The sequence below is a fragment of the Lissotriton vulgaris genome, chromosome 4_1 (assembly GCF_964263255.1).
Source record: "Lissotriton vulgaris chromosome 4_1, aLisVul1.2, whole genome shotgun sequence".
In the NCBI taxonomy this organism is placed as follows: domain Eukaryota; kingdom Metazoa; phylum Chordata; class Amphibia; order Caudata; family Salamandridae; genus Lissotriton; species Lissotriton vulgaris.
Genome location: NC_141691.1, coordinates 36,087,700 through 36,159,788, shown reverse-complemented (window position 1 = coordinate 36,159,788; position 72,089 = coordinate 36,087,700). Strand labels below are relative to the sequence as shown.

The window sequence follows — 72,089 nt, the reverse complement described above, 5'->3', positions numbered from 1 at the left end:
TTTTCTGACTCTGACTATGCCCTTGGTTCTGCTAATTAGACCCAGGGTCTGTGTTCTTTGTGTAAAGTACAGGGTAATTTGTTATACTTAGATTTGTCAATGAAAGACCCATGTAGGTGCCTAGTGTATAAAAAGCCAAGGTAGTTTTTCAAACAACTACCTATGAGTCCCTAGTATATAATGGGGCAGAGAGGTTTAAAGTCCCAGAAGATTTCCTTCACTGGAGTGCGAGATACAGTGGTGCCTGCTGTCATTTTAAAAGCAATTACTGCCTGCAGGCTGTTTCTATATTGAAATACATTAAAATTCGGCTTTAGGTTTAAAGGTACATCCAAAGTATAATTCTACCTTATTTTTACATATGTCACCTTTAAGATGTCCCCTGGATCTTGAGTGAGTGCCCCAGTGGTACGGTGATGTGTAACTATGGGCAGGGACATTATGAAAGATGTTTTTATAAAACCTGGTGAGGGTAAAATTGACAATTCAGTGTAACCCTATTGTAGTGAATTGGTCTATAGGCTAACATTAGATTGTACAAAGTCAAAGTTTGAGGCCAACCATGATAGAGGCCAGCCCAGATATACTAAGCAGGAGGCCTCGGTCAAAATCTTGCCTTCACACTTTGTCTTTTTCCTGGAGCTTTTTTCCTCAATGTCGAGCAAAGCACTTGGTCAGGTCACATTCAGTGCAGTGTCACTGGCTTGACTTTCTGTGAGGCCCCGATCAAATCCTGGAAGCTCCGTAGCTTTCAGATGGAGGTAGTTGAAATACAGGCAGAGTCATGGTTGGAAGTATCCAGCTTGACTCTCTACGTCAGGACAGTCACATTATGGAGATGTTTCTAAAAGTTGCTCCAAACTTCTCCAAACATCTGGAATTTCTTCCTGAATTTCCTCTTGAGGGTTCAACATGTCCAAATTACAATTCCAAGGTTCTGGAATTTCCTAAATTGTCCTTGGGGTGTTTGGACTACAATTCCCACATCACACCAGGCCAAATCCTTAAACGTCCACCAGTCGCACTCCAGGACGGGGACTCTTTATGGTGATTATGGAGGTGGGCATTGTTAACCTTAAGCTTGCAGGGTGTAAGAGTCAGGCAAAGTCCGTCTGGTGCTGAATCTGACAAGCTGTAGCAGGAGCAGTCCTTCAGACTTCCAGGATTTGGAGGGGCCTCACAGAAAGTCAAGCCGGAGAGTCCACACCAAATCCAACCTGACAAAGTACCTTGAGTGATATTAAGGGAAAAAGTTCCAGAACAACAAGTGTTAAGGTAACATTTTGACCAAGGCTTCATCATGATTTGCTTTGTCCTGGTCAAGCGTCACCAGATGTCTCAAAGTAATGCTATATGTTTTTAAGAACTACAAAGTGTTTATTCTTTAAAAAATCATATCTCTGTTTCCCTATATTGTATTTTTGTCATTTTGGTGGCTATTTGTTTACAAAAATACAATCTATTCTTATAAATTGGAGTGGGATTTTTATTGTGTATTGTGTCTTACTGATTTATTGTATTGGTGTTTTAAATGCTTTACACATCTGTCTCCTGAGCTAAGCTGACATACTATTTTCCTAGCTCCACCTCTTTGAGCGAGGCCCTGAGGCCCAATTCTACCACGAATGTGGTTCTTTCGATTCTCCCTGGTATGTCGGTGGAGGTGTTTGACAGGTTGGCGTCTAAGGTAAAATCTGGATCCCCTGCCGACCCACTTAGACCGGCACAGCTTAGAGAATCATCTATCCTATGTCTTCCCCCTGTTCGCCACCTCATAAACCTATCTTTTTCTTCAAGCATAGTCCCAACTAAATGGAAACAGGCTTTTGTCACCCCGATTCAGAAGAAACCCATGCTGGATCCCCTTAAATTAGAGAATTATCAACCAATTTCCCTTCTCCCATGGGCCGCGAAGGTTGCCGAGGCTCATGTTAATGGCATTTTGTCTGAACACCTGCAGAAGGTCAATATTTTGGATCCCTTTCAGAGCGGATTTCTTTTGCTGGCCATAGCACCGAGACAGCACTTCTCTCGATGACGGAACATCTGCGGTCTGTGCTGGATTCCGGTCAAACTGCGGCACTGGTGTTACTTGACCTCAGTGCTGCGTTTGACATGGTCTCGCATACGATACTGATGCAACGTCTGGGAGAAGTAGGTGTCTCTGGCATAGCACTTGAATGGTTCCGGTCTTTCTTAGCAGAACGCTCATTTAGGGTTGCCCCCCACCCTTTTGAATCCAAACCTTACCCTTTAGAACTGGGAGTGCCTCTGGGATCGGCATTGAGTCCCACACTGTTTAATCTTTATGTGCAGCCGCTGGCTGCGGTCGCCAAGCGTTGGGGCATGACTGTGGTCTCATATGCTGATGACACACAGCTGGCGGTTGCTCTTAGTGGGAACTCCGACCTTGATGCCCCCAGGTTTCGAGATGGTCTCTTGGCAGTGGCTGGCTGGATGACAGCTAACTGTCTTCAGCTTAATGCTAAGAAAACGGAGGTCCTGATTGTGGGTAAGCATAGCAATCTCTGCGGTGACAAGTGGTGGCCTCCAGAGTTGGGTGTCACTCCTATCTGAGGTAAAAAAATCTAGGTGTCTGGCTAGACCCCGCCCTCAGTTTCTGTGGCCACACAAAAAAAGTGGCAGCCACATGCTTCGGGATTCTGCATGGATTTAAAAAAAGTTGATGCCCCTACTAGGCAGTTGATCATTCAGGCAACTTTTATATCACGGCTTGATTACGCCAGTTCGCTCCTGCTGGGGGTCAATCAGGCGGAAATTGCACGGATGCAGCATGTGCAGAATGCTGCGGCTAGGGCCCTGGTAGGTCTACCGAGGTTCTGCTCTGTGAAAGAAACTATCCGGACACTCCATTGGCTGCTGGTGGCGCAAAGGATTGACTTCAAAACTCTATGTCTTTCCTTTAAGATTCTCAAATTGTCTTCCCCTCAGATTCTTGAGAATCTCCTTACCCCCTACATTCCTCCTCGTTCTCTGTGGTCTTTTGGTCAAAACCTGGCTGTTGTCCCACGGTTTAAGCTCTGTAGAGCAGGTGGGTGATCTTTCCGTGTTTTAGCTGCTAAACTCTGGAATTCACTTCCATCTCATATCCGTGCACTGGAGGATTTGCTTGAATTCAGTAGGGCTATACAAACTTACCTGTTCCCTCCTGCACTTTAGTATTTTTCTTTCTCGTTCTCTGGTTTTTCTGTTGTTCTTGTGGTGTTGTGTTTCTTCTGCCTGTCCTAAGCACCGGGACCCCCCTTTGCTGGGGCAGCTGTGCGCTTGACAGTTCAGGCTGGACAGGGTCAAGACTGATTTGCATGTACCTGGATTTAAACTGAGGTGGCAAAGTAAGCTAAAGAATGATGATGACGGATTCAACCCAGATCTGTGACTGGTGGTGAGTGACTGAAAAGGTTCATCTCTCCGTCTATCATCTCCGTGTGCGGGCTTAGATTCAAAACATGTTGTTAAGCCTTGCACTCTTCCTCTACGGTAGGCCACAGGGCAGAGATCTATGAACATAGAAGAAAAAATATGTTGTTCCCAGTTTGATTGAGTTACATGCACTCTAACAGACCTTTATGTCCATTTATATACCAAGTCTCCTACCCCTACTAAAACTCACATTCCTATGTGTAAATGATACTGCCACTTATACACCTGGTCACACAGTGACAGAGACACTCAAACATTTGCTCAACACTTACAGCTCTTATGTATCCAGCAGTAATGGAGGCAGTTGAACACACATGTCGAAGCTGAGTAACAAAGCAATGTATACTCTAGAGAACCATTTATGCAATTATATATCAAGTGTGATATATAGACTTATTCAATCACCCAGGCACTACATATGCACTCTTCCAATCATGCAGGCATTATTCATGTATTCATTCAACTACACAGGTAACACCCATGCATTCATCCAATTACCCACACAGTAGCAATATAGTTATGTGAATTCGCAGGCAGATATGGAACCACAGATGTAGTTTGCACACACTCAGGGAATCATGCAGGCACTACCTATATTATGAGGAAAGAATGTAGGCATTAGCTATGCACTCATCTAATCATTCAGGGATCAAAATTGTACTCAACTACAATCCCATGTATTTACAAGTTTTAGTGAGGAATATGTACTCTTTTAGAACCATGTGGTTATATATAACGTACCACACACTGTGTGCATGTACTCAGAGACATTAGAAATCTATCTGCTGTTATACATATTAATGTGCAGATGTTTATAGGCAGTGTTTATCAAAATATAAATCTGACACATCAAAGTAGAAAACTTCTTAAACACTAAATCTATCAGTGACACAGTGGTAGAGAGGTATAGAAATTGTTCTTATGTTGTGTTTTCAGATTTAAAGTATTGAGGCACTGTATGTACTTTTACAGTTGGTTATTTGTTTTTATTTACTACAAAAGGGATCAAATGGTCTTTTATTGTGTATAAGTGAGAACTGAGATATGGTGTATCTATGATGTAGGAGACGGTGCTTTAAGATTAAAAGGCAACTAATAAATTAAGTTGTGTGCTTTGTTTTGGGTTTGGTAGATTGAAGTAAGTATGCTAGGTAATCTGTAGATTTAAAACTAGGACTTATTATAAACACAGTTTTTGTATTATGTCTAAGCCAGTAGTAAAGTACTTGGTACATTAGCTATAATACAAATTCTAATATACTTTTTTTTTATAGAACGTTCTTTGCATAACTACAGACAGAATACCTGCAAAGGCTCAGAGGAAAAATAACAGAAGCAACTACAGAATCTATGCAGAACTCAGACACAAAAGGGGCAACATGAAGAACAAGTTGTGAAAGAAAAAAGAGCTACTAGTAAGTTGACTAAGTCAGTACTTAAAATATATGTAGACTAGTCCAAAGATTGCAAAATATTGAAAATAAAATTCAGGCTTTAAGAAAGAATAACAGTGAACATAATCTATATAACAAGAACGGGAAAGAATGTAACTGTAAAATTCAAGTATTAATGAAGATATGGAAGCTCCAGATATTGAAATGCAGGAGTAAGTTTATTCTAGTAAAAGTGATTCCATCCATCTAGGAGAAGAAGTCAGGTGCAACTGACAGAAAACATTAGAGGCATTACCACACCAGGTTCTATCTCCATGGTGCTGTTTCAAACACAAGCTTAATGTGTACACAGACTAGAATATAGTTGAACTAAGTGACTCCTAAATGGAAACTATAAATATAAATAAACGTATCAGATATTACAGTAACAAAGATGGACACGCCTTAAACAGGAGCCAAAAGCAGTTTAAGGAAATCAGAGTCAGGATGTTTTGTAGTAGAGTACATATAAATTTACTGAGCATCATAAAAAATGATAGAAAAAAAGAGAGGCACTAAAACAGAAAGATAAAATTGCAAGATTAGTTGATAAGGCCTTTGCTTTGAAGGTGAAACTTTTCATTTTGATTATAAATAGAAAGAAGACTATTAAAAAAATGATATTGTGCATGAGGAGACAAAACCAGAAAAAAAGATTAGTAAAAGGAAACAATGTTTGTGCAGTTTTAGTGGAGAATATATACATACTTCTACTACACAGTCTTTCTTTTTAGGGAAAGCTATGTCCAGTGTAATAGATTAGTACATGCCATTGATAAGAGAGTAAACTGTAATGAAATGAATAATGGTACTTCTATAGGGAAAGAGGTGATGGTACCTACAAATGTAGAACAAGTTATTGGAGAACAGGTCTAAGGAAGGCGTTAAGCACCTGTATAGAAATGGAATTGTAGAGTGTTTGCTGTATTGATTTTGTTCTTTGTTTCTTTGGTCCTGAACAAGATTCTAGGAAAAATGGTGAGTTGTTAAGAGGAGAAGTTGCAGAACTGGACACATATCTTACAGCTGATAGTTTTAAAGAAATAATTACAAAATTTAACACAGTGTGCTCTAAAAAACAGAGTATGTTTGTATATGTTGTCGATACACTTACTATATGATTTAACCCCTTGCATGCATCAGACTGCCCCCGGCCATCCGACGTCACGGTGGGCATGTGTGTCGGATGGCCGGGGGCTGTCCGAACTGCGCACACGTGGAATTCCTCCGCACTGCGGGGGTATTCCAGCCACGTTCAAGGAGTTAAACATAGACTGTTTTTATTTTTAGAGGAATACTTTGACTTGTTTTTACGGCAAGTTACATGTAAGTAGTGTTACAATAAATTCCAGGATGAAAAAATAAACAACCCATAGATATTAGATACCCATTTTGTAGGAAAATAAAATGCCTGCTTATGTAGACAATCTATGAAGAGCCACAAAAACAACAACAAAAAACTCCTATGATTCTTTGCAGCATTGTGAAGGCCCCATTAGGGAGTGCCATCTATAACTCAATACAACCACACAATTCAGGCAGTATAATGCCATCTGGGAAAACTGCAGAGACAAATCTTGATATTCAGATTGGGCCTCTTATGGACACTCTGCCTCATTGTTGCTGGGGCTGCTAATGAAGTTGAGGGTCATTCAGTGTTGAGTTGCTTTCTTGGTGCTTTTACACTATTTATTTGGTATGTATTAAGATGATGAACCATGGACGTAGTCCTGCAAGTATGTTTTTTATCTGTACCCCTTGCGCTCATGTGACAATACACTCATACATATAAACAAAAACTCCTTTTTCTCTTGGGTGGTTGCAATATTAGTGGGAGAAGAGAACACCCAATATTATAGCAATGTTTTCAGCACACCACTTATCATAACATTATTACTTGTTTCACAAAAAGACATAGGACAGTTAGTTGGGCTCTTGAAGATTTATTTTGTTTCTTTTTATTCTTTCACACTAACCAACCGGCTTCATCAGCCCTGGAAAACGATACAAAATGCTCTTTTACAAGAACATTCCTTTCTAAAGCGCTACATTTACATGCATAGAGCCACTCTGTGGTCAACACACCTGTGCTTTTTCATCATATAATACTCAGTGAGTCATGCACAGAAGTTACTGATAGCTTGTGATGCACACATTTTTTTTTTATATCACCATATTGCAAATTGTTAGCTCATAATGTTCATGCATAGCATTAAAGATTCATTGTCTAGAACAGCTTACACCTTAGCTATATAATGTGTTGGTGACCTGAGTATGATAATGCCAGATGAGACCAATGTGTTCTCTTAAGATTAGACAACCCAATTGTGAGATCATAAATAAGCATTGTACTACATTCAACATGTAGTTACCTCAAACCTTATGTTGTTCCTTGATGCCTAATGTGAAAGAAAATTCCGTTTGAAAACAATTACCTCCTGACAGACAAGGCAAGGCTAAACCATAGCGCATTTGATCAGTAATTACAATATTCACTACACGACTTCCTACCTCAGTAGTAAGATCCATTTTCTTCAATCAATACTTGGTTCTGATAGATGCTCCAACCAATCCATATAGCGCCTGTGTTTATTTCTAAAATAAAAATTGACATACTAGCTCATCCATGTTCTAACCAAATCTACGCCTCCCTCATACCATTTCAAAACCAAAACACACTGTTTAACGCCCACTTGTGGCTTCTCTTACCTTCAAATTTCTCAAAATAACGGGAAATAGTTTATGGGCTTCTCTCGCAAAGTCTTATTTCAAATGTTGCCAGATACTTCTAGTATTCCTGCAACTAATGAAAAATCCTATTATATTCAGCTCTACGCAGTATAGGCATTCTTCTTAAAGAGCTGCTCGCTTACTACTACCTACCTTTGATGCCGATTCTGTCCCACTTCTTAAGCAATACGCTGCCGACGGCTCTTTACGTGAGGTTTTCCCCTGCCAAAATTAAGCACAAATTGCTATAGCCGCTACGTGTTGACCCACATTTCCCTACACTAATCCCCAATTGTGCTCGCTTACCTTTCGAAGTTCCCCCATTAACCCGAGTACAGGCGTCCCGGTTCCTCTTCCGACATCAGCCTAAGAAGCCTACTCCTCATGTGAACATAGAAAACGGACTACTTAGTGCTCTGTGTGCCCGCCATCTTGAAATGGTTAAAACCCTTGTGTCTCCAATGTTCGTAAGTTTATTGCTGATTACCTGGCCACATAATTGTTTATACAAAATTAATTGTCTCCTTATTTTAAAATGAATGGTTGAAACCCTTGTGCCTCAAATATTCGTAAGTTGATTGCCGATTACCTTGCCCCATAATAGTTTATACCAAATTCATCATTTCCTTATTTTTAAAATGAAACACCTTCATCATATAACACGCCCCTGATTATCATACAGCCCCAATTGATGTTTTCTTCATCCATGAAAATACCTAAAGTTTTTTTCAGAGTTTGACTACTAGGCGCTCCGTATACAAGCCATATTTGAACGGTTACAATCATTATAACTCAATCTTCTATATGTCTCTGCCATCTCTCTAGCTCCTTAATTACTGCATATAATTTCTCACTTCATTTCCTGTTAAAAATGAAACCCTTATTTATTAGCGCGATCCTGATTAGCGTATACCACCAGTCCATCTGTATTAGGGAATACATTTGTGTATGTGTGACTGTATAGGTGACCGAGTGGATGTGTGTATAGCCCTATGAATTAGTGAGTTGGTATGTAAATACAAGTATGAGTTTAAGAAGCCTACTGGGGAAGTTGGAGTGGGTGTATGAAATGTTATATTGGGGTGTGAGTGAGTCAGAGATTCTGTGGATAATGTTATCAGTGATATCATTAGTGATGTCATTTAAGATGTTACTGACTATGTCATGAGTGATGTGAAATGTGAGGCAGTAAGCAGTGCATTGCAGGGGCATGAGATTTGGTTAGCTCATTTATAACTATAACTGCTAAATGTATCTGGTTTTGTACAAGGGAATCCTGAGCCTAACTATAACATCCCTGGAACCATTGTTTTTTTCAGTGAGAAGTGCATCCTATCTTTAAATTACACAGCACTCTGCTGCTGGTTGACCTCAGGCCTATGATAGGAGTGACTTATATGTAGTAAAAGTGTATGTTAAAAGCTTTGTAAGGGATTCTGAATGCCAAGTTGACATGTCACTATAAACTGAACACACAAGCTTTGAAAAGGTTGTCCTGAGACATGTTTAAAGTGCTACTTAAGTTAGTTGCACAATCAGTTCTACAGGCCCTCTAAAAGCATTTCATTGACAGGACTTGTAATTGTGGCTAGGTCAATCAAACCAAGTTTCGGAAGAGAGCACATGCACTTTAGAACTGGTTAGGAATGGCAAAGTGCCCAGAGTCATATAACCAACAAAACAAGATCAGCAAAATTCGAGGCAGGCAGGCACAAAGCTCGGGAGAAGACCACACTAAGACTGACAGGTATAACCATTCTGAACAAAGGTTATTAAAAGATGGAAATTCACCAAGGGAACACATATAGCATAGACCAATCAATCAATAAATCATATCATATCATTTGTAATTGTAATTGTAATTGTAATTTATATTTGTATAGCGCATTATCACCAACGGTCTCTAAGTGCTTTGAGAGAGGGGTCTGCTTTGGTTAGGGGTGGGGAGACAGTACTTTACTGTGAGCCCCAGGTTTCCTTGAACAGGAGGGTTTTGAGTTGTTTCCTAAAAGGTAACAAAGAGTGTTCCTTACGGAGATTGTCGGGCAGTCTGTTCCAGATCTGTGGAATGATAGACGAGAAGGCTCTGCCTCCCATGGAAGACAAGCGGGAGCGGGGGCAGACCAGCATCCTGGCTTCCGAGGATCGAAGTACTCTTGATGGGGCGTAGTTAGTTAGGCTGTTTCTGATATAAGTCAGTGCCTTTCCATAGATGGCTTTGTGTGCGATGCACAGGCCCTTGAACTTAATCCTTTGTCTGATTGGGAGCCAGTGTAGTTGGCACAGAAGGAGGGAGGCATGAGTGCGACGTGGGACTTTAAACACAAGCCGTGCCACGTGGTTCATAGTGGTCTGAAGCCTGGCCAGTTGGTAATCTGGGAGTCCTAGGTAGAGCGAGTTACTATTTGTAAAGCGTGCGACTCACCTGTGAGGATCTGAAGGCGCTGGGGTGGGTGATGCTGCTACTGCTCAAAAAGGCAGGTCTTGAGGAGTTTTCTAAAGGTCAGCAGGTCTTTGATCTGCCGTAGGTGGATGGGGAGGGTGTTCCAGGTCGTGGCGGCGAGGTGGCAGAAGGATCTGCCACCGGAGGATGCTCTTCAGAAGCGGGGGACTGTGGCAAGGGTGAGGTTGGCGGAGCAGAGCCGGCGGGTGGGGGGGGGGTAAAAGCTGAGTCGTCTGTTGAGGTAGATCGGTCCGGTGTTGTGGAGCACCTTGTGTGCATGGGTGAAGAGCTTGAAGGTTATCCTCTAGTTGACCAGGATGCAGTTCTCTCAGGTGGGGTGTGATGTGGCTGCGGCAAGGGATGTTGAGGATCAGGCATGCAGAGGCATTCTGCATGTGTTGGAGCCGTCTCAGGAGTTTCCAGAGGGCGTTTCCATAGTCCAACCTGCTGCTACCAAGGTCCTGGGCAACTGTTCTTCTAGTTTAAGTGGGGCTCCACTTGTAAATCCTGCAGAGCATGCAGAGGGTGTTGTAGCAGGAGGAGGAGACGGCGTTGACCTGTTCAGTCATGGAGAGGGTGGAGTCGAGGATGACCCCTAGGTTGCATGCATGGTCGGTGGGTGTTGGGACGGTTCCCAGTGTGGTCGGCCACCAGGAATCATCCCAGGCCGAAGGGGTGGATCCAAAGATGAGGACCTCCGTCTTTTCCAAGTTCAGCTTCAGTCTGCTGTTCCTCATCCATTCATTGACGGCCTTCATTCCTTCATGCAGTTTGGTTTTAGCGGTGTGGGGGTCCTTGGTGAGGGAGAGGATCAGCTGGGTGTCTTCGGCATAGAAGATGATGTTGAGGTTGTGCCGATGGACGACGTGGGTAAGCGGTGCCTTGTAGATGTTAAACAGAGTTGGGCTCAGGGATGAGCCCTGGGGTACGCCGCAGAGCATCTTGGTGGCTTCGGAGCAGAAGGAGGGAAGGCGGACACTCTATGTTCGGCCAGAGAGGAAGGAGGAGGTCCAGTCCAGGGCCTACTCTTGGATCTTGGCTTTGTGGAGGCGTGTTCGTAGTCTGTGGTTGCAGACCGTGTCGAAGCCGGCTGACAGGGCCAGGAGGATGAGGGCCACCGTTTCTCCGTTGTCCAGCAGGGACTTGATGTCATCGGTGGCGGCGATGAGTGCAGTCTGGGTGCTGTGGTTGCTGCAGAACCCAAACTTGGAAGGGTCCAGGATGTTCTTTTCTTCTAGGTAGTGTGTCAGTTGATTGTTGACGGTCTTCTCAATGACCTTGGCCGGGAACAGGAGCAGGGAGATGGGCCAGAAATTCTTGAGGTCCTTGGGGTCTGCATTGGGTTTCTTGAGTAAGGCGTTTATCTCCACGTGCTTCCAGCTCTCCGTAAAGGTTGCTGTCTCAAAGGAGGTCTTGATGACTTTCCGGAGATGGGGTGCGATGGCTGTGCTGGTTTTGTTGAAGATGTGGTGTGGGCATGGGTCTGACGGAGATCCAGAGTGGAGGGTGTTCATGATCTGGATGGTGTTGTCGTTGTTGATGTTGGTCCAGGAGAGCAGGAGGTTGGTGCGGATGGTGGTTGTGGGGTTGGTGGTCTCAGTGGTTGTCGGGCCGGTCATGGCATTGAAGCTGTCGTGGATGTCTGCGATCTTGCGGTGGAAGAAGTTGGCCAACGAGTTGCACAGGTTTTGTGAGGGTGGAATGTCGTTGGTGTTGGAGCTGGGGTTGGGGTTGGAGAGTTCCTTCATGATGTTGAAGAGCTCTTTGCTGTTGTGCGCATTGTTGTCTAGGTAGTCTTTAACCACTTTCATGCTTGTGACAAGGTCAACTCATCATGGGTTTTACCTGCCCTGTGCTTATGACGAGTTGACCTTGTCACAAACAATGGGATTTTGAGAAATCCAGCGAACAGCGGGAATATAGTCTAGCAACGATGCGGTTAAAGGAGACCCTTTTGGCAGATCTGATGAGGTGATTTTATCTGTGGGTGGCATTCTTGTGGGCTGCGTGGCTGTCCGGTGTTCATTCACGGAGCCAGATCTTCCTCAGCTTTCGGCGGGTTTGCTTGGAGGCCCAGAGGTCTTCAGTGAACCAGCTGGCTTTCTTGTTGGTGTGACTTGTTCGAGCGAGGGTGTTTGTGCAGTCATTGGTCCACTGTCTGAGGTTGTGGGTAGCAGTGTCAGGGTTCGTGGGTTCGGCGGGTGGGCGCTGGGCGAGGGTGGTGCTTAGCTAGCCTTCAGTGACTTTGACCACAACCAGAAGGCCCTATGATGGCTTAGAGTCTGGCCAAAAGGTGGGTTATTGGTCTACAGAATGTTGGGTGCAGATACTTGTTGAAGAATAGGGCCTGCACCCAAACCCCACTGAGGAAGGTCACAGGTTGTGTGCAGTAGAAGTTAGGCATCAGTGGATATTTGAACATAATGCACGGCCATAGACCATACCCTCTGGCCAAATACAGCCATTTTCATCTAAAGGCGTAGGGGTTCAGTCTTTGACTTCCTGTGAAGTGTTAGGTGAAAAGCCTTCCCCTGTCTGCACAAATCTGCAGGCCCTGTGCTGTAAGGGCTGAGCATCAGCCAATGGTTGATTGCACGGTCTGCCACATGTCAGTCGTTGTGGCAACCCCTGATGTGTATGCTTGAAAGATGTCCAATGTAGGGTTGAGAACCGGCCCTAGTCAAATCAAGCTAAACCCTATTGCTACTTGTTTGAAGGTCATGCCTTTGGTGGGATGCCCACTGAAGGAACATTGGCCTCAGGATATATGTCAGGTAATGTGGCCAACCACCACTGTGCACAGCCATGATCATCTGTGGATTTTTTTTGATAGGCCCTGTTTTTCAATGCATGCATGCACAAAGGCTATAAAGAAAGAAATGTCACCACCAGTAGCTTCTTGCATGCATTTGAAAGAAACACCTAGTGGCCCTGCTGATGCTTGTTTGCTTTCTGTACCTTTGTGAGAAGATAAAAGGTAACATATAGTCAATTCAATTTCAATCTTTATTTCGATCGGTTAGATCATCAAAGATATACAAATAATCGCGATCATTATACTTTGTACAAATAAAACATTAATTAAAAGGTCGGCTAACAGTATTTAAAACAATTCAGAAACTGAGAATCTTTGGTGAGGTAAAATTGTCATGAGGCCGCTTCCGCCTTCAAGATGCGGGTGCGAATAAACCACATTGCTGTAAGATATTTTGAAAATGCAAAAACATTTGGAGGTGACAAATCAATTTTTAATATTCTATAGACAGGGAGAAACTGTCTGAACTCGGCTTTGCAGAATATAACCACATGTAAGTCCTTTTCTTGGGAATGTGCACATGCCGGGCATTACTCCGTAGTTGGTGGCGAAGACCAAGAGCTGGTGAAAGACCTAAAAGGTAATGTGCCATATCTCCACTGAAGAAATAACTTCCTAGTGAGCACCGGGGTCATATCATCCAGTACACGTTCCAGGAAATAGAAGTCTTTACTTTGAGTGAATAGGTTCGTCAAGGAACCCTCACGCTTGCTGTCCAGTGCAGTAGTAAGCTTTAGATCGTAATAAGCTTTTGTCAGAGTTTTACGTGGTATCCTGGTAGATGCATTTGCTGGGTCAGTCCACAGTTCTGGGAGGCCCAGACTCTCACACGACCTTTTTATGTACTTTAGCCATGGGATGTGTGTGGCTTTTGGTAGGGTTAGAAACTCCTCAAGCTCAGTCCTATAGACAATAAGATCTTGGCTGCTCCATAATCTTCGCAAGAAAGTTAAAGGTTTAAGACCCAATTCTTCTACGATTGGTCTAACTCTCAAATCTAGTGTCAGAGGGAGTAACTGCATACTTGATGGAAGGGCAACCAACTGTCTGATAAATTTGTTTTCTGTTGTCATCATATTTTGAGCAGAGGTGTGACCCCACAATTCAGCCCCATAGATGATAGCCCCACGTGCCTGGGATTTATACATTTGGATGACAGGGCCAATTGGGCGATATGTTGATTTGTTCATCATCCTTGATATGCCACCCACTATCTGCACCAATTTCATGTTTGCCTTAATCAGATGTGTCTCCCATGTCATGTTCTCATTTAGGGTTACTCCTAATTATTCAAATGTGGAGACCCTCTCTAGTCGTGTTGGACCAAGCAAGGGATTGGGACGTGTCGAGGGGGTGGGTTTTAGGATCATGTATTTTGTTTTAATAGCGTTGATCTCTAAGCCCTCTCTGTGCAGAATGTTAAAAAACCATTGAGTGTCCGCTGAATTCCCATGGGGGTTTTAGGCAGCAGCAGGGTGTCATCCGCAAACATAATAGCGGGCACCCTGCTGCCATTCAAATTAGGTGCACCGGTATCATCAATCCTGTTTAGGTGGGCGATTACCCCATTAACAAAGAGGGAGAACAGGGTCGGCGCAAGCACATAACCCTGTCTCACCACTCTGTCAACGGGGAATCTTTCCGTTAATTTACCATTTCTGCCACAACTGACATGTGCAAAGTTATTCTGGTGCAATGTCATCAGAATAACAAGAATTCCAGCTGGAACCCCCAACTCATCGAGCACACTCCATAGTCTGGATCTTGGAACCAAATCGAAGGCGGCTCGCAAGTCCACGAAAACCGTGTGCAAGCTACCCCCCTCGATTAGTGCTGTCTTCCAATAGATGAGATTTAGGCGGAAAATCTGATCGGTTGTAGACACCCCCTTCTAAATCCCGTTTGGTATGGGCTCAGAGTAGCAGTTTCCTCCAACCAGATCTGGAGGTGGTCTACTTTAAGCCTACCAAAAAGCTGCTGAGACATGTCTATTAGGCTGATGGGCCTGTAGTTGGCTGGGAGCAGAGGCGAGCCCTTCTTAAATATCGGAACTACCTCTGCCCCCAGCCAAGTATTGGGGACCTCCATGCCCATCAAGATGGCATTAAATATTGTTAAATATTGTCAACAGATAGGGAGCCCATACATCAGGCTCTTGTTTGAACAGGTCACCTGGGAGGCTATCCAACCCAGGCGCCTTGCCTGATGACAGTCCCGCTATAGCGGCTCGCACCTCCTTTTCTGTAAACAGATCGCCCTTAGAATGGCTAGCTATGGTTAGAGATGGATTGCATAAAGCCCCAGCTTCCAGTGTGTAAAGAGACTGGAAGTGCTCCTGCCATATTCCTGGTGCAATATTCGGTTCAATTGCCGATACTAAATACTCAATCCCGCATTAACGATTCGCCAAAACTTGCTATAATCCCTTGTGGCTAGAGATATCCTGCTCCCATTCAACCTTTGCCTGGGTGATCAGTTTCTTGTATTCACGTCTTCTGGCCTGTATCTCCAATCTGCGTTTACCCTCCTTAATGCATGAGAGGAGAACTCCCTTTGCCTTGCGGCATGCAGCGTTATACCATGTTTTGCGGCGTACCATACCGCCACTGCTTTGACCCTCAGTAAACGGATCTGCCGCCATGGTCCTAATAAGATCCTCATGAGCCAGATAGAGTGATTCATGGGTTTCCTGGTTAGAGATTTTCTAACTTATAGTACCCACTTTTTCCAAAATTGGGATGATTCCAGCATAAAGCTTGGAGAGATTCTCTCTACTTGAGGCTAGTTTTTCCCACCTGATCCTTCTTCTGTTGTTTTCTAGGAGGAGCCCGCGATTTGTCCCCACCATGTCGTGATCCCAGTCCTCCTTGCCAGGGAAAACATACTCCAGTTCTAGGGCATTGTGGTTGCTATCTACTCTTTCTATCACTCTAAAGTCGATGATTTGCGACCACGAGGAAAGTTGTACAAGGACATAATCCAGTCGTGACTCCCTGCCCGCTCTATTATAAGTGTATTTGCTGGGTATGTCAGATTTAATATGACCATTACATGCTCTCATACCATGTTTGAGAGTTAGGTCGGTAATCTGTAAGGCAAGAGGTGTCCAAGCTCTAGGTGGAGAGGCCACTGTAGAGGGAACTGACCACCTTGCATCCTCTTCTAGGGAGGAACCGTCCAAGAGGCCTGCTAGGGGCTCAAAGTGTGAGTTCAGGTCCCCACCTAGCAGAAATGGGGTACCCTTGGGAATTTTACTGAGGCGAGCTGATAATTCCTCGATGGTAGGTGATTGTCATGTAGTATTTACCGGCCTTGAATATACATTTATCAGATCGAGTCTGCAGGAATTTGACCATTCAAGCAATACCGCTAATATGTCCTCTGAAGCCGAGGGGAGACATACAGCTTGGCAACCCAAATGTGTTGCCACCTATGTTGAGAGGCCGCCAGAGGGACGGCCTCGACCCCCCATTTTGCGGGAACAGAAAATGCCCGGAAACCCCGGCGAGAGTATTCGTCCCTGGCCCAGGTTTCTTGAAACAGGCATACATCCCTGGTGTCAACAAAGGCAGTCCATTCCTGTAAATCCAGCTTGTTACCCAAGCAAGCCACTTTCCATGAAAGGATCTTCAGGGATGCCGGCTTTGGATTCGAGGCCGCTATTGGGGAGGGAGCGATGCCAATTACATTATCCAGAGACTTTAACTCTGGGGTCAAATCTCCTGATAATTTGCCTTGCTACATGTTTATAATGGGCAAATCCACAATAGTTTGAGTTTTCTCTTTGCTGTGTAATGGGGCGTCGAACTGACCAGACAGTACCATTGGATCCATTGTGGGTCCAAGTGATGTGGTATCTACCTCCACACCCTCCCTAGGGAAGGAATAATTGCCCTTGGCATTATGCTTGGACTGTCAATCTACCATGTCCAAATGATTATACCTATTGGACAAGAGAAAATATATAGGGGGTTGAGGTCTGGGGCGGCGGTAATCACCTATTTCTCTGCCCCTCCAGCCCCCGCCCCTCCTGTGACAGATTTCCCAGCCTTCCTCATCAGTGTCAGATGTAAAATACACTGGTTGATGACGGCTTGGGTAGTGAGAATCCGCTCTCCCTCCCGCCCTCTCAGGAAGGCTGCCCCATCCATCCTCCTCATATGAATATGTCAGCCGGGGATAAAAGAAAGAGAGGGGTAGGGACTGGATGCTAGTCCCCTGGTCATTATGCCCCCATCCACAAATATGGGAAACGGTCATGGGGACTCTAAATCTAATCAGGACACAGTCACCCTTGATGGTTTTTCTTGAACTGCTCACCCACAGGGCCCTTCTTACCATGAGAACGTCACTTTTTATGCCGTGCGGTAGAGGTCTATACGTTGATAACCAATCCATCACCTTGTTCTTAAGAGAGGCGGTAGATTCAATGAGGGTGGTTTTTAGCTCCGGGACGCCCACTAGGATTACTGTATACGGACTTGCCACAGGCGGCAAGTTCACTACTCTTGGTTTTTTAGTATTTCCTAGAGTCTCATCTATGGGTGCTACTACTTTTGGAGGTTGGTTAAGAACAGGAGTGTTAACCTTAGACTGTTTGGGCTTAGTTTGGGGAGGGATTGCTTGTGGCTTATCGGGGATAGGCGTATTAGTCCTAGGCTGCGTGGGCATAACGTGAGAGATGGTCGGTTTGTCCTGGTGTGCTAAGGAAACTGCACTAGTACCTGCCTTGGTGTTAATTGGGATGCCCCTCTTGTACTTTGTCTCTGCCCCCCCTCTACCACCCTTATTATCTATTTTACTCTCTAATTTAAGGTTATCAACTGATTGAACCGTGGATTTATCTATGTTAACTAACCTGGCTTCCATCTTAATTAACAGCGCTTTTAAGGGGCTTAGTAGGGTTCTCAGAAGAGATCCTATATCGGCTAGGGTAATGTCTTCATCAGAAGTCTCAAGGGGGTTATTACTGGTGTGTTCCGATGTCAATACAGGCTGAATCTCAGTTGGTATAGACTCAACTACGACATTAGACACATTCCCCTGTGAACTCAATCCATAACTGTTGACCTTCGAAATGGGATTGGACTTTGGTGTTTTTGCCTTCCTCCCGCCTCTTTTATGCGCCCCATTTTTTACTTTAGGGACTGCACCTTCTCTTGTCCCCTGTGATGTATCTCTCTCATTAGTAGTGGCCATTACTGGAGTGTGTTCAGGATTGGGGAGTAGCGGAGGGTGGGGTTGGGCCAATGGAAGATTTAGCAGGCTCGGATCAACAAAATCACTTTGATCATTCGCGTGCGAGCTGAGATTGGTCAGATCTAAATTCGCTAAGTGCTCGCTTACACTAGTTGTCCCATTACTAGACTCAGTGTGCTCGTTACAAATTGGTCTATTGGTTGGGCTCTTGACCTGTGCCAAGGGGCCCATAGAGGATCTTCTCACCCAGTTAATTTCCTGGGAAATACGCCTCTCCAGGATTGTAATTTCATCGATTAATAATGACTCAGCATGCGCGCGTCCCGCGTGCGCGGGGGTAGGAGAGCCTATAAGAGGGAGTTGAGGGCGGGAAGAGACACCAGGTGCGCTATGGTGGTGGAGCGCTGTGCACCCTGGGTCTCGCAGTCCCAGCCCCGTCAGCAGCGGTGAAATCCCGGTGTGGCAGAGGTCCTCGCTCGTCAGGCTCCGTTGATCGCAGCAGTCCGGGGGAAAAGAGAAGGACAAGCGCCAAGCAACAGCTTTTGCAGTTCCAGGCTGCAAGTAACCTATAGTACAATCCTCTTAAGATGTTGATGGCAGTTCTTCTTTCCTAATGTATGCCTAATTCCTTCATGTGGAGGAATGTGAGCAAAAGGCATGGAAAGTAAACACAATGCAAAGGTATTGTATTACTTTATTTCAATCCTATCTGTATCAATTGACCAAATTAAACAAAATAGCTCCATGGAGAGCATTGTTGAGGAAATGAATAGTACAGTAAAAAACACTGAAGTAGTTGATAAGACAGAGCGTTGTATCGTGGAAAAGAAAGAGTATGTGGAGAACTGAGAAAGGATGAAAGCATGGGAGAGAGAAGCAAGAATAAGGAAATATCAGAGTGATGATGCATTTTGTAGTCCCCTGGTATCAGCATATTTCACAATGCCCTCCGAATACAACATGCCTGATCCTTACCAAAGCCAATATACAGGGGCATCATGACCAGCTTGGGCTGGGAATGGGTGCCAATGGAAAAATTTGAATGAACACAAAACATTTGAATTGATGTGTATTGCTCCTTTGGCTTAAATCTGTGATATCTATCTTGAAAACAGAAGCATGCAAACCCAATTGAAAGAGGCCATTATGTTGAAGCTGTGAATTGGGGATCCAAATGCTATCAGGAAACATAAAAGGGAAGGAAGGGAGTGTAAGAAGAATGAAGAGAAAGATCAAGAGGTAGATGAATAACTGAAACAAGGCTTGTGTGAAGAAAGGAAGTAAAAATGGAACAAGAGACAAAAAACATATAGAGAGAAGGAAGGACAAAGAATTGATGAATTTATTAAAACAAATTAAAATGATTAGAAAAAAAGCAAGTAGAACATTGAAGGAAAGTATGAGAGAAAATGGAACAATCAAAATTGAAAAAGAGAAGAAAGGAAAGAAATACATCTTTTGGTGAAGAAAACAGATAAAGTGAAGGGAATGAAGAAAGGAATTATAAAATAAAGAAATCAAATTGAAATATGGAAAAAGATGGGAAGTAAAAACTGAAGATGTGAGCAAATAAGAAGTAAAAGAATTAAAAATGAACACAAGGTAGAATGGAAAAAATATTGAAGAATGGGAACACAAATTGAAATATGAAAGGCAATAAGGAGAGAAGAAAAGAAAGAAAGGTAGATGGTGGCAAAGAAAAATGATTGAAGCAAGAAAGAAAGAGACAATATGTGAAGGAAAAAAATGAAAAGAAAGATGAGAGAAAGATAGAAGGAAGGACATATACATTGGGAAACCTCACAACACTAATATCTCCTACAAAACATATTGCCATCTGAACAAATTTATTTGAAAATTGTTTTGTGAAATAGTGATGACTTAATTTTGTAAAGAGGTTCCTTGAAAGGAGTGACTTCTTCGACATCTCTGACAACGATCTATCTGAGCTGTTAGCCCTTGGTGAACTTGATTATTTCACGAGTGCCCTTAACAGATGCCAGGAAAGCTGCTACTTTTTAGCTAACGACTTTGAGAGTTGAGATGTAAGATACACCTAACCGTATTGTTTTTAACACTTCCTTAGATGGAAGAACAGCTCGCATCAACAAACCAACCACCTTCCAAATGAGTTCCAAACTTGTGTTTCTCATTCACTTAGTCATTGTTATTAGGGGTATGGTTCAAAGAGGGAATACTTTTTTTCTGGTTATTCCCATACCAAGACATCCCACCCCTAGATTGAATGTGGGTGGTCTTTAGGAAGGATGCAGAGAAGGCATCATCAATGAAAACAAAGAAATAAGTGAGATGACACAGTGGCCCTGCACATGTGTCATCTGCCATGGGCTCTAATGCAAACAGGCAACATGCCCCTGAAACCATCTGATAAATCACCAAGTAGGTCTTTTCCAAAGAAGTTGTCCATAAATTAGTATAAAATTCAGTTTACAATTAGAAAACAATATACCAAACTACAAATAAAAATATGAAAACAAGTCTTCAATAAAACATCAAAGATAGCCATCACCATTTTCTGAAATATCTAAAGTTACTAAAAAACAAATAAACTGCAACTCTCAAATGCATATCCAGGACAATATGTCATTAGATAAGGTTATGCTGTGACACTTTTATTGTAATTATGCAACAGTATTGGCAGCAGGATAGTCAATAGCAGTTGAAAGGAGACTGTGATAATGAAGGGAGGGGCATAGACAGTGGCTTATGCCCCTGAACCACAATTCTGTGTACATTGCTCATAACCTCATACATTCTATATATGACACACACTATTATATGATGTCAGAATCCTAACTTCCCTATATATAGTTTTAACAGACAAAGTTCCTATAACTTATAATGAATTTCAATATATGACCCTCACTTCAGTAGGGTAAATTAACATTTTCATTTGTAAAATTAGAATAGAAAATTGGTGTGCATGCTCAACCTCCCTCAATGAAGTTAATATGGACTAATGGCACATTTATCCAGACAACTCAGCACTAGCCCAGTCTGGTCTCTGGCTTCTGACTATTATGGCCTGCATGAGGATCTAGATTCTTGCACTGTAATTACAATCAAAACTCAAGGAGTCATGAGAAAGCAATGTGCAGGAGATGGGATGACAGCATTGCTTACTAACATTTCTCCTCACCATCATTACTCAGCATTGTATGTCGAGCTTCATTGAACATTTTTATGGTTTACCAACATTTCACTATAATTGTAAAGAAAACATTTTATACTAGTCCGAGCTGATTTTTTCATCAGTGTACCTCGGGAAGTTTCCTACTCATCTATTGAAATGTTACACCTCTTGTTCTTTGCATGCTTTTAAAATGACAAAATATTTATAATCTGCTAGATAATACAAACTTTTTTGTTTCCGATGAATAATGTGAAATTCCTTGATGACATAACCAGCCCTAATGAGAGCATCTCTCAGAAAATCCTCATCCATGCAGAGAAGAGGAAATTTTACGTCACCAACCATAAAAAAAGTGGCTTCTAAGGCAGCAATCATTATTAGATGCCCTTTGTTCTTTACCAGTGTGGAGACATTTTTTAAAGCTTTGCAGAAGGACTTCTTGTCTCTGACAAGGTTCTCCAAACAGTGCGCCAAGATCAGACAGTCAGCCTGGGGGTGGATGATAGGCGACAGCGGGTTACTGCTCATGACATCACATTTAAAAACGTACTCGACTTTTCTTTGTAATATGTGTTGCTTCTCAATCCATTTTTCACTGAAAGCAAGGAGATATAATGATATTAACATGTTTTAAATGGTTGACTAAAAGATGTTCTGTAATATGAATATAATCATCTACATGAATATTATATTAAAATGTATAGACCATTTCAAGATGGCTGTCCCCATGACCTTGTGCTGCACACTTGGTATAATTCTATTCTGTGGAGGAATCTCTGGTTTAGGAACTCATCATATAGATATCTGTGCATGTCTGTCTTCTGTGGTTTCCTATTAAACATGCTGGTATACATTTTTGGAATTAGTTAGAGCATTGTGTATGTTTTGAGACACCAATACCTGCAATGCAAAGAACATCCATATAATGAGAAATGTGGTCATTGCCAGATGCATTTACAATCAATGCTGTACTATGTCACATCACACAATACTGCAGCCTCACTGTGAGAGCAGTCATCTCCTTTGCAATCAGTCAACTCTCCATGGGACTCTAACCTCTCATACATGTAAGAAACAGCAACAGCTATCAACCCAAGAGAATCTCCTCCAAAACACAGGCAGATGACAATGTACCCACCTCCACTAGGTGGAGGGACACTCCTTCATTTAACAGATGCACATTTCACTTCAAGTTTTTACACTATAAGCAGTTCTACATCTTTCAATGTCTGTCAGTGCAAGTGAAGTTTTCAGATATGAGGAACATCGAATTTCACACCATCATTCTGTTCACAGACCAACTGAATGAATTCAGAGAAGAAAAGTCAAACTCCATTCCCTATAACATATTCTTAGAATACCCTTAACATTTACTACAAGTTGGATGTGACAAACCTGCTATGCAGTTTTTTCTCTTTCTACTCAATGATGATCTCCCTTAAGTACGCTTCTCACCCACTCACTCCTGGGCAATTAAAACAATCAATATAATGGACCAGAGACAGATGAAGTGTTCATAAGTCCATCAAAGTTTCGTATGCCCCGTTTAACCTCATTAAGATCTCAGATGAAATTAAGATATCCTCTATGCAACCATGGCCCTTACATCTGAACAATGTTAGATATCATGAGAAATTGCAATTTCCTAAATTAAAAAGGTAAAAAATTGTATTTATATAGCACTTAAGACTCCAATTTGTAACTGTAAATGGTATTTATATAGCACATGTTTTGTTATATAGAATTTATATTGCGCACAAATACTGAGTGTCCTGGCAGGCAGATGTACAATGACAGGGAAGAACAAAGATGATTAAGACAACTGATTAAAAAGGAAGGTTTTGAGTTGTTTTTTTAAAAATTCAGAAGTCCTGGATATGCTGAAGATCCACTGAAAGGGAATTCCATGCAATAGTTGCTTTAACGGAAAGGGACTGGCTCCCTAGCCATGACCGGCGGAACCGAGGGATCACCATCTGACGTTGCGAAGATGAGCGCAAAGATCTATTTGTCCTCAGCTTACTTTATGATATAAATGCTAAGGAAAATATGTCCTTTTATCCCGCCAAAATCAAGAAAGACGGTGGTGACCTCGCTGGTTCTTCCCAAAATAGATTACTGCAAATAGCCTGTATTTGGGGGCACCTGCCTATCTCATCAACCAGCTACAGAGAGTCCAGAACGCAGCGGCCAGATTAATCAACAATATTCCTTTTCGACACTCCATCTCCCCCCACCTTATCAAACTCCACTGGCTCCCAATAAAAATGCGTATACAATTCAAAGCCCTGACCCTGGCCTTCAGAGCCCTCAATGACCGAGGCCCTGCATACCTCCGACGCAGACTAAGACTGTCTCATTCACAGCGTAACCTCAGATCCAACAATCTACGCCTAATCACAACACCCCGTTTCCGCCTCACATGCCCGGGCGGAAGGGCCTTCGCCGTTGTCACCTCTAAACTCTGGAATCAGTTACCCACAGAGTTAAGATTCGCCTCCTCAGAACCCCTTTTCCGAAAAAAATTAAAGACCTGGTTCTTCTCCCAGATCTAAACTCTCATTCCTTCCCCATTCCCTCCTCTGAGATAAGATCTTCAGCGCCGGGACACCTCCGTCGGAGGTAGCTGTGCGCTCTATAAAACACTAAAATAAATAAATAAATAAATAAATACTGCAATGGGATATAGATCAATATTCAAGCAACCCTACTCAAAAAACTTCAAACAGTACAAAACACTGCTGCAAGACTTATACTGGATGTGCCTAAATATTAGTCAGTCAGAACTGGTATTCAGGACCTTCATTGGTTGCCAGTTGCCCAAACGGTGAAATTTAAAGCCTTATGCATTGCTCACAAAGCTCTTCATAAGGAAGGCCCTACATTTCTGCAGGATCTCTTTAAATGGTATACCCTGAATAGATCTCTGAGATCCTACTACTCTCACCTGATACTTATGACCAGAATTAGGAAGGTGAATTGGGGAGGACGTAGCTTTAGTTATAACACCTCAAAAGAATGGAATTCCCTCCCTCGTTATTTGAGGGAAATACCTATGCATCTAGAGTTTAGGAAGCAACTGAAGATTCGGCTCTTCTTAGCTCTTGTAGTAGTCTGAAACGTAGTAAGTAGTACCGGAAGCGCCAAGACACCTACGGGTATTCGTGCGATATACAAATGGCATATAACATAACATAACATAACATAACATATTCTCACTGAGAAGGCATTGAAATACTTTGTGGTAAGTAGCACGCTACTACAAACGTTAAAGAATTAGGGCCCGATTCACAGAATGATCTTAAGACTCAATCCCAAACTTGCTACTATTTTGGTATTCACAGAATGCACTTACTACTTTTGGCATTCACAGAATGCACTTACTACTTTTGGTATTCACAGAATGAACTTACTACTTTTGGTATTCACAGAAGTTAGGATTTTGTCTTAAGTTTGTCTTAAGACAAACTTAAGACAGAATTAAGACAAACTTAAGACAGACTTAAGACAGACTTAAGTTAGGATTTTGTCTTAAGTCTGTCTTAAGTCTGTCTTAAGTCTGTCTTACGTTTGTCTTAAGTCAGTCTTAAGTCCGTCTTAAGTCTGTCTTAAGTTTGTCTTAAGACACACTTAAGACAAAATCCTAACTTCAGTGAATACCAAAAGTAGTAAGTTCATTCTGTGAATGCCAAAAGTAGTAAGTGCATTCTGTGAATACCAAAACAGTTGTACATTTAGGATTGAGTCTTAAGTTCATTCTGTGAATCGGGCCCTCCGTAAATTGCTAATATAAGCTTTCTTTATTCTTGTTGGTTAGTTATGTTGAGAGTGTTACGTTTGTGCACTGGAGATCTCATATATTTACTGTAGCAATGTCAAAAGGGAAGTGGATTAGTAAATGGAAGATGACAATGTTTTGAAATTAAATATTTAAAAAAAGAATGTATTTTCTAAGGTATTTTCAGAAAGCCATTGACGCTAAAAGTAAAAAAACTGCTAAGTAATTACAGCAAAATCCTAAGATCACTTAAATGGTATAGAGTCAGTGACCCATGGGAGCCCAAACTGGACTGGGCCTACCAGAAAGCTTGCTCAGACAATACAATGCTGGTGCAGAGACAAGCACCACTATCAAGAGCTGTTCAGTTTAGCACCTTGCCCTGCTCAGGTTTCGCTGCTTTGCCTATTCGGTACATGGCACGACTCTTCTGTCTGTCACTGCTTGCCCCTTACACATATGGACAAAGACAGTAATCTAGCATTCCAGTCACAAAAAATTGCCAATTGGATTATCGACTGTTAATGGCCAATATGTGACTGACACCCCAACAAACCAATGGCTGAATAAGGATTAACCAAAGTCATGGTTGTATGTCACAATATCAATAATAAAATATCATCTGACTTACATATTGAGGCTCAAGTAACATTTGCAAGAATATCACTCGGGTGTATGTTTTTGTAATATTAACTGTACCAGTGAAGGCCTAAAAAACTTGTCATTTAATTTCAATGAAAAATGCTAATAGCTCCATCTGTTGAATTTTTGCACAAAGAGTTTACATTCTACATAGCTTCTCACCAAGTTTTCTTGGTCCCTTCAGGAGAATGATCAGATTTAATTATCAGGAAACTCAAGTGATATGTTCATTTGATGTTTTGTAATAATTGCTCTCATGGAAGAGTGTTGATCGATTTATGTTCATAGCACACACTAGTTGCATGAATATCTTCTGTGGGGAGTCATAATCTGCATGCTCTCCTCTCTCTCTTACAAATTTGTTGGACACGGCCTCGTGGCGTGGTCCCACTCCTCCCACATGGCGAGCCCCAGATGACATTTTCCCCTGTCCTCCGGCCTGATGCTACCCCCACCAACCTTCATGAGAGCCGCCACCCCTGGCAACCACCGGCTCTGCCCCTCCAGATCATGGCGACCCCTACTCGCCCCACGCTACGGGTCTGACCTCTGTCCAGGACCACCCTCTCCGGCCCGACTCCATCTTGGACCTTCCATGTCCAGGCCCTGTGACCTCTGCCCGACCTCAGCCATGGCCCCAGCCAAGCCTCGACATCGAGGCACCAAGATCCAACCAGGTGGTAAAGTGGCTACTTGTCCGATCAAGGAGGAAGGCAGTTTCGATGGCCCTCCAGCCGTCCTCGGACGCCTGGTTTCGATAGCCCTCTGACCTCCCTGGGCGCTGGCTCCACCCCCCTGCTGGGTGTCTGGACCCTCTCATCCTGTCCCCTCTGACCCCCAGGCGTGAGGGTCAGGATATCAAAGGACTCCAAACCTATAACTGGGGCAGCTCTGGAATGGGACAGCAGTTGTATCCTGGAGTCAAGAGACCCTGAGATGAACTCACCTACTTCGCCCCCTGAAACTATCTTCGGAGCCCTGCTGGCGCTGCCGCGGCCCGACCTCGCTGAAACCATCTTCGGAGCCCTGCTGGCGCTGCTGCGGCCCGACCTCGCTGAAACCATCTCCGGAGCCCTGCTGGCGCTGCTGCGGCCCGACCTCGCTAAAACCATCTTCGGAGCCCTGCTGGCGCTGCTGCGGCCCTACCTCGCTGAAACCATCTTCGGAGCCCTGCTGGCACTGCCGCGGCTCGACCTCGTTGACACCTTCCTCGGAGCCCTGCTGGCACTGCCGCGGCCCAACCTCGCTGAGACCACCTACGAAGCCTGCTGGCGCTGCCGCGTCCCAACTCCGAGGAACCCCCCAGCTCGAGGATTGAGAGCTGAGCGCAGAGTATCCCTGTACCAGGCTGGTACCAAGACTGTCTCGCTACCCCCTTCCCTCCGTTACTAAGACTTTAAGGATCCCTCGATACCTCTTGTACATATTCTACTGAGATACTTGCTTGATTACTGATAAAGATGTTAAGACTCTATCCTTGTGTGGTGTCCCTCTGTAGTAGTGTGATTACTCGCCTGTACAATCTTAGGAGAGGAACCTCGCCGGAGGTCTCTCGGCAGAGCTCGGCCAGTCTCATAGGAGAGGTGGGTCTCAGGGTGGTTGGCCAGATAGACTCTGCCTCCCCCCATGAGATCACCTTTCTATTCACATTTAATTATCAGGAAACCCAAGTGATATGTTCATTTGAAGTTTTGTAATGATTGCTCTCATGGAAGAGTGTTGATCGATTTATGTTCATAGCACACACTAATTTCATGAATATCTTCTATTGGGAGTCATAATCTGCATGCTCTCCTCTCTTTCTTACAAATTCCTTCTCCAGTACATCACATGTATGTTACTTGTAAATGTTTGCTATCCTTACAGCACTTCCTATCTCGTTCTGTGAAACAATAAGAAGCAAAATACCTTCCAAGGTAGCACTTCTTGCTCCTGGAAACAATTTAGTCGGCATCATTAACCGCTATGGCCAAAACATGCCCTTGTTATTCCTGTCTAAAGGCCATAAATACTAACCAAGAACTTATTACTCAACCTACCAAAGATTGAGGAATATTATAGTCTGAAATCTGGCATCTATCTTTCACCTACCATATTTATTTATTTATTTATTTATTATTGACATTTATTGAGCGCACAGCTACCCCCAACGGGGGTGTCCCAGCGCTGAGGAATGCGGAACAACGGGGCAGGACTTAGTGGCCTGAAAATAGGAAGGTTTTCAATTTGCCCCTGAACTGAGATTCAGTGTCAATAGTCCTAAGACTGATGGGCAGAGAGTTCCACAGCTTGGATACTGCCACTGTGAAGGCTCTGCCTCCCTTTCTCGCATAACGAAAATGGGGGGGTTGACAGAAGGTGAAGGTGGTTCGATCTGAGAGAGCGGAGTGGACTGGTTTTAGTCTGTGACTCAGGTATTTAGGGCCTTTTCCATTGAGAGCTCTAAAAGCTAGTACCAGGGCCTTACATTTAACGCGAGCCGTGATCGGTAACCAGTGCAATTTCTTCAAGTGGGGGGAGATTGAGTGTCGATAGGGGACTTTGCAGATTAGCCTGGCAGCAGTGTTCTGCACTATCTGCAGTCTGTGAAGCAGATAGGCAGGTAGTCCCACATATAGACTATTCGGGTAATCTAAGTGCGACGTGATTAGGGCATGTGTCACTGTCTTCAATACTTCCTTAGGAAGGAAGGGGGAGATTTTTCTTATCATATGAAGTTTCCCAAAGCATGCTGAGGTGACTTTCTGAATCTGGGTTTTAAAAGATAAATCATTATCAAATTGAACTCCAAGATTGCGGCCACCCTCACCGGGGAAGGTGGTGGGTTGAGTTCCACAGGCCACCAGGTGGAGGGGGATAAGGGAATCGTTAGATTAAAAAATAACACCTCGGTCTTGTCCGTGTTAAGTTTTAACGTGTTTGAAGTCATCCAAGCCACGATATTGGAAAGACAGATTCTGAAATTGTCAAAACCAGAGGGTGAGTGATCTTTAAGAGAAAAAATAAGCTGAGTATCGTCAGCATACGATTTCACTCTTACCCCCAGAGACTCAATTACCTTTGATAGGGGTGCAACATAAATGTTAAAAAAGAGGGGGCTTAGAGCAGATCCTTGGGGCACCCCGCAGCCCAGAGGCTTCCTGTCTTTGGACCAGAAAGGGAGGCACCAGACTTGTTGTGTGCGGTCTGTAAGAAAGGAAGTAATCCAGGCCAGAGGAGTGCCGCAGATCCTCATCTCACGGAGTCTATTCAGGAGGATGGCATGGGAGACCGTATCGAAGGCCGCAGACAAGTCGAGGAGCACAAGCATGGCTACCTCTCCCCTGTCCACAGTCTCCCGCACGGTCTCCACCACCTCTAGAAGTGCAGTCTCCGTTCTATAGCCGGTCCTAAAGCCGGATTGCGATTCATGTAACAGGTCATGGCTTTCAATATAGTCTGATAGTTGTTCCTGTACTATTTTTTCCAAAATTTTGGCAGGTTTTTGTAACAGGGATATTGTGCGGTAGTTACTGAGAACAGCAGGGTCCGCGTCGGGTTTCTTTGAAAGGGGGATGAGAATTGCCTGCTTCCATATGTCATCATGGATGTGTAACAGGTCAACAATATTACCCTTACAAAGAAATCCAAGCTTGATATGACAGGAAATTAGAAATGTGAATTTAAAATATTCACCAATAACATTGGAAAACATGTTTTTAATAGGCAGGCCTTACACTTCACAAAACTGAACATCCTAAATACTAACTCTTGGACTCCAATGAGGGCTCTCCACATCCTTCCCCTAACCCCTGCTGGCACTTGACAGTACATTGATTGGAAGTTTTTTGTCCTAATAGGTGAGGTGCAAGATGGCATGTTTTTTTCCTGAGGAGATGCTGTAAATTGCAAGTATGGTCAAAATGTCAACAATTCTAGAAGAGATAATCTGTAATTTTCAGACTGTATGTTTGTTACCTTTTGGATACATCACTTCTGTACATACATATCATTCTAAATGATGCATACGACAGCAACTTTGAGCACTGTACCATCTGCACTTAACTTTATTTTTTCTAGGTATTGGAAAATATCTGTTTTGGAGAAGAAATAGAGTAAAATGCTTCTTTTACCAAGAGTGACAGTAGGATTGATTGCAGAAGAAAAGAGTTCTGGGGTTGCCAGAGAGTGAATGTCCAGCCCAGGATGCAATGGATATTTATTAATGTATTATGTTCTTTCTAAGAGCCATGATGAACAAATATAACCTAATAAACCACTGAGGATGTGGCTTTTATAATTTTGTACACATCGAGGCCTGATGGATAAAGCACTTATTTGTTTTGGTTTTCTATATGTTCAATAACAGCCATGATCGTATAACGTATCCCACATGGATATTTGTCACACATTAAAGCTGATCATTAGTACTTGGATATTCATAGATAGGTATAAATAGCTGTATCAAGATACAAAGTGTGTACTGATTTCACATTCTTCAATCGTTATCACTGCCCGCTGATTTGTGTCTCTGGCCACTACAGGCAGCAATTGGAAAGTTGGCACATACGTTCCTTCCAGTTTGTGGTTGAATGTTGGTCCTCATGAATTCCAACCCTGACTCAGATTGAATAAATAAATGTACTTTCTAATTATTGTCCCCTCTTAGTTTGGCTGGGAAAAACATGGTGTATTTGATCGATTATTTACAAAGTTGTTTCTTGGCTTCCAGAAATTACATCTGTCTTCTTGCAAAAGATGTGTAAAGTCTGGCTGGAATGGTACTACTGAGCAATTCTATTAGAGATACAGATGTTTCCTATTTAGGTTCAGGATGTTCTCGCTGACCCTACAATTTTGCAACAGGTCTATGATTGGTTTGGGGTCAAGGCAGGCATAGACTATCTCAATAATGAAAACTGTTGAAAATGTCTTGTATGCAAACATGGATCCAAGCAGTATTGCAAAAAGAGGTTCCATATTTGCTGAGTTTTCTGTGCCAGCCATGCCAATGATCCTGATGTTGTTGTGGCGTGGTCTGTCTTTCAAGTCATCATTCATAAATGTATGTTCTTTTGTGAGAGAAGCTGGGTGTTGGGACCCTGGACACCACATCCAGCACTCTGATGCTTGGTTTGCCTATTTAGCTTTTGAAATAATCCATTCTTGGTGTAAGATGATAAATCTTAGATTCAATATCTTGCAGACTTTCTTTCAGTTCTTTGAGCCTGCCAGCCATCTTCAGGACCAAAGAGGCACCCGACACTCCTCGATTGGTACAGGGAAGTTACTGTTATCAAGTTGCTGCAAAGGAACATGTGAAAAATATCTACCTTCTGTTCAACAATTTTACTTCTCCTATGTCACTGTGTTTTAACAATGTTGGATAATTTTCGTCTTACACTGTTGCAAGCCTTTATGCTGACTCTAAACCAGAATCTACAACCGACCTGCAGCTATTTTAAAACTGTCCCATCTGAGGCACAGTAGGCACAGTAGAAGAAGTAGCAAAGCAATTAACATTTATGATCCACTCTAGCAAACATATGACTCTTTTCCTTTTTATATTTGTCTCTTGTGTCCTGCTGTGCTGATCATTGATCTTTTAAAACAATGCACACTGCTTACAAACTGATACACTTAGTGCACAGGTGTGGTGTTTGTAGGGTTGTTTGGTTCAGATGTGGTGTTTGTAGGGTTGTTTGGTTTAGATGCCTTTTGAAAGATGCATACAATGCTCTTCCCATCTGAGGGATCCATTTTACCAATCAACCCACTCCTTCCTGGTTGGCATGACCGTGAAAGTGAGGGTAAATATGAAAATGGTATGTCCCATAAAGTGGTCTTGCAAAGTCAACCTCTGCAGCCACAAGTAAATGTCTAATATCCCATTATACTGATGTATCTCTCTCTCATATAGAGAAACTGTATTGTAGTGCAACCAAGGTCATTCACTGACATTTGTTTGTACTTTTCTTTCAACCTACATGCACAAGAAAAGGGAAACTAGGTCCTGAGAATTCCATAATCCAAAAGTCAGTAGTAGCTTTCAGTGTACACCTTCTCGCCTTATTGGCCCTACTTTTAGTCATATTTAACTATATAGAAGCTTGAAAAGATCCAGAGACACTCGCCCATACAATTACCTCTGCATAACTTTGTAGGAGCCATAAGGTGAAACCAAAGTTACTTTGTCGTATGACCTGTCAATCCGCCAGCCTGTCCACTGGGGGCGACATAGTGGAGGTGGGTTTGTATGTTCTTAGACTATTTTATGATGATGAAAAGCATGCATTCAATGCAGTCTTCATATTGACTCCCCGAATGACTGACTGCAAGGTTCAAATGCAGAGCACCTATGGATGCTTCCAAGTGCTACATGTTGAACCCTGTGATGAGGCACGCCATATAATGTGAGTAAGCAGTCATCAGACAAAGAAATGCATGTCATAAAGATTCAGTATCCAAGAGTCGTGTTGTACTTTTTATATGTGAGATTGACACTAATACAAAACACTTTACCACTCGCTCTCAAAATTCACAACGCAGCCTGAGGACGTGAAATTACCAGTGTATACGGATGCCTGTCAGTCCAAAACTAAATCAGCACTTCCAAAATCAGGAAGTAGAATTGAATTGGTATAGTGTATAAACATTTATATGATGAAAAGCATGATTAAATAGAATCAAGAGTAGCTTAGAGAGCCTTTGGTTTATCTGTGATTGTGAGTAACTAAGGCTGTGAACATGGATTCCCAAGTGTAGTACATAAAACATGAATTGTTCTTTTTTGCTTCTTCCAGTGGCAGCTATACATTCTTTTTGTTCAACTCTCCTCATGCATGTTTGTTTCACTCTATGAGAATTAGCATTCTTTATAAGGGTTAGGATAACACTTGGCACTAACCTGCTCTTTAGTTTGATCTTCAGGTTGTGTTATCCTGTAGGAGGGAGAAGTAATTAAGATGCCAGTCCCTTGCGCCACATAATGACTGACATGGAGCCCTAACAGAAGACTCGAACAGCAACAGTACTCAGGGTAAAAATGAAATGGATAAATTAATGTCCTCCTCTAACCTGGTTTCTCTGTATGTGTCTACCGAAATAACATAAATGATAAGTATAATGTTAGATGATTCAAATTTTTACTAAATAACTCTGTCTATCTACTCGTATTTGTATTACCAGGAACCTTTCCCACTAAATTGTGGTCATTTTGGCAATATGTACATGTTTGTGTAGATTCCCTAGAAAATAAATGCAAAATAATACATTAATAAACACTTCTAGGAAAATGTAGTGACATATGTAACTTTCCTATTTAACTCTCCTATTAACTATGTGATCACTTAGGGAGGATCAGTGTGACTTGGATAAATCCAGGGAATTATAACCCTACTCCCTGATAGCTTCCACGAGCAATCATATACTGGAAAATGCATAAATACCACAATGTTGCATAACAATCGTTTAGGGTCAGAGTCTTGTCAAAACATCAAACAGTACTTTTTTACCGTTCAATTAAGTCTTGTTTGTGTTTTCAGGAACTTCAGAAAAACTCACAAGTGAATGTAACAAAAACACAGTAATCCATTATGCTAAGTTCTTGTACATTTCACTGTTGTGCATGCATCTTGCTAATTAGTTGCAACAGTTCTCTTTTTGGTGCATGTGTTTACTTTCTTTTGCAGGTCTCCAAATACCTTCTGTGGAGTTATGAGGCAGCACAGAAAAAAGGAACAAGCCCAGGGAAACCCTGTTAGGCAGGCGGTAGGCACTAAAACTAAATACCACAAACACAGTTTTGTTGGCAGCAAAAACAGAAGATCAGAATGACAGGATTCTGCACCAATATTCTTTAATTACCATTCAAATCAACAAGGCAGAATAGATGTTATCGAACTCTTTTAAAGTATGGAATAGCTCTAACCCCATATTCTGCATGACCTCTCATTTCTATTGGAGGGGGTGTGTTTGGTAAGGTGGTCCCTTCAGTTAATGGCTTGATCAATGAAATATGAATCACTGGATAAGTCAGTATTAGGGTGGGAAGGTAATGTATTAGAGAAACAGGATTAATCACTCTTGATCTCTTAAAATGTCCAAGGCATAAATATTTGGTTGATAACCAAAATTGAATCTCAATGCTGCACAACAATTCAAGTTACCTATGCTTGCTGGCAAACTCGTTGAATCCGTTTTTGGCTTGTTATAGATTGTTGTTTGCAGTTGCGTGAATGTGGATTAGGTGTTTATTGAACTCATGAGCTGTGGGCACTACATTGGGTCTCTGGATGTTTGCATTCATCATTTTGGTGGAAACCCAATATGTACAGAAAAAGGTAGAGAAAACTGAAGATTTGCAGGTCAAATTATTTCATGCAAACTCTGCATTATATAACCAAGAATCCCAATCACAATTCTCCTGCAAGGTAGTACATCTTAAGTGCTGTTCAAGAGATTGAATTATTCTCTCAGTTTTACCATCTGTATACAGGTGGTTACTGGAAGATAATCTAACTTCAATACCTATGAAGTCACAAAGGGTTATCCAAAAATGTGAAACAAACTGCCAACCCCAGTCTGAAATAGGAACTAAAGGCACCCCATGCTGCCAAACTACCAACCTCAGCTAGTCTTTTTGCATACAACAATACTTTAAGAAGCAGAAAATATGCTATTTTAGTTTAATTATCAACTGTTACCAGAATGGTATTTAATTAATCAAGTGCGGTAATTCAACTATATAGTCCAAATAAACTAAACTGTATGTCACAGACATGGTGGAACCGGAACAGGTTGCATTATCCCAGTGGATGCTGCATGGGAAACCCTTAATTTGAGCATATGTTGCACAAATCTCTACACATCTCTTGTGATTTTTTGTATTTTAGGCCAGCAGAAATGGTGTGTTACAAAATCTAGAATATTTTCTCTCCTGGATGGCCTGCTAAATGACTAGAGTGGCTCGACTGTAAAACCTGGTCCTGTAGCTCTTTGGTGGGAAAAAATTTGACTATATTAACATAATGCAGTTTACTCTTTAAAATACTAGAATGTTGTATTAACACCTCTCTTCTTCCTCAGGGACCTGTTCTCAATGAAATTGAGTCACAAATTAAATAGGTGCCATTACTCCCACACGTTTCTCATTGGGTATTCTAGGAGTAGGGTGAACTGAGAGTTCATTAGAGTGATACCTGCTATCCCATTCTTTTTTCTCAGACTGAAAGTGAAAATGAAGTTATAATCATTCAGAAACTGTGCCCAACTAACTGTTTACCAGACAATGCTTGAGCTACTGGCTAACTGTAGATTACAATGAACTGTCCAAATGCTAGAAGTATGCTATTCTCCAATAAATAGTGATAGCATTCTTCAAACACTACTTTTATAGCTAACAATTCTCTATTGGCTATGTTGGAAACTGGAACATTAGCAGTGATAAGGAGTGACTTACCACTAGTAATAGGGCCACAAAAACAATAAAAGGGTCAATCAAGGACTCAATAAATGATTCCCTTGTTCAACCTTTGGAAGCTGGCAATAAGCAGGCAGGAATAACTTAGAAGACAGATGTGGAAAGCAATTAAAACATCAATACATAAAATAAGTAAGACACAACACACAAAAAAATACAACTCTAATTTATAAAAAAAGACTATATTTGTATAATTAAATAGACACCGAAATTATAAAAGTCCAACGTAGGGAACCAGAGATATGGATTCTTTAAGAATAAACACTTTCCTAAAAAATATATGATGACACATTAGGACATCTGGTTGTGCTTGACCAGAACAAAGTTTGAGGAACACTCACTAGGAGGCCTCAGTCAAAATGTTACCTTCAGACTTAGAAACTATTCTGGATTGTTCGCTTGACTTTAAGCGAACCCCTCCAGCAGGCCAATTTTGATTCAATATCAACAAACTGTTACATCACAAGGCCCTGGACAAATCCTGGAAGTATGAAGCTCCAGGGCTTTCAGCAGGATGAACCTGAAATACACAGCAAGTCGCTGTTGAAGTTAGGCAGCTTGACTCTCAAAGAGGGTTGAATGTGTCCAAAACATAAATAGGAGGGTCTTGAATCTCCTAAATGGCCCTTTGTATATTTGGAATACAATTCCCACAATGCACTTGGCCAAATCCTGATGGGACTCTTGGTTGAGATGATGCAGGTGGGCTCTGTTAACCTGTATTGGCAGGGAGTCCACTCATTAATTCTTCTGAAGCAAAGCAACAGCCTTATGATTTTAGTATCAAATCGTTCAGAAGGTGCAGACCTTCAGAGTGCAACCCTTTGGTAGCAGATCTAGATTCCAGCAGGGCAGTCCTTCTTCACCTTGCTGCGTCAGGTAGCAGATCTGAGGCACTATGATTCTCTTCCAAATTGATCAACTGATCCTGGACATCAAGCAGGAGGGCGCCCCTGACCAATGGGATGTAGCATGTCACCCAGGTCCATGACCACTTCCTCCAAATTGAGGCATAGTATTGAGCCAGAAAGCACTGTTCCCTCAAAATCCAAAATGGAGAAATGCTCTCCAGAGGAACTGGATCAGATAAACTTAACCTACCAGCATGTCTAATTTTCCTAAACACTCCCCTTCCAATTCTCTCCTTAATATAATAACAGGGCTTCTTTGTGGTTGTGGTGGCAGGATCTGGAGGTCAACCTACGCTGCCCTAAAGTGTCATTCTCGCTTTTAGGACCAGTTTAGCTACACCTCACCACCTCCTACCATCGTGCTCTGCAGCATGTTCTTTTCAGCCCACAGGACACCCACTGTCTCTCAAGCAGGGCTTTTCACACCTCATTGAAGGAGCCTGGGCAGCCTGCGTTGAGGCTGGCCTATCACAAGAGAAAAGCTACTAGGCTCTATTTTGGCTCACAGAAAAGAAAGCTCAATAACGTATTTTGTGTCATACCTTGAAATATATTTGTACGTGGCTCCTTTCAATATTTATACATAAATAAAATGCGACAATATTAGCCTATGGAGCCATTCACTACAGTGAGATACAATGAAATTGTTGTTTTTTTCCTAACCAGGGTCTCTAAAACATCTTTTATGATTTCCCTGCTTAAACGTACAAGGCTCCCTGCCCCTGGGGTACCTACAGGAGATCTTATGGGTGACATATGTGTCAAATAAGGTAGAGTAATAATTTCAAAGTTCCTTTAAATCCAAAGTTGAATTTGGCTATATTTTAAATTTAAAAGCTGCCTGCACAACTGGACTGGCTTTTAAAATGACAGCAGTAACCACAATAGTGCACACAGTTTAGAAAATCTAATAGGGCTCTAAACCTCCCTGTCCTGTTTTATACTAGGGACTTAGAGGTTCGAATACCCCTTGTCTAATTGTGAACCTTAATGTGGTTGGCAGAGCCCAGGGCAGAGTCAGAGTCATAAAACCAGCCCTTAGTAGTCAAGATAGGAACAAAAAGTAGGTGGACACTGCGAACAGTTTCTGATTTACCACAGATTAAAGTGTGGTTGAATTGAACAGGGTTGGCTTATGACAAATGTAGGCTACTGGGTGCAACTAACCAGTGATGTGATTTTGATGTGATAATATTCTCCTCATGGTGATTTATGAGCCCTGATTTGTTTTTAAGAACATCAGAAACTCCCAGAAGTAAGAATTATCAAATAACAGATATCCCTTCTTTCGCAAATTTCGAAATACATTTATTGAATGGCAAGGCAGCGTGTAAAAAAGAAACAAGCCCCTCTACTCCCCATTAGACTGGTGGCAGGCACAGTACTCAAAGTAAGTACCACAAACTCAGTTGTGTTAGCAACAAAAATTGAAGATCAGAATAACATAATTTAGCAACAAAAACATCAGCTATATAGGGATGCATGAATAGCAGGCAAAATATTGGTCTCTGGGTGTATTTTTTTGTCTCTACTGTGCCCGAACACCAAAGACATGAGTAACACAATCTTTTGTGGTGGGCATGGATTCCCAGCATGTAGGATCCTGCTAAAGAAAAAAAAGACATTGTCCTGTGTGTGTCTATATTTCGCGAGAACACAGCCTCATCAGCACACCCTTGGAGTGGCCATGGCAGCCATGACAGTTTTGCAAAGGTAATCTGAATAACAAAACATAGATGGACAGTTTTAATACTTAGTAGAATCCTTACCCACAGCCCTGAAGTTCACACACCATCTTTGCAATTCCGCTCCAGTCCAAGGCATCAGATTCATTCTTCAGCCATTTCTGTACCTCTTGGATGGAGCGGTCAATTGGACAAGCAAAGTTGATCTTCTTGAAATTTTCACAGACTGGGAGAGTGTAAAAGATATAGGGTCCAAAGGAAAGTCCATACACCGTTTCACCTTTAATATCACCTGTTTAGAAAAATATTCATATTATGTACAATGTGAGATGTCTTCTGAATCATCAAACAAGAATAAATAGACTTGCACTGTTGTGCATCATTATCATTTATATGTTACATATTGTGAACTTGTGATCTACTTGTGTCACAAGAGTCAAATTTCCTTACTCTCAGGCTCTGCTTTCAGCCGCGTAACCTCCCTAGATTTATATTGGGCTCAAGGCTGGACAGTCTCTTGTTTGGGGCACAGCTCTAGTTCCTGGGTGGTGAGGAAGTAGGAAGAGCGTTCCTTCCAATCATGCATTTTATCAGTGGTGAAGGGTGGGTCTTCCGTCATGGGGCATTTAATAGCCGCCAAACTGAGGACTAGAATATTCTATTATTATATAAATCTCAAGAAGTATAAGGAAGGCACCAATATGTACTGGAATCAGGTCAAACCAGTTCACTCTCATAGCGTATGTCTCCTCTGTATAGGAGATGCATACTTTGCTCAAGGTAAGGTTGTTTCCAGAAGATAGTTATGAGGGATATCTTAAAATGGAACACCCAAAATGTAGACGTTGTACCTGGTAGTTAGCAGACTTTGGGTGTAGTACCTCTGGTAGAGATAAAGGAGCATGCGTTGTTGGGATAACTTTCTCTAAACAACAACCGAGAATGTTATCTCCATTTCCCCAAAGGCCCCATCATACCACAGTAAGAGACAATCAGCAGGTCTTAGCTAAAAAGGTCACTGCTGCATAACTAAAGCAGATGTGCATCCCTTCTGTAACTCTTTAATGTCTGATACTAAATCCAAAGCTCATGAATTCTTCAAGTACATCTTGATGGTCTTGAAAAGGCAGTCTCCAAGCCTTCAACTTGATGCATTTACCAAAAGTGATCCAAAATGAATTCCACTGCATGGCAGTGAGACATACTGATCCAGTCTAGAATAAGACAGTTAAGTGGAAGGTCAGGTGATTCACTCCAACTGGGGCAACTGTCAGTTGTTCAGCTCCTTTTATCAGGAACATTACAAGGACTACGAGGCAGAAGCTGAGAAAGCTATAGACATGCTGTAGCCATCAGCATGCTGAACTATTTCAAATAGCTTTTGAGAGAGTGGGCATATACACAAACATCTCCAACTTAACAACACAGCTCCGACCCACAAAAACAGTGTAATATTTACCCTGAATTCTCTATGAAAATGCATTTGAATGACTTATTTCAGAATTATATTGGTGGCTGTTGGAGTTCATTTTATTCTAATTCTGTAAATGCTGTTCATCAATACACAACCAGCTGACTATGAACAATTGTATGTCTTCTGTATCTATGTTTTGATTTGTACCAAATTATGTATGTCTTATTTTACTTAACAATGTTATAATGGGAAACCTTTGTAGCTTTTTAAGCTGAGGGGAAATGTTTGAGAAGTGCTGTTGCTTGTAAAGAAACATACAGGATTTGCTTTTGGAATGCTACTTTTTAGTTGTAATAATGAAGATTTCTAACAATGTAGATTTCTTTATTCAAAACACCCCTGTCTCTAAAAGGGATTGTTTTAAACGTATTGTCTTCAATGGACATTGATTTTAATCAGAATGACTCTTGTTTTCACATTTCATGAATAGATATACTTTTATCGCTCCAATGTGCTTATAAATCAATTGTCCAGCACAAGTATATCAAAGATATCTACATCGCTGGCATTGGACAAAGCTGCCATTCCCATAACATTCCTTCAAATGGAAATTGAAAGCATACTTTTTTCATTCTTGTACAAATGTCATGTTTTATGGATGTGTCTTCACAGCTAGTGCTTTAATCCTTTAGTTCTCATTAAATGTGCAAAAGAAATGTCATGTACTTCAATTCCACCATGCCTGTATTTTCTTAAAGGGAATAAATATTGTTTCTATGTTTTCATTTATTCATTAAATATTAATGGTGATAATGTTCATCCTTATAAGAAAAGAGTAAACAACTGGCTGGAGTACATTTTCCATTCTCATCAAAAAGTGTCTTCACAGACCTAGTGCTACAGATGCGTGAATAGTCAATGTCATGCCTCTTACTCACTGAACTTAACCAGAAGGTAATTAACATTATTTGGCAAACCCCCAGAAATTGACCTTCAGATCGGTTGAAAGCAATCCACATGGGCGTCGACAAAAGTAAAGGCAGTAAAAGAATTGCTAGCTCCTTAAACTGGACTTTGCAATGTTTATAGACACCTTGTAAATGAGACCTCTGACATAATTGTACCTATATCAAGTTAAGGAAGCAAAAATTCAGCAGGCCTCTGGAGCAATGTAAAAACTAAATCAAAAAAATATGAAATGTATGCGCATTATGAGAATAGTAAAATGCATTAAGCAAGTTAACATATGTAAATACAAATGCCATACATGGAGTAATATTGAAAAGGCCTTTAATTTAATGCTTTTTACCCAAAAACATCTTACCCTGGCTCCTATTTTAAAAAACCCAAATAGTGACTTGTCATTCATTCTTGGTTCAGATGTCTCTTCCTATGCCGTTGGAGCCATAGTCTCCCAGAAAGATCTTAAAGCTAGCCTAGTACATCCTGTGGAATATTCTTCTGAGATCAGTTTTATCATTTAAGACGGCAAGGTTTTGGCCATCAGTGTCCCTGGCTCACTGGAGACACTATGTGGAACAGGCTCAAAATGCATCATGATTTGGAAAGAGCACTAAAAATTAAAGGGCATATTGTCAATGGCCACTGATAAATATCGCTTCCCATGCTATGTGATAGATTTTTTATCGCAGTAAATTATCGCCATGCTAGCGCTGTATCAACAACGCATAGCGCAATGGTGATAATTGTTCCTGCGATATCGGTGTTTTCCATGGAATATCGCTGGTTTTGCAGCGATGTTCCATGGAAAATGGCGATAACCTTGCTGATACAACTCAGTGGTCGTATCAGTATAATACACCCCCTATGTTGTGAATAGGTAAGTCAGGATTTTAGCAGATGTTGCGGTGTTCGCCAAAAACTAACATCTGCTAAAATCCTTAGGGCCACCTTGTAAATATCAGAATGTGCATTTCGTGATAAGGTAGTACGTCAGGGGCACGCCCAGTGACTCCCACTTTGCATCTCATTAGAAGCCCTAATGCACAGGCTTGCAAATAGGGCGACACATTTATCTTCGTTTTTTTGGCTTTTAAAGCCAAAAAAGCGGAGGCAAGGCCATTGTTAATTTGCCCCTAAGTTACTTAAAATCCATGAAATGTATGAATCTAAGCCTTGCAAGTTGATGCCTGTCAGGAGGCAATGTGTAAAGTATTTGTACCAAAACTCACAGTAAAACAGTGAAAACACCACAAACTGACTCTACAACAGTTTAGAAAAATAAAGCTATTTAATCTAAACTACACAAGACCAAAACGTCAAAAATCCAACGTGCACACTTCAAGAATATGGTTACAAAAGAGTTCTTAAGGTTGTAGTAAAAAGTTCCCCAGTTGCGTGAAAAGTTCACAGTTGCGTCACGTTTACTCACAGTACCTTTTAGTTGCGACAAAGTTCCAAAAGCAGAAGCTGGTGTAGTGGAAAACAAGCAATGCGTTGCTCCTGAGACCTGGGGTGGCGATGCGACAGCCCCGCTGCAGCAGCAGGCCTGTTGTGACGAATCCGGTCTGTATGGGGCGGAAAGCCACTTGTATGGATTCCGGTGCGTGGGTTCCGTAGAAAGTTTGTTCTCGCAAAGGCACGATGCGACGATCTTTGGAGGTGCGACAATCTCCGGTGCAACGATGCCGGACCAGCGGTGATCTTCTCTCTCGCAGCTCCTCGACGCAATGGTTTCTGCGACAACACTCGCAGTGCCTGTTGCCGCTGTCAGAGCCGTTGCATCCTTCATTTGCGGGATGCACCCGATCGGTGCGGGAAGCCTAACATCGCTGCGAGTGTTGTCGCAGAGCCTGTCGTCTGTGGATGAAATCGCCGCACTGCTTGCTTGCGGACCGCATCACGTCGCTGCGAGTGTCGTCCTAAAAACCATCGCATCGAGGAGCTGCGAGAGAGAAGATCACCGCTGGTTCGCACATCGTCGCTCCGGAGATTGTCGCAATTCCAGAGATCGTCGCATCGTGCCTTTGCGAGAAAAAATGTCCTACGTAGCAATGAGAACATACAGAGACCTGTAGAGAATATAACACAAGATGGTCCTTAAACACATCAGTGTTGATAAGAATGAGTAGAAAAGATGTCAGATCACCCCCTCTATTTCTTCCATCTTCAGTGGGGGCAGAGTTTGACATTTATAATACAATTAAAGGCACCATTACTTTTTTTATATTTAATCATTTGGCCCAGTGTCTTTCGAGTTTTAAGCTGTGCAGCTTTGTACTGTGTGTCCTAGGTGAGTTTGCTTCCGGTGCGGAGACACATTTGTTATTGTGCAGCATCTCAGTAATGTTGCAGGCATAAATAATTATGGATTAATAGTTTATTAGTCCATAACAGATTTCCTTCCCTTCTTGGATAAGGGCTCTTCTTAAAGTTATGTAGTTTCTGAATTGCCCTAAGTAAATTAGACACTTATAAATTCGTAGGTTTGCTAACTGTTGTGGATTCAAAAGAAGACCAGACAATTCTGATTGCCCCTCAGTAACACAGACAGCAATTGAACGCTGGCTTTGCTGTGACTCCAGAGGTACTTGTTGTGCTTCTCGGGTGCATGTCTGATCAGACCCCAAAGGCCTGCCCATAAAAGGGGGCATGAGGCAGCAGTTGTGTCTTTTCGCTAACCCCACTGGCTCGCAAGGATGCTGCCCCATTGCTCCTGCCACACCATACCAGCGGCGTCTTCTTTGTTTGTTTTCAGTTTTCTTAAGTGCAGGCCAGCGTGCTACACTCCGTTATGCAGTTATGCAGCTACATCACAAGCTGCAGCACTGTCATCTCCAGTCGGTGGGCCACCCTAGTTTCAGCCTAGCTCACTTGACCTATGTATTTTGTTCTCAGTGGTGGCTCAGATCGGGGGCTGCTGTTGCTGCAGCTGAGTGGGGCTGCGTGTTGTGTGGGCAGTGTTTTAGGCAATCTGCTAGCTCTGGCAGTTTGTGAATACCATTGCAGGAACAGTGTGTGCAGCATTAGGAGACTGCATGTTTGGCAGCTCATGACTACTGTTGAGTGCAGTTGCTTGTTAATGACTATTAGAGCTTTGATTGAAGGGCTGGTATTTCAGCACCTAGAGCACTGCTTATATTAGTGAGCATTTTTTGGGCTCTTGTTTTCACATGTTGGGAGCTCTCAAATTGTTTTCACCTGTTCTATGAAGTGGGACAGATTTTTGCCAGTGGGCTTGTGCTGTTTTAGTTAACTGGGAGGCTAGGTTTTGTGGGCAACGCATTGGAAGCAGCATTATTGAAGTGCCTTAGTGGGGTGTTTTTTATGCTGGAAGGAAACTAAAGAGCAGGGTACCAGGGTGTGCAGGGCACCCAGACTGTAATTCCTATTTTGGTGGCCTGTAGAATAATGTGAGCTTTGTGTTACTATGCTGCCACTATGTCTGGATCACAAATTGGTTTGAAGTGCTCAACATACGAGGTACTCCAGCGGGCACTAGTCCATAGGGTAGATGCTTTGCCTGAGGCGATTACTGTATTGAGGTTGCATCCTTCAGGGGCAGGGGCAGTTGCTCTGGAAGATCAGGTTGAGAGACCATAGCGGATGGGAGTGCCTCTCAAAGAGGATCAGGGAGGAGGGCAGGCACTAGGGAGCTGGGCAGGTTCAGGCAGTGACTGCTACTGGTTGTGTGTTCATTGTTCAGGACTCTACCCCATGGGGTTCCCAGGTGAGTCAGACCCCAGGGCCTAGTGTGTCAGGCCAAGGTACAGTGCAGGGTGCTGACCCCATGATAACGGGACCCACAACAGGCAGTGGTATTGAGAAGAATGCTAACTAAAGTGCTTTCGACTATGGAAGTCTGTCCTACAAATTGCGGGAGGCGTCTTAAGTGGTGCAAGGTTGCTATGGACGAGGGGAAAACCCAAGCTATAGGGGCACTCTTAGTGGCAGTTCAGACCAAGTTGGATTCCGGCTTCCCTGGCACATAGTGATGTGACTCCACTTTTCTGCGAGACCATCAAGGCTTTGAGTAATCTCTTTTTAATCCCAAGCAGGGATCCTCCTTTGGCGGACTGTAAGAAACGGAAGAGCCTTTTTGGCTGGTTTACTAAAAATTGCAGGGGTAAAAAATCTGCACTTATTGCAGCAGTTAAAAACAAATCCCCGGCTAAAATTAGGCTGGCTAGGAAAGAGTATAAACCGACTATTAATGCAGCAAAGAAAGAATGGGAGGACAGGTGCTGGTGTAATCTAAAGGAAGCCAGTGCATGAAGGGACCCTAGAGGGTTTTGGAACCTAATTAGGGCTAGGAGCAGGCCAGATAATACCCTCATCACATGCAATATCACAGGACAATCACTTCTTGTTCCTCTATAATACCACCATGGAGGGTAATCAGGTGATGCCTAATTCCCATTTCATCCTAAGTGACCTCCTAGGGGACCAACTAGGATACCCTTTTTCTCCTAAAGAAGTTGAAAACGTAATAAAAACGTTGGTGCCACTTAAAGCAGCTGGCCCCGATGGGTTACTGGGAGACTTGTTATGTGCCAATCATATTGAGTGGGGGAGGTTAATTGCATCCCTACTCAACGCTATTAATAATAGAGCGCAAGTCCCAGACTCATGGAAAGGGGCGGAGGTCGTCCCAATCTTTAAAAAGGGGTGCCGGGATGACCCCGCCAATTACCGCCCAATTAGCCTTATTGATGCTACACAGAAGGTTGCAGAGAAACTGGTTCTGTGGAGGGTGCTTCAGTGGGTGGCCGATAACAACATCTTGGTATACACCCGTTACAACGCATCTTTTACTCCGCACTACCATTACAACACGACTTTTACTCCGCATACCATTACAACGCATTGCGCTGGGGGGCGCTCTAGGATAGGGAATAAGTATAATTTACTATCCAACACCTTCCCTAGGGTCCACGGGGACTGGAGTTAGAATAGTAAATTATACTTACCACTATCCAGCACCTCAAAGCGCTATGCGTTGTAATGGTATGCGTTGTAAAAGTCGCGTTGTAACGGTATGCGGAGTAAAAGTATGCGGAGTAACGTCATACATCCCAACATCTTATCAGACTACCAAGCTGGTTTCAGGTCCAGCACCGGGACCATCGAACAGGCCTTTAGACTGGTGCTCCTCTATTGGAAGGTGGTGGTACTGGGCAAAGGCAGTCTTTACTTAGCGTTTATAGATATAAAGACTGCCTTTGAACCTAGCGCCCTGGGAGGGGCTGTGGGAGGTCCTGTCAGGTCTGGGGTTGCCCCCGTACATTTTTTTGTTACTGGTGAGGCTCAATGCTGACAATTTTGCACAGGTGCGGTGGGGCTCGCATGGCCAAAAAACAGATAGGATCTCAGTAAAGCTGCTTTAAACCCACAGTCCATGAGAGATCAGGCCAAATCCCTTCTGTTTCCAGTTGAGGAACAATTACTCTTACTTTGTAGAGCTGGAACACACATATCTGAAATAAAGACAGTGCTACCAATAATTTAGAGTTATTTCCAAAAACGTGATGCATAATTTATGCATAACAATTAAACATCCCCACACTTGAAAATGGTTTGGACACAATAGTTATGTTAGATGATATTCTACCGTGAGTGTATCTCTGCAAAAAGATATGCATACAACTCCACTGTCTGTGGATGGGCAGGGACATGAATAGTACATACCTGATGACAAGATTTTGATGAAATGAGAAAACACTCCAGTAGCAATATCCTCAAAATAACTAGATGTTGGTATGAAGTAGGCCTCTCTGACCTTTTGTGTATCAGAACACTTCTCCAGAAATTCCTTAATGTCCATGGTAGCAGCCATTTCTCTTATGCACCCTTGTCCAACCTTCTGCCTGTGCTACTTGCTCTCAAGTTATATAGGCAGAAATCTAATTTGTAAATGATTTTCAAACAAAGACAAATCTGTTTACATATGCAGCTTATTTCAGCTTCTACACAATTTCACTTGTACCTTTAGAGTCAATGGCCCAAGGGTATACTTGTATTGTTAGGCTTTGGCCTTACACTAAATTAACAAACAACCACATGTCTGTGGAGGTTTTGATATGTGGCTCAACATATTTTATAGATGCCAAGGCAAAGACTGGATCAAAGAACAAATAAGATGATTGGACACTATTATAGCTGATGCATTGCGTTCATGCAGAATGTTTTCAACTCTACATACATCGTAAGAAATCACATGATATACATATATTTACACACCAATAAAATATTCTAACCACAGTGAATAATCACTAAAATTAATGCTTTATATATAAAGACTGCAAATGTCATGTTTGAGAACATTTGTTTAGAAATGATTCACCTTTTAATCCCCATCATAACACCAAATCACATGTAATAGAATGAAAAAAACATTTTGACATTTTGATAGAGAGATTTCAACTATATACACCCACATACATACTTTACCTACTAGTAGTCATCAGTAGGTAGTTATAGTTAGGACCTAGTTACCATTGGACAATCATTTTTTGATTTGCCAATATCGTTGGCGCTGGTTGACATTTTCAAAACTAACAGGGGGGTCTGGTCAGCTTCTGTCTTGAGAGTTTTGGGGTGATTTGTCAGTGGGGGCTGTGAAAAAAGGAGGATCTAAGATGCATTTTCTCCATGGTAATTTCCATTGGCCAAACTGCTTAACGGAATTACACCAAATGTGGCAAAAAGGTAGCTCTTGGTTCAGAAAGTCTTTTTTTAAAAGTGTCAATCTGTTCAGTAGTTCATGAAATATTCATATTTAAAAAGAATTATATTTCTGGTGACCGTGGTGGATCTTCAAACCCTCCCGAGCACAAGCTTGATTTTGATCGGCTGCCAAAATTCTAAACCAAAAAGTGTTTGCAACCATCTTGGTAGAACCAAGTTACAAGAAAAAGGTGGGCCAGGTACTGGGGCATTGCACAATTATTATGCAAGGGGCCCCCAGCCTTATGGACCACTACCTCCCCAGGGTGATCCTTAATTATGCGTGGGGGGCCTCATGGGCCCCCCTAATCCCAGGGACTGCCACATCCCCGGAGTTAAATTTAATTAAAGAAGTGTGGGGGGCTCATGCCCCTCCCCGTACTATCCTAGGGACCACCATCTCCCTAGGGCACACTGCATGCAAATACAGGGGTCTGTTGCAGACCCGCAGCCCCGGGGACCACCGCCTCTCTGGGGATATATATATATATACATTGGAAGGGGGGCAGGCAGACTACCGTGTTGAGCCCTCCATGGCCCTGGTGACCACCACACCCCAGGGCCAGCTCCTGAACTGCCCCTCCCTGTCATTGCACATTTCTGCTTTGCTTCATGGAAGCAAGAGCAGCAAATCTGCTCTCAATTCCATCAAGTGAAGAAACTTGCTTTTGAACAAGGGGAGCTGCAGGTTAGCAGCTCCCCTTGTCCAAAAGCCATGCCGGTTCCCACAGGAGGCGGGAATCTGGCCGGGAGTGCAGGGGGATTGGGGCACCCCCTGCAGTCCCCAACATGAGGCCAGGCCGGGGGATGGGCCCCAGGGGCCATAATTGGACTCAGGAGGGGGGGCCACTTAGGCCCCTTCTAAAATGTAAAAATAAAAGAAAGGTTTGTCAGGCCCCAGGGGATGGGGTCCCTGGGGCCTGTTTTGGCCCCAGGAGGAGGGCCACGCAGCCCCCTCTTTTAAATTGTAGCTTTTTTAAAAAAAAACTATTGGTCATGCCCTGGTAGATGGGGTCCCTGGGGCCAAAAGCAGCCTCAGGAGGGGGGCCGTGCAGACCCCTTACCAATTTTTTAAAAATAAAAAAGTCTCAGGCCCTGGGGGATGGGCTCAAAAAGTGTTAAGGGAATGGGGCCCCCCTTTCTGCTCATCTCCTCCACTTTCTGCAACTTTCTTGCCTCTTTCTGCACCTCACTTGCTTCTTTCTTTACCCCTCTTGCCTTTTTATACACCATTCTTCTCCCTTTCCGTACCTCTTCCGGTGGATCCCCATGTACCCATGTTCCCTCTTTCTGCAACTTTCCTGCCTGTTTCAGCACCTCTCTTGCCTCTTTCTATACTTTTCTTGCCTCTTTATGTACCTCTGTTTGCTTCTTTATGCACATCTCTTGCCTCTTTCTGCACCTCTTTTCGCTCTTTCTGCACCTCTGTTGCTTCTTTTTGTAACTCTGTTGTGTCTTTCTGCACCCGCTTGCCTCTTTCTGCACCATGCATCCCTCTTTGTGCAACTCTCTTGCCTCTTTCTAAACCTCTTTTCCCTTTTTTTGGTACCCCTGTTGCCTATTTGTGGAACTCTGTTTTTTCTTTCTTCACTTCTCATCCCTCTTTCTGCACCCCTCTTGCCTCTTACTGCACCTCTCGCTACTTGCGCAACCCTCATGACTCTTTCTGCACCTGTTCCCTCTTTCTGTACCTCTTTTGTCTGTTTATGGAATTTTCTTGCCTCTTTCTGCAGTTCTCTTACCTCCTTCTTCACCTCTGTTGCTTCTTTCTGCACTTCTCTTGCCTCTTTCAGCACCCCTGTTGCATCAGTCCACACTACTTTTTGCTTCTTTCTGCACCTGTATTGCTTCTTTCTGCATACCTATTGTCTCTTTCTGCAATTGCTTTCCCTCTTTCTGTACTTCTCTTGCGTGTTTCTATACCTCTTCAATCAATCAATCAATCAATCAAAACATTTATAAAGCACACTACTCACCCGGAGGGTCTCAAGGCGCTGGGGGAGGGGGGGTCCGCTACTGCTCGAACAGCCAGGTCTTGAGCTGCTTCCTGAAGGCCAGCTGGTCCTGGGTCAGGCGGAGGTGGGTCGGGAGGGAGTTCCAAGTCTTGGCGGCCAGGTAGGAGAAGGACCTTCCTCCTGTGGTGGCTCTTCGGATGCGGAGGACGGCAGTGAGGGCGTGACCGGTCAATCGAAGCTGGCGTGTGGGAGCGTAGAAGTTGAGGCAGCTGTTGAGGTATCCTGGGCCTTGGGTGTGTAGGGATTTGTGTGCGTGGGTGAGGAGACAGAAGGTGATTCTCTTGTTGACCGGGAGCCAGTGCAGATATCTCAGGTGTCCGGAGATGTGGCTGCGACGGGGGATGTCCAGGATGAGTCGTGCTGAGGCGTTCTGAATCCGCTGGAGTCTCTTCTGGAGTTTGGCGGTGGTTCCGGCGTAGAGGGAGTTGCCGTAGTCCAGCCTGCTGGTGACGAGGGCCTGGGTGACCGTCTTCCTGGTCTCGGTGGGGATCCACCGGAAGATCTTACGTAGCATGCGCAGGATGTTGAAGCACGACGAGGAGACGGCAATGACTTTTCTGGTCATGGAGAGGGAGGAGTCCAGGATGAAGCCCAGGTTGCGTGCGTGGTCTGTTGGTTTGGGTGCGCTGCCCAGGAGTCGTCCCAGGTGGAGGGTGAAGATCCCAGGATGAGGACTTCCATCTTGTCCGAGTTCAGTTTCAGGCGGCTGTTCGTCATCCACTTGGCTACATCTGTCATCCCTTCGTGTAGGTTGGCTCTGGCGGTGGCGGGGTCGTTGGTGAGGGAGATGATCAGCTGGGTGTCGTTGGCGTAGGAGATGATGTTGAGGTTGTGTTGGCATGCGATGGCTGTGAGGGGGCTCATGTAGGCGTTGAAGAGGGTTGGGCTGAGCGAGGAGCCTTGAGGAACGCTGCAGATGACTTCAGTGGCTTCTGATCTGAATGGGGGGAGGCGGACTCTCCGTGTCCTCCCGGTGAGGAATGAGATGATCCATTCCAGTGCCTTCTCCTGGATTCCGATGTTGCTGAGGCGCCGCACTAGGGTACGGTGGCAGACAGTGTCGAAAGCCGCAGAGAGGTCTAGGAGGATGAGGGCCGTTGTTTCTCCGTTTTCGAGCAGGGCTCGGATGTCATCGGTGGCTGCGATCAGGGCGGTCTGGGTGCTGTGGTTGGCCCGGAAGCCAGACTGCGAGAGGTCGAGGGATCCATTTGTTCAGAGGAAGGCGGCCAGCTGCTTGTTGACGGTCTTCTTGATGACTTTTGCAGGAAACGGGAGCAGCGAGATGGGGCGGTAATTCTTGAGGTCGGTGGGGTCGGCTGATGGCTTCTTTAGTAGAGCGCTGAGTTTGGCGTGCTTCCAGCTCTCCGGGAAGGTAGCGGTGTCGAAGGAGGTGTTGATGATGTCCCGCAGGTGGGGTGCGATGACAGCGTTGGCCATGTTGAAGACGTGGTGAGGGCAGGGGTCGGTCGGAGATCCGGAGTGGATGGAGTTCATCGTGCGGACGGTGTCTTCGGTGCTGATCGGAGTCCAGGCGTGGAGGGTGGTGGTGGGGGGCGTTGGTTCGGTCGTGGTGATCCTCGGTTGAGTGCTGAAGCTGTTGTGTAGGTCCGCGAACTTGTTGTGGAAGTAGGAGGTGAGGGAGTTGCAGAGGTCTTGCGAAGGGGTGATGTCGTTGTTTCCGGTGTAGGGGTTGGAAAGCTCTTTAACGATGTTGAATGCAGTTTCCTTTGTGGCGTGGATCAGTTGGTGGTGTTTTCGGGTGGCAAGCTTGAGGGCAGTCATGTTGGTCGGTGTTGGGTCTCTGCGCCAGGCTTTCTCGAGTGCTCAGCAGTTCTTCTTGGAGCTCTTGAGTTTGTCGGTGAACCATGGGGCTTTCTTACTGCTGGGTCTGCTAGGCGGGGTCTTCAGAGAGGTGAGGTCATCTGCGCAGTTGCTGATCCACTTCGCGAGGTTGGTGGCCGCTTGGCTTGGGTTCGTTGCGCTGGTGGGAGGGTTCATGCTCAGGGAAGTCGCGAGCTGGTCGGCTGTGATCTTGTTCCAGCTTCTGCGTGCAACCTGTTGCTGGAGTGGTGGATCGTGGTCCGCTCTTTCTGCACCTCTTCTTCTTCTTTCTTCTATCTGCACATCACTTGCTTCTCTATGCACCCCAAGTATATTTCTGCTCGTCTCTTCCCTCTTTCTGCACCTCTCTTGCCTAGTTCTGCACACCTGTTCCCTCTTTCTGCAACTTTCCTGCCTCTTCCTGCACCTCTCTTGCCTCTTTCTGATCCTCTGTTGCTGCTTTCTGCACTTGTCTTGCCTCTTTATGCACCCTTTGTGCCTCTTTCAGCACCTCTGTTGCTTCTTTCTATACTTCTCCTCCTTTCTGCACCCCTCCTGCCTCTTTCTGGACCCCTCTTCCCTACTTGTGCACCACTCCTACCTCTTTATGCACCACTCTTGCCTGTTTTTACACCTCTGTTGGATGAGAAACATCCTTTACAGCGCAACTTTTACAACGCAAACCATTACAATGCATTGCGCTGGGGGGCACTCTAGGATAGGTAATAGGTTTAATTTACTATCCAACACCTTGCCTACTATCCACAGGGACTGTAGTATGAATAGTAGATTAAACTATTCACTATCCAGCATCCCAAAGCACTATGCGTTGTAAAGGCATGCATTGTAAAAACCGCGTTGTAATGGCAGCCGTGGTAAAAGCATGCGTTGTAACGTCATACATCCCTGTTGGATATGTGTGCCCTGTCCTTGCTTCATTCTGCACCTCTCTAGCAAATTTCTGTATCCCTCTTTCCTCTTTCTGCACCCCTGTTACCTCTTCCAGTATCTCTCTTGCCTTTTTTTACAGTTCTCTTGTCACTTCATTCACCTTTTTTGATCCTTTCTGCATTTATTTTGCCTCTTTCTTGGCCCTTTTTAGCTCTTTCTGCACCTCTGTTCGTTGTTTCTGCACTGTTTTTGCTTCTTTCTGCACCTCTGTTGCAAATGTCTATATACCTCTATCTCTGTTGCTATACTCTGCACTTCTTGTTCTTCTTTCTGCACCTCACTTGCTTCTTTCTGCACCACTCTTGCCTCTTTTTGCACCCTTATTCAATTGTTCTGCCTGTCTCTTGTCTGTTTCTGCACCTCTATTGTTTCTTTCTGCACCCCACTCGCCTCTTTCTGTACCCCTCTTGCATCCTTGTACAACTCTCTTGCCTATTTCTGCACCACTCTTGCCTTTTTCTGCAGTTCACTTGCCGAGTCATGAACCTCTTTTGCTTCTTTTTGCACTTCATTTGCCTCTTTCTGGACCCTTTTTTCCTCTTTCTGCAACTCTTTTGGTTCTTTTTGCACTGCTCTTGCTTCTTTCTGCACCTCTGTTGCCTCAGTCTGCACACGTATTCCCAGTTTCTGCACCCCTTTAGCAGTTCTGAAAATATCTTGACTCTTTCTGCAGTACCCTTGCCTCCTTCAGCAACCTTCTTCTGCACCCTTCTTGCCTCATTCTGCACCCCTGTTAACTCTTTCTGCACCTATCATGTGTGTTTCTGCAGCGCTTTTACCTCTTTCTACACTACTCTTGCCTCTTTCTGCACATCCGTTGCTTCTTTCTGCACTTCTGCTACCTCTTCCTACACGCCTCTTGCCTCTTTCTGTATGTCTGTTGCTTATTTCTGCAGCTCTTGTGCTTCTTTCTGTACCTCACTTGCTTCTTTCTGCACCCCTCTTGCCTCTTTCTGAACACTTCTTTACTCATTCTGAACATCTCTTGCCTGTTTCTGCAACTCTCTTGCTTCTTTGTTCACCCATCTTGCTTCTTTCTGTCCCTCTCTTGTCTCTTGTTGCACCTCTGTTGGTTCTTTGTGCACTGGTCTTGCTTCTTTCTGTACCTCTTTTGCAAATATCTGCATCCTTATTGCCTCTTTCTGCACCCTGTTTCTCAACCTCTCTTGTTTTGTTCTGAACTTCTTTTGCTTCTTTCTGTGCCTCTCTTACAAATTTATTTATCCCTCTTTTTTCTTCCTACACCACTGCTCCTCCTTTCTGCACATTGCTGGCCTGCTTCTGCACATCTCTTGCCTCTTTCTGCACCACTGTTGCTTCTTTCTGTTCTTCTCTTGACTCTTTCTGTATCCCTCTTGCCTATTACTGTACCTCTCTTCCCTTTTCTGTACCTCTTCCTTCTACCTGCACTTCTATTGATTCTTGCTGTACTTTTCCTGCTTTTTTCTGCACCCCTCTTCCCTCGTTTTGCACCTCCTTTGCCTCCTTCTGCACATCTGTTGCTTCTTTCTACACTTCTCTTGCCACTTTCCACACCCCTCTTGATTGCTTTTTATGCACTTCTTGTGCTTCTTTCTGTACCAACGTGCTTCTTTCTGCACCCCTCTTGCCACTTTCTGCACCCTTCTTCAATTTTTCTGCACACCTATTGCCTGTTTCTGTACCCCTCTTCCCTCCTTGTGCACCTCTCTTGCTTCTTTCTACACTTCTCATGCCTTTTTTCTGCAGTTCTCTTGCCTCTTTCTGTACCTCTTTTGCTTCTGTCTGTACTTCACTTGCCTTTTTCTGTACTTCTGTTGATTCTTTCTGCACTGCTTTTGCTATTTTCTGTACCTATGTTTCAAATCCCTGCACTACTCTACTTTCTGCACTCCTTTTCCCTCTGTCTTCACCTGTCTTGCCTCAGTCTGCACACCTGTTCCCTCTTTCTTCACTACTTTTGCCTGTTTCTGCAACTCTCTTGCCTCTCTGCAGTTTTCTTTCTTCTTTCTCCTACACTTTTCTGCATCCCTCTTACTTCTTTCCGCACCTCTGTTGGTTCTTTCTACACTGCTCCTGCATCTATATGTACCTCTGTTATACATTTCTGCATCCCTTTTGCATCTCTATGCACCCCTCTTCCAAACAGTTTAGTAAAAACGTTTTAGTTATTGCAATGATTTTTAAAGAATAAAAAGGTATTTTAAAATGTCACACTTTTCAGTGAAAATCTACCAATGTTATCCAATGGGAGAAAATGCAGGTTACAGGTAAAGTGCGTTCTCGTTACTTTTGTAATTCAATACTGGGCTCCTAGGTCCAGCACTGGGGTATCTACTGAAGACAGGTAAGTTATTACGTTTCCAGTAGTAGGTACGATTTTTAAGGACTATTTCAAGTTTTCGAAAGTAGACAGAAGAAATTTCTTAGAAAAGCAGACAATAAATTCCTATGGAGAAAATTCAGGTTACTAGTAAACACGGTTATGATTACTTTTGCGGTTCAGTACTTGGCTAAAAGGTACAGTACTAGCTTCTCTCCTGATCACAGGTGAGAAGTTCGGAATTTGTTTTCTGGCTGATTTTAGATGAATATTTTAAAGTTTCAAAACTTCAAACTTGGAAGATTTTTCGAGTCAAACCAGTCAATTTTATCCTATGGCAGGAACGTGAGTCATTGGTTTTCTGGTGGGTACTCGACTGATGAAGTTAAGGTTCTAGGCATAGACTCAGGGGTCCCCCGGGGTCAGTTAGGTACAGTTGGTACACCTGCAGCGGCACAGGGGAGGCCGGGTGCAGAGGTAGTTAGGCTCAATGTTATCCTATGAGAGGCAGGGGGCCTTCGGTTGTTGGCAGCTGGCTAGCAGGCCACGCGGCGTTGGGAGCTGGGCTCCTGGTCACTTGCTCAGGGCAAATGGGAAAGTAGGATTGGGTGCAGGTTGCACTGCCAGGGTCACTCAGGCGGCTGGGTGCAGGATGCTTTTGAGCCGTCGGGCGCTCAATGTTATTCAATGATGATCTTGAAAAGGGAACAAAGGCTGCAGGCTTGGGGATGGAGGATCTTCTGGAGCGACCAACACCTCGAGGGGTAAGTTGGGATCTTGGAGGATAGGTAGGCACCCAGGAGTTAGGCACAGGGGGTCGTGGGGTGCCGGGTACAGGGGTGTCTTTTGAGGTCGGGAAATCTTACCCCCTGCTGGTCGTGGTCAGAGGGGTCCTTTGTCCTGGGGTTGCAGGCATCATCGGGGTTGTCAAGGAGGGTCCTTGGGCACGGGATTCCAAGTCAGAATTGCTGAGGGGACCTCCTCATGGTCTTGATTCACTCTGGCGCAGGCCAGGCTTGGCGGGTGCAGAGTGTGAAGGGTTTGTGGTTCCTGGTGGATGCTAGGGCTTGTCACTTGCTTTGAGCAGTACTAATGCTTGTGTGAGACCCAGGTAATCAGAGTCACAAGGCAGTCAGGTCCTCTGGGGTTTTTGAGTTTGCCGACCACTGGAGATACCGGGGTTTAACAGGAGCAGGTTCGAGGCTCGACAGGCCGGGAGGGCTGGGGCCAAATCAGTTAGTGTCTTCCTCTTTTTAGCAGCTGTACGGCAGGTCTTTGTGCTCCTTGATCTTCTTTCTTGTTTCGTAATCTGGATCTTTGGGAAAAGGTTCAGGGTGCCCCTTAATACTAAATGTATGGGTGGGCCCCCTAGCCTGCTCCTCTCCTGTGGAAGGGGCCAGGAGCCTATCTTCAAGATGTCCAGGGCCCATGGTCATGCTTCACCTTGCCTCTCCCACCTGAGGGGTGGGGTTGGCACAGGCTGGCACACCCCCCTCTCTGATATATGATTTCCCACCAGTCTTCCCGCCAGCGATGTGGTCAGAACTGGTGGGGGCCAGTTGCTGAGTATAGCAAGTGGTCTGGAGAAGCTCTCAAAGGCAGAATGCCTTTGAAGTTTCCCCTGCCCATCCTGGGGGAGGAGGCTTGGCACATCGTCCCAGGATATGCATTGTTGGATGCGCAGGAGAGTTGTAGCTCTCCACCCAGGGGTCCAGCAACATGTCTGCTGTGTGGCAGCCAAGGCAGCCTCTCAGACAAGACATGGATTGTAGGTTTAGGTTTCAGGGGGCATCTATAAGATGCCCTCTGTAGTGCATTTTACATTACATCCCACACTGGCATCAGTGTGGGTTTAATGTGCTGAGAAGTGTGATATTAAACTTGTCAGCCGTCAGTTTAGCCATTATGGTGCTGTGGAGTTCATAATGACAACCTCCCAGCACCATATACTCTTAATGGTATCACTGCACTTACAGTGTCCAGGAATGTCCCTGGGTACTGTATGGGGCACAGGGCTCAACCACCTGTGCCCACACCACTGGCATAGGGTACCCAGCTAGAGGGGTGGATGATGCAAGCCAGGGCAGTGGGTTTGTGGGCATGCCACACAGGGATATGTGCCATGTCGACTCTTTGTTTAGTTCTGTACCAGGACACTCAGCCTGCAAAGGCAGTGTGTGTGTGTCAGGGTACAGGCCCACTAAGGGTGGCACAATAAGTGCTGTAGCCCTTAGGGGTCTTCTCTTGTCACAATGCCCTGGGTACCTAGGGTACCATTTACAAGCAGCTGCCATGTGGCCAGAGATGCCAATTGGGTTTAGGCTTTAGTACAGTTTTTAGGGAAGGAACACAGGCCTTGGGTACCTGATTGTCAGGGCACACCAAGGAAAAGTGCATCAGGTATCAGGCAAAAAGTGGGGGGTACTGCAACAGAAACTTACTTTCTCACCCACATCTCTTGCCTCAATCTACAAACCTGTTCCTTCTTTCTGCTCCCCCTTCTGCAAATCACTTGCCTCCTTCTGCACCTCTATTGCCATGTTCTGCTCCTTCTTGCCTCTTTCTGCACCCATCTTGCCTCTTTCAGCTTCATTTTGCACTTCTCTTGCTTCTTTATTCACCTCTTGTGCTTATTTCTGCACCCATCCTCTCTCTGCAGCTCTCTAACCTCGTTCTGCACCTCTCTTGCCTTTTTATGCACCCTCTTCCCTCTTTATGTAGTTCTTTTGCTCCTTTCTCCTCTTCTGTTGCCTCTTTCTGTACCGCTCTTTTTTCTTCCTATTGGTTGTCTATTAGGCCTGGGTGGTAAATTTGGTTCTGCTAGTGGAATTTGCAGAATTGGGGCAATTCCGCAGTCTGCAGAGAACGCAAAATTGCCAAATATCCCCCGATCTGTGGTGTCACAGAATGTTTCCCTTGTTTGCACTTTCAAAATGCGTGTTCACAATGTGCGGTAGTAACTTACCAGGATCCTGCTTTCGCTGACAAGTTTTCCTATCGGTTCGCGTGCACCACGAGATTTTGGTAGCCGTCAGCGAAAACCCACGAGAGTGTGTGATTGTGAACACGTCATTCGGACGCACCCATGTTCGTGAACAGGAAAGATGCATTGCGAGCAGGTGGGACAAGATAAAGAAGATGGTTGTGCCAATTGGCGACCGCATTGGCAAGTTTGCAAGATATTTCCCCCCAAACACGCAAACAGTGTTCGCAAACAAGAAAAAAAACCTTCGCGAATTGCTGGAACAAGCTATTCCACATCTTTGTGGAACGCTGCTTGCTCAGTGAGATTTTTTACTATTTCGTAGACCTTTGCATAGTGTGACTACCCAAATTCCGCCCACCCCTATTGTTTATGCACTGCTCTTGCTTCTTTCTGCACTTCTCTTGTAAAATTCTGCACCTCTATTGCCTGTTTTAGGATACAATTGTCTCTTCATGCAGTTCTCTTCCCTCTTTTGGCTCCTTTATTGCCTCTTTTTCACCTCTCTTGCTTCTTTCTGCATCCTTCTTTACTCTTTCTGTACACCTGTTTCTTCATTCTGTACTTCTTTTGCTCCTATCTGAACCTCCTTAACTTTTTTATGCTCCCGTCTTGCTTCTTTCGGCACCCTTCTTCACTCTGTGCATCTCCTGTGCCTCTTTCTGCAACTCTCTTGCCTCTTTCTGCAGCCCTCTTGCCTCTTTCAAACCTCTCTTCCTTCTTTCTGCACCCTTATTCCTTTTCCGTACAGCAGTCTTGCCTCTTTACACACCTCTCTTGCCTCTTTCTGCAGTTCTCTTGCCTCTTTGTGCACCCTTCTTGTCTCTTTCTGCACCTCTGGTGGTTCTTTCTATACAGCTCTTGCAACATTCTGTACTTTTCTTGCTTATTTCTTCACCCATCTTGCCTCTTTCTGCACCCCTCTTGCCTCTTTCTGCACTTCTGCTCTCTCTCCCTGCACCCATGTTCCCTCCTTCTGCACCACTTACGCCTGTTTCTTGATCTTTCTTACCTGATTGTGCAATTCTCGTGCCTCCTTCTGCAGCTCTGTTGCCTTGTTCTGCACCCTCTTCCCTCTTTCTGTACCACTAATGCATCCATGTGCACTTCTGTTGCCTCTTTGTGTAATCTTCTTGCTTCTTACTGGACCTCTCTTGCTTCTTTCAGCACCTATCTTGCCTCTTTCTGCACCGCTCCTCACTCTTTCTGTACCTCACTTGCCTCTTTTGTACCTCTCATGCCTCTTTCTACACTTCTCTTGCCTCTTTCTTTATCCCTTCCATCTATCTGTACCTCTTTTTCATCTTTCTGCACTTCTGTTGCCTCTTTATGTGCGCCTCTTGCTTATTCCTGCACCTCTGTTGGCTGTTTATGCACTGTTCTTGCTTCTTTCTGCACCTTTCTCGCAAACTTTGGCACACAGCCTCCCTCTTTGTGCACCTCTCTTCAATCTTTCTTCACCACTCTTGCATCAGTCTGCACCCCTGTTCTCTCTTTGTGCATCTCGTTTGCCTATTTCTGCAACTCTATTGCCTCTTTCTGTAGTTATCTTGACAGTTTCTGCATCTCTGTTGCTTCTTCCTGCACTTATATTGCCTTTTTCTGCATCCCTCTTGCCTTTTTCTGCACCTCTGTTGGTTCTTTGTGCAGTTCTCTTGCTTTTCTCTGCATCTCTCTTGCTTTTTTATGTACCCCTTTGGCCTCTTTCTGCACCTCTGTTGCTTCTTTCTCCACTTCTCTTGCTTCTACCTTTGTCTACACAAATGTACGAATTATGCTGTTTTAAACACATGCATTCAAGGATTTGTAGGTAAAAGCAGAGACACACGCATGCATACATTCATACATTTGGTCAGACTTACAACAGTGTTATGCTTACGATTGCTGTTTTTTATTTGGTACACCTAACATTCTGAGCAGTCGATGAATAGTGAACCTATAAGAGGAACATAAGGGATAAGACATCTAGGGAGAAAGATTAGTGATTAGGCTACTTGGTATGAGTCTGTTGTAAGGTACAGTTGAAGTAGGCCTCTGTTGGCTCTTTCTACACATCTCCTCCCCCTTCTTTCTGCACCTTTCATCTTCTTTCTTCACATATCCTACCTATGTAGTCATAGTTAGAAATTAGCTTTTAAAAACCCTTATAAATTCACTGAAAAAAACATAGTTTTCAAGGACTTTATAGTTCATAATTAGCATTTTAAAAACATTGCAAATGTACTGAAAAAACACTGGTTTCATGGATGTTATAGTTAGTTGGACATTTCACTTGTACAAAAACAGAGACTGGGTACTGGAATGCGGGGGAAAGGGGAATGGGACAACAAACAAGAGAGACTGCCACACACCGGAGTCTTCTGCTTTCTTCGGATAGCTGACTACCTGCAAGGGGGGAAAACAATAAACAACCTTCTCTACAATACTCTATTGCATTCCCACCCAATGCCTCATAGAATACCTGTATGTGTGTGGAATTTGCCTCTCTCTAAAGGAGAAATTGAACTAGTAAGTAGGTGATGCTTGACGAGATTGTTGACTTTTGCTCTCTCTGACTCGTAGGAACAACACCCATATGGAGATGAAGAATCTCTTGTGGTGGTAAGCACAAATATATATATATATATATATATATATATATATATATATATATATATATATATATATATATATATATATATATATATATATATATATTTATATTTACTTGTAGACAACAAGTTCTCAATTCGAAAATGCAGGTAACTAGTCCAATTACTGAACTCTTCAGGTTCTGTAGAATTTTCGGAAACCAAAACCTCAGCGTAGTATTTACACCCAGCTACTTGGGCGTTATGTAGTCTTAGAAATTCAATGTCCTGTACCCGAGCTGCGGTATAACCTTAAACAAAATCTCTGTGAAGCGGGGTACTTGTTATTTAAGCTCTCAGCAATGAACAAAAGAATGTAGCTCTTACCGCAACTCTCTCTAATGACTGTAAGAGAGATGAAGCTAGTCGAAATGCTACCTGGAACTGAAGCAGAATCTTCCTCACTGAAAAGCTGAACAGTAAATGAAGCTCCACACAGGATTCGGACAATTCAGCAACACTTCCTCGCTGATAAGTTGAATAGCGAGCGAAGCTCCGCACTGAAAACGGACCAAATAGCTGACCTCTCAAGGTTCAGAAACTCGGAAAATACGCAGACTGCATGAAAAGCTGCTTCCCAGTCAGAGTGACGGTTGAATTGCGAAGCGTTCAAAACGCTCGCACTCCACCAAACCTCCTACAGCTGAGGAGGGGGAAAAGACTGGAATGCTAACTGCCTACCTAACGTGGCAACAGGGAAACAACGAGGATCCAGTGCTCAAATCAGCTTGTGGAGGTTGGCAAAAAGGTTCTGGCCAGTCTCTGAGTCCACAACCACGGGGAATGTAATACTGTGTAACCATTCCTAATTCTAAAGGTAGGGCCTTGGTGTTTATATCGAGAGCCCTTCTACTCAGTCCTGACAGTGCAGTTCCAGAACCTGTATAATTGTGTCGAAAAAAATGTTGGTTAATTTTGATCATAGTGAATCTCGCTATGGTTTGCAGCAAGAGACTGATCCTTCCAATTGTAGCAACTGCACCAGCAGTACAGAACACATGCTTAGCAGGACAACCCAGATTTGTTGCCATCCTGCTGAGCTCTGGCCATTGACACATCCTCCCTAAACAATACATCAATAGATTTTGAGCCACATAGACTTCTTTTGGATCAGTCAGTTACTCCTGAAACATCCTGTGGCTAGCCATTGGTGCTGAAACTGATACATTGCAGAGGTTGGGTCTGGTCCTTCTGTTGCTGGTGTTCTGGATGATGGTATTGTTAGCTGTTGTGAGACGAGACTGCTCTCTCTGGAAGTTGAAGGTTGTACCCCAGAACAGCAGGGTGGACTCTAAGTTCTAGATTTTCTTCTTCCAGGTCCTCTGCTTGCTCAACAATACACTTCTTAAATTTTGAAACATCCCGTACAGAAAAAGTTTTGAAATTGGACAGAATAGTTTTGTATTTATCAAGTAGTGTGGCACAGATGTACTCTTTGGACTAGATGATGATCTGTTGCAGCCTTGTATTACAAACCTAGCAAAGGATTAATCTCTCAACCAAGGCGTGGCCTGTAGTATTTTTATTCACACCTGTGGAGGCTGACCATCCAGACACCTTTTTTAACTGGTCCTGTAGGAGATGCTAAAATTGGATAGTTTGGCCATTGTACTGTCCTCCTTGCTTATTTTCCGTGTGAAATTCTCAAAAGGGAGTAGCAGCTGTGTCAAGCATTTGACTTGGCCCAAATTGTCTGCATCCATGGCCAAAGCTTTTTCGATTAAATTCCCTCCAAGAATGACATAGTCCTTGGTCTGTTTGTAGAGAGAAGTTGCAACATGTAATAGGTTGAGTTCCAATGTATTGACACCTTCTGTATCACGGTTTCAACTGGTGCTCTATTAATATGCTGAATAATACACAACTGCTTTCAGACTTTAGGAGAATGGCTGAAATAAGTGTTGATATTCTGCAGGTGGTCAGTATGTTGCTGAATATGTCTTCTTTTTTTAGAAAGTCTTGCATCACTAGGTTGATGTAATGGCCCAAACAAAGGACCATGAAATAGCCTTAGTATGACATGGCCTTGACTATGTATTGCAATTGTCTGTGGCAACAAATCCAATTCTGAGACCTCAGGGTTGCAGCCATTCATACAACTTGCTGTTGAACTCCTCCAAGATGCTTACAGCTGTATGTGACTTCTTCATGGCGAACATGGTCACTGTATGGCTGGCGGAGGACGACTGGCGGGGGCAGAACTCCTGGTGCTGCTCGTGACTATGTGATGGCCAGAGCACATTCCGACAGAGTCCCGGGTTCAGAGAATTTTATATGAACTTGTGAAGTGGTTCCCCCAGTGTAAGAATAATTACCTACAGACCAAAAGGTAACACAAACCCAATTAGGGTAAGGATTACAGCAAAGGGACCAACACCCTGATGAATGCCAATTCCACCCATGTTGGGGTTTAGAGTTGGCAGAAACATGTTGGTATCTGCAGTAGGGATATCGGGATCATCACTTTCCCTGTATACCCATTTCCTTAGAGATTTTAATCCTCCAGGGACCCACAGCCAGAATAAAAATATATATGTTGACACCTAGGTTGTTTTAAACTTAAGAAAATTGCACTTTATTGGTCCTGCTACAGAGGGGATGCAAAAATCCAGCCATCTGGCCTTGTTGTTTGTCTAGTACGTCACGTCATTATTTTTCGTGTTGTATGTGTTTCATCACACTTTCTTACCTCCTTTAATCTCACCACTATTCTCAATCTAAAAAAACGTGCGCTCCATCCAGTGTGTTGGCCTGCACCTGGTGAATGACGACTCAATGATGAAGCATGACACTGCAAAGTGTGTGAGTCTCCCCCTAAGGTGCTATACGATCATATGAACACTGTATTTATGTGGATTTAGATGTAATGTTACATGGATTCTTTTTGTCTCAGAACTAGGACTCATTTTTTTTCTTATGTACTAGCACTTGTCTGTTGTGTGAGTTTAAATTGATAACAAGGAAACCAGAGAAGTCTTAGTCCCTTGTCTCTCCTGGTGTGTGTTTTACTGTTGTATGGCGCCAAAGACTCTTTAAATGATCTGTAGGCCAAGACATGCAGATATCTTTTGCTTTACTCCTGAAAAAGAGATCCAGTGTTCTGAGATGCCTGCCAACAGACCCACTTGTCTGTCATCATGTGGATGGTATGAACAACACTTTAGTAAAAACCTTGTCCAACAAACTGCAGAATATCATGGTGCAGTTTAGAACAGCACCTCTTGCAAAATAAGTCTCACTTGGCACCTTCCATTTCAGGCAGATGAATGCCACACAAAAAAAGGAAGAAGGCCCAGTGCTAACATTTTTGCCAGCTTTTCATTGTACAAACATGCAGTTCGATGGTTCTGCTTGTAGGGTCCCTCCTGCCTAAATATGCCTGTAGCAATAGCCTGGATTTTCTCTTTTTCGGGGGTCACTGACACTGTCTTTTGAGAAGTAAATGGTGGAGCAGTTACTCTATGCTGTGGTGTCTCTATCTCACTCAAAGGCTTGCAGTATTTGAAGTCACAGAGGTGGGTGATTCGACTTCTGCAATGCTTTTCCCCGTCTTCACCTCCTACCATGATTGGACTTGTAGCTGATGTTTCCCGACTCTCCCCACCACCATGACCATGTTCATCAATATTTTTAAGGTGCTCTTCACACTTGATTATCTGGATTTTTTTCACATGATTCATTTAGCCTCCAGTAACACAATGTGTACCAGGCTTACCTCAACAAATATTTGTGTTGCAAATGCTGCATACTGCGATGTGCTTCCCCTCTTTGCTAACCATAAAAAAGTCCCAAACTTGGGAGCAGTACTTTTTTACTGTTTCACTGTCAATGCCCGAAGAAGAACTGGAGGTAGGGGGTTGTGTGTCAATTGCTTAGTACTTCTACTAAAGCAGTAGTTGGTGCAGGTCTCAGATGGGGCTTTGCAAATATGGGAGCTGGTTTTGGTGATATCTCTGTCACATCTAAAGCTTCTATTGTGTGACTGTCTAGGAGAACTTCACAAACTATAACGGTCAGCAACACCCACTCTTGTTCCTAGGACAGGGTACAGGCAAAAAAGGCTAAGGGCAGGAAAATGCCAACTTTATAAAACATGGCTTTCTAATGCGAACTTACCCACATTCTATGTGACTGCCCCTCTATCCAATCCTTCTGGACATACGTAGGGGACACCCAAGGACTGTCTATAATAATAATAATAATAATAATACAGATTTTTATAGAGCGCGAACAGCTAACTCACTTGGAGGTGTCCCGGCGCTAGGTGAGCAGCCAGATGTAAAATAGCCAAATAGCAAAAAAAGTCTGGTGATTTAAATTTTTGGAGTAAAGACCCAGGTCTTTAACTGCTTCCTAAACACAGATTCTGAAGTTGCAGACTGGATAGAGGGCGGCAAATCATTCCAGAGTTGTACCATTCCTACAGAGAAGGACCTGCCCCCAAGTCGAGCCTTCCGGGCTCGTGGGGCATGCAGTCAAAATAAAGAATTGGAGCGCAGGAACCTTGCCTGATCGTATCGGGGAAGTCTCTGTTTTAGATAGTTGGGACAGGTACCCCGGAGTGCTCTGAAAGCCAAAGTCAGTGCTTTAAATTTGATTCTACTAGCCACTGGGAGCCAGTGCAGGCCGCGCAGGTGCGGAGAGACATGATGTTTAAAAGGAATATGTTTGATCAGCCTTGCAGCCGCATTCTGCACAGTCTGTAGCTGCTGAATCAAATATTCAGGTAGGCCAAGGTACAGGCCATTCGCGTAGTCCAGTATTGACGTAACAGTCACATGGACTACCGTTTTTCGGCATTCTTCCAGTAATAGCGCAAGGAATTTTCAGAGATTCCTGAGTTTGTTTAGGCACCCTGCTGAGACCTGCTGGATGTGGGAGGAGAAGGAGAGGCTATCATCCCATCTCACCCCCAGGATTTTTGCACTACTGCTCGGAGACGGCGGAGGACCCATTTCAGATGGCCACCACAGGTCCAAAGGGGGCCGTAAGCCCATACCAAAAAAGACCACCTCAGTCTTACCCGCATTCAACTTTAATTTGTTGGTATTCATCCATCTAGACACGTCATGGAGGCAGCCCTTAAACTTGCTAAATGCTGCCATGGACACATTTGAGTAAGAGAAGACTAGCTGTGCATTTTTATTTATTTATTTATTTTTGACATTTGTACAGCGCTCTGTTACCCGTAGGTGTCCTGGTGTTACTCCTGAGTTAGAGACAGGTTAGGGAATCAGATGGTAAACAGTCATGTCTTTAAAGCTCGTCTAAAGGCCATGAGGTCCGTCAGTTTTCTGAGGGCGTGAGGCAAGGCATTCCAAGCTTTGGCTGCGCCCAGCACAAAGCTTCTGCCTCCCAGCGCGCTCTCTTAATACGCGGCTCCGCGATCCGCCCCATGTAATCTGATCTAATATTTCTAGTCGGACGGTACCAATAAAAGTACCGCCGAAAGAATAGGGGTCCCTTGCCTTGTAAGGACTTGAATACTAGGCATAAAGCTTTGAAAAGAATTCTCTTTCGCACTGGGAGCCAATGCAGCTTGACCAGCTCCTGAGACACGGGGACAAATTTAAGGATCCCCAAAATTAGCCTAGCCGCCGCATTTTGCAGTACCTGCAATTTATTAAGTACCCCCTGTTGGGCACCAAGAAATAAACTATTACAATAATCCAACTTTGCCATGACCAATGTTGTGACCACTGTTTCCTATTGCTGCCAGGGATGAATGGAAGGATCTTACAGATGGCTTTGAGCAGGTAGGCCACCAAAGAAGATAGTGCATTGACCTGGGGATGAAAGGTGAGTTGATCATCAATCAACACCCCCAGGTTTTTCACCTTAGCTACTGGGGTGGGGGGGTTCATCTTCTGCGTACAAAATTGCCTTGACCCCCCATTTGGTAATCAATGTAAAAATAGGGGCTAAGTAGACATTAAAAAGTAGGGGACTAGGTGCTAACTCTTGGGGGACCCCGCACCACAGGCGTTTCGGCTTAGAGGAGAAGGAGCCTAAGCCAACTTTCTGCTAACAGTCGGTAAAATAGGAATGAAGCCAGCCCAATGCTTTATCTTTCAGACCGATATCCTCCAATCTTTGTGGAAGTCTGTCGTGGTCGACAGTATCGAATGCGGCTGATAGATCCAGGAGCACCAGCATAGCCGATGCCCCTGAATCTAAGGACCACCTAATCGACTCTGCCACCTCATTGAGGGTGGTCTCCGGGCTGAAACCTGATCTGAAACCAGATTGAGTTTCGTCAGAATGCTGTTTTCCTCAATGAAGCTAATCAATTGGCTCTGTATCAATTTTTCAAACATTTTTCCTGGGGCCGCTAGTAGGGAGATCGGTCGGAGATTACTAAAGTCCTCAGGGGCACCATTGGGTTTTTTTTTCAAGGGAAGGAGTGTGGCGTGTTTCCAGCAATCGGGAAACACCCCGGCCGCAATGGACATGTTCCTGATGTGTGATAGTGTTTTTACACGTGAGCATGACATCATCTTCCATAGCTTGGGAGGGCAGGGGTCATCCAGGGTCCCTGATTTAAATTTTTTTATTGCCTCCAATGCCTTCGTAGATGAGAAAGAAAGAAATTGTGCTAGAATCGGGGCTGATACGCTAGTCTCCGCCGCATCTACCATTACTGTGGGATCAGATCAGTATAGGTATCATACACTTTCTTTATTTTATTATCAAAAAATTCAGAGATATCCTCACAAAGTCTCTCTGACGGGATGACCTCTGTCTCAATGACTCTCAGCTTAAGGACAGATAGGACACTTTTAAAAATGTCTTTGCTCGATTGCTCAGCGTTCTGTATACAAGTAGCAATAAAACGTTTTTGGGCCATTTTTATTGATTTATGAAGTGTGTAAAGGGCTTTTTTTATAGCAAATTTTGGCTGACTCACAGTATTTAACCCACCATAAGCACTCCAATATCTTGCACTTACTCTGTTCTACCATCAGCTCCTTAGAGAACCAGGGGGCAGACGGTTATTCTCTATGTGACATAGAGATGTATATAACCATGGAAATCGAGGATGGGTTGACTTGTTTGACTTTCATCAGGTTATTTTACCCAGAATCCTTTGCAAACCTCAAACTTTGTAAAAGAAAAAGATATTTCCCTCACATTTCTGTGATGGAAAGTTCTGGAATCTGTGTGTATCCACAAATGTCTACCCACCCAGCATTTCTCAAAGGCTCCCAATACAAATGGCACCTCACTTGTGTGTGGAGGCCTAGTGTTGTGACGGGAAACGTCCCAAAACACAACATGGACACATACAATTTTTCCAGTGAAAACTGACCCTATTTTTGTAATATGCCTTGCTGTGGAAAACATAGCAAACATGTACATTTTTTGAAACTAGAAACCCAGGGGTGACTTTTGTGGCTCTCGCTAGTGTATGTTACCCAGATACTCTCAAACTTTATAAAAAATTAATACATTTTCCTCACTTTTTTGTGATGGAAAGATCTGGAATCTTCTGAGAGCCACAAACTTCCCCCACCCAGCACTCCCCCAAGTCTCTTGACAACATTGGTACCTCACTTGTGTGGGTAGGCCTACTGCCAGTGGCAGGAAAGAACCCAAAACATACTAAGGAGACATCACAATTATCCATAAACAAAAGATCTTGTTTTGCGATGGAGTGACCTCAGTTTTTGATCCCGAGCACTGCAGCCATCCAGGGAACTCAACCAATCCCAGTCATTTCTGAAAACTGGACAACGGGCTGTCAAATATATCTGAACAATTATATTTTGCTGCATTTCTGTGTGGGAAAGTTGTGGGATAACCAGGCTTAAATACATTTCCTACCACCCAGCCTTTCCCCAGGTCTCTCTATCAAAATGGTACCTCAGTAGTATGGGAAGGCCAAGTACCCTTGACAGGCAAGGGCCCAAAATGTATTGTGGAAAAATTAAAATTATATATCACAAAACAAACTAGTTTTGCAAGGGGTCACATGTGTTTTTGGTCCCGGGCTCGGTATCCCTCTACAGAAATCTGCCAAGCCAACACATTTCTAAAAACTAGACACCAAGGAGAGAACAGAGATGTGTTTCTTACATGGATCCCCCAATGTTTTACTACCCAGAATCCCCTGCAAACTTCCAATTTAGCTACAATAATCACATTTCCCTTACATTTCCATGTGGCATCCCTTTGCCGGGACAAATGTCCCACCACACAACATTTCCTTTGGTCTCCCAATAAAAATGATACCTCACTTGTGTTGGTGTCCAATGCCGAATCACCTACAAACAATTTAAACGATATGTATATATATAACGCTAAGATTTTGCTGTGCTACACCTTCAATTCCTATGTTTTTTGCTCATCACAGACCCTTGGCCCACCCACTTAAGTGAGTGCACCATGTGCGAAATCCTCATTACATTTAAAGTAAACATTGAAACTAAATAAAATTTTCACAAGGTCAAGTAATCCCTCTGCTGTTTGCTATGGAACATTTACAAAAGTACCATCATATTAGTTATTTTAATGTACACTCAAACCATCAGGGGTTTGTAGTACCAACAAATGCTTTGATCTTGAAAGCCTGCTTTCTGTAATTTTTGATTGCATTAGTTCCTAAAATTCTACTGTACTGTATAAACTGGATATTACATGCCACCATAACCTCCCATTATCTATCTATACTTACTATGCATAGGATATCTAGCTGGACATATGACTTGCTTTATTATTTGATACTACAAGCTCCATGCTGTGCTCTATTATGTGTGTATAATCTCACTCTTGTAACCAGTATCTTATAACTTGCCTGTTTGTGACATATTTATTTCATCCTGGAGTTGATCGTGAGATAGACAAACAGACAGATAGAAGCTGGACATCATATGGCCCTTGGCAGAGTGAAGGCACATACATTTTTAATTTGTTTGTATCACTTGATGTTTAGCTATTGAAAAGTCAACATTGCAGAAGAGAATCACATGACACTCAGCACACAGTATTAAAGATATTTCTACACAAAAAATGTAAATAATGTGTTTAGCAGTGCCACTAAATATTTGTGTTATGAAAATGTAGATTTGTATTTTTAGGTAAGTAAAGTTAGCTGTGTTCACAAATCCCATGGAAGTGACTGCTTGTGAGCATCACTGCAGGCTCTATTTTTATGATGTCTAACAGTGAATCAATCAATCATTCAAAGGCATGTGTACATCGAGCAGCTACCTCGACTAAGGCGTCCTGGTGCTCAAAGCAGTTTCTGGCAACTATTGAACATGACAACCCTGACCCATTTTCACTCATTTATTCTCACTTTGTCTCAGAGATATACACAGAATAAATGGTGGGGATGTTTTAAAAATTATTTATTGAACCAGCGTCATTCTAGTAAACAATATGTGTGCTACAACAACCATGAGAAAGAAACAGATATATATTCTTATGAGCACCAGCAGAGTAAAGAAAACATATAATTCTACCATATTACTAAAAATGCAGGCATATGGATACATGACAGTATTTCTGTGTACTCCTAAAATGCAAACCCTAACTAGATATACCTAATTATTCCAAGCATGTATGTAGGTGTACATCCAAGAACTCCCTAAGGATAGAGCCAATCCCATTATCTGATGTGCAAGAGCAAAGGACACTGTCTTGGTCTCAAGACGGACACCCTGTGAGGGATGTCAGACCACTGCGTGCTGGAGTTTCTAGCTGAAGAATCCAGTATCGGTGGAGGATTTAGTTCAGTGGGCCACCAAAGACTGGAAGAAGGGGGCGCCAACTGAATAAGGAAGAGCACCTCAGTTTTGTCCGCATTTAATTAAAATTCTGATCATCGATTTGAGATATCTTTTAGACACTATTGGAAATTAAGAAAAGCTGCTTCTAAATGTTCCCTAAAAGAAAACACAAGTTGTGTGTCATCCACATAAGAGACAACCTTAACTCTCCAGGATTCATTGAGGGTGGCCAAATGGGCCATGTGTAGATTGAAAAACAGTGGGCTGAGGACAGAACCCTTGCCACGCCACAAACCAACAGTTTGGATGAAGCTGAAGCTGGATGAAGAATGACTCCTTGGAATCGATCTTCTAAAAACTATTGCAACCAATATAACACAAAATGGCTTAGTCTATCCAACAAGGTAGAGTGAGCCACTGTGTCAAGTGCTGCAGAAAGATCAAGCATTACTACCATGGAAGAGACACCACCATCCAACCCCTCTCGAACCATTTCCATTACACCAGTTTTATACTATAACCTGATCGAGTGTCATGCAAAAAACCATTAGCTTCTGCAAAGGAAGATAGAAGGCTATGTACTATCTGTTCTCAGATTTTTGCAGGTGCCAATTGCAAATTGTTAGAATTCCTGTTTCCACATGGCTGGGAATATGCCAGCTTGCTTAGAGGTGTTGCAAATCCAGTTCAGAATAGGGTTTATACTGAGAGCCACCATTTTAAGAAATTGAGGCGAGCTGGGATCATCTGCAGAACCAGAGTTACAATTCAATAGCTCCTCAAGCAAGTTCGGTGATTGGGCAAGATTCTGAAAAGACAAAAAAAGTGTTATTGGGCGACCGAACAGTGAAGTCCTGCAGAAGAAGCCTGTTGTTTTCCTATAGAAGGTTTTCATTACTGTGTTGTATAATATGTCTCACTGTGCATAACAAGACTGCATGGCCAACAGTACACTAAGATAAACAGACATTAAAAGCAGTCACAGTAAAGAATTCATCCATGTCTCTATATCTTGCTGATTTGTGTCACACCAAGCACTTATTTACATGAAAATGTGAGCAAAAATGAAGTTTTGGACCCAGGTCATCAGGTAACTGACTATACAGTATTTAAAAAAATGTTTACCTTCATCATACGTTTATCTGGGTTTGTGCAGTGATAACTTACAGATGCTTTGTTATGTGGTTGCTACTGTGGTAATAGGACAGCGTGTTTAGGATGGCAGGATGGCAAAGTATAGGAGATCAAGTCTATCTACACAGCAAGCAACTGCATGTCTACCGCCTGGCTACTTCAAAAGTCCTCACTCCAACCTCCAAACCCTCAGGGGTAAAAGGTGATTATGGATAATTGTACATACAGATTGTATCCCTTTGATATTACCATACATGCATACCGAAATGAAACACAAAAATTGCAAAATATGTTTTCAATACCAATACAATCATTGAAATGATTGCAATCTGGAAGATAGAGTGAGCTATGATAATTTGGCCGATGAAACAAAGCAAGGTAGTCAGCATTACAGTCAAGGTAAAGAAGATAAACAACTGTGCCATAATGAATGTTGTTCTAAAGGTTCCTTTTTTTAAATCTTTTATTCCTATCCTTTTCTCAACGTGCAAGACATGAACATCATATATGTTATGCACCAGTGCTACATTTATACCATATACATGTGTGTCTTCCCTACCTCAACACTTCGCCCCAACAAACCCCCCGCTTCCCCTGTATCTACCTAGATTCTACTAGAGCAACCCTCTGCGAAATGAGTAAAGCGGTAAGTTCATAGTAGAGTCCAACACATGAGTTTCATTATCCTAATTACCAGCAAGCAGTAGTCCCGAAGTAAAGGCTACAAGTTGTCCCACACAACTAAGTTGCCATCTGTCCTCCGCTCCACTAAAGTATTCCATTACCTCCCCTTACCCCGTCCTCCTCCCCGACCCGCGTATCCACACCTCTCATTCAACAGTGTCCTCAACCCCCGCTCCTATGTCACTTGTGTCATCCTCATCCTGCTGCCTTGCAAGGTAAGTTATCAATGGGCACCAAATGTCTTTTGGCCAGGATTTCAGCCGTAATTGTCCTGCATAAGCTTATAAATATTCCTGCCAAGTGGTCATATCTTGTATCCATCCCTTAAAATTAGGCGCCCTGCCCCTGCCCCATCTACATGCCACTTGTCTTCGAGCTAGCATAATACCCATAATGAGAAATTTGTGATGTGGTGTCTTGATATCTGCTACCAGGCCCAGGAGGGCCCTGGTGGGGAGTGGCTCAATATGGGTCCCCAGCATCTCAGTTAGTCCCACAAAGACCTCTCCCCAGTATTCAGAAACTCCGGAGCAGTTCCATGCTGGATGCATGAAGTCTGCAGGGCCTTGCTTACATCTGAGGCATCTGTTGTCATCCCGGAGATGCGGCGTGTGCTATAGTTGATGCATACATTTTAAATGCAGCATTCGTAACCTGCTACTTCCAGATACCAGCTCCATCTGCTGACATGCCGCCTCCCACTGATCATCAGTAAGCGGGTCGTCCAAGTCTTTGTCCCATTCTGCCCTGGCCCTGACTTGTATATTAGGAGGTGCTGAGCGTATTGAGCATACAGCATGGAGATGACATGCACAGGTGTATCCTTCTGCAGCATCAGATGGAGGGAGGTGAACATCTCCGGCTCCTTTGGGAAGTCCGGAGACTTGACCCGGACGCTTTGCCTAAGCCTGGTGTACAGAAATAGGTCCATAAACATGTATGGGGCTTCCCCGAAGAATTGGTCCTTAGTGCGGAATTCTCCCCCAAGGTATAAGTCCCCCCAGGTCAAATATTTCAGTCTAGCCAGTAAGTTCTGGCAGATCTTTT

At 43.5% G+C, this 72,089-nt stretch overlaps 1 protein-coding gene across 1 annotated transcript; it reads right to left on the bottom strand.

Annotated features, from left to right (window-relative positions):
* Positions 1 to 20,656: 20,656 nt before the first annotated feature.
* LOC147718293 (nicotinamide N-methyltransferase-like) lies at positions 20,657 to 45,920 on the bottom strand. The gene is made up of 3 exons (XM_086918255.1): positions 45,754 to 45,920; positions 37,776 to 37,983; positions 20,657 to 21,810 (listed from the first exon to the last, which is right to left on the bottom strand). Exons 1-3 carry the CDS (start codon positions 45,899 to 45,901, stop codon positions 21,375 to 21,377), a joined length of 792 nt encoding a protein of 263 aa, XP_086774381.1. The 5' UTR covers positions 45,902 to 45,920; the 3' UTR covers positions 20,657 to 21,374.
* Between the last annotated feature and the right edge of the window lie 26,169 nt (positions 45,921 to 72,089).

Coding starts and splice junctions, on each gene's coding strand:
- LOC147718293 (XM_086918255.1), bottom strand. CDS start 45,901: ATGGCTGCTACCATGGACATTAAGGAATTTCTGGAGAAGTGTTCTGAT. Junction 37,984..45,753: donor CATCAAAATCTTGTCATCAG/GTATGTACTATT, acceptor TTTTCTAAACAG/GTGATATTAAAGGTGAAACG. Junction 21,811..37,775: donor TGTGAACTTCAGGGCTGTGG/GTAAGGATTCTA, acceptor CCTTGCTTTCAG/TGAAAAATGGATTGAGAAGC.